The following is a 72,089-nucleotide window of genomic DNA, read 5'->3' as shown; positions in this document are numbered from 1 at the left end:
TTATACGCATTTGTTGTTGTTTGTTCAAGGGTTCTCTCTTACAAGAGGTGTAAGTCCTTGACTACAACCTCTTTTGCACTTGGTAAAATACATCCATAGCGAATTCACTCTCCTAATTGGGTTAAAAAGAGTGACATCCTTCATTAAGAATCACTTTCACCTCGCAAAAGAAGGAAGTATTGCATTCTTATTCTCTTCTTTGTCTTATTCTAGAAGATGTTATATTTGTCTAAGACAATTCCTCTAGAGGATAGGTGTCTTTTGTACAAAGATCTCTTCTCCTCTAAGGATCTCCTTTACACATACTACAAGATATCCCTTTTCAACTATCTTATCCTTGCTTAAAGAGTGCAAAACTCTCTTGCTTGGATCTATGACATTGTTGCATTTTTGGGGTATCTTCTTTTGTGATGAAGGTAGGTATCCTTGTTCTACTTTGCTTATGACATAAACATTACACTTTTTGAGCAATGGGTCATTCTCGGAACCAGAGCACAGACTCTTAGAGCGAGATGTCTCCATTTTTCTTTTATGCAAGGTGATTATTCTCGGAACCGGAGCACAGACTCTTAGAGAGAGATGTCACGCTTTTGTACTATACATATACAGGTTGTAGCATACTCGGGCATAGACTCCTATGAGGTGCTTCTAACCTCCCTTACACACACATGCACGAGGTTGAGTGGAACTAGCGGCATAAGGCTAGACTTTCTCACTCTCCTCCCTTACATGGATCACCTAGACAGACTCTAGGGGCTAGTTTTCCATGTCCTTTTCCCATGGATCACCTAGACAAAATCTAGGGGCGAGAAGTCCATGTTTTCTCTCTCACTATTCTTCTCATGGATCACCAATGTGTGTATTCATGCTTTTTTCCTTTCTTTTCTTCTCTTTGCATGTTGTTTCCATTTACATCCTTCATCTTGTGTTAGAGAACTCTCAAATCCTCACACTCTTTGTTGTGTTGGAATTGAGATTTAGTCCTCTTTCTTACCAAATGATTCTCCATTAGTTTTTGATCTTATATCAAATCTTCTTGTGAGCATTTGCCATCAATTTTCTTTAACAATTCGAAGTGGTAAACATGATACCCTGTTTCAACTCACTAAAATTAGCAAGCCGAAACAGGGGGGGCATATAGCTACCCTCGAATTTTCATCACCTTCCTTAGTAAGCATTAGGTGATTTTGTGATCTAACATGTGGTTTTGTAGGTTGTGGTTCCTAACTGTGTACTACAGATACCGCTGGGGGCTTCGTTCGACAGACTTATGGATATATCCTTTTTCAAATAATGTTTACTTTTCTGTACTTTAGCTTGCATATGCACGTAGTGTTCATATGACCGCTAAAGTGGGGGCTAAATGTAGCGTCGTAAATTGTACGCACTTGCTAGGGTGGTACAATTTCACACCTAGTTTAGCACCCGCCTTGGCGCATTTTGCATTTTGCATTACATTTCCCCTTTAGCACTTAATTAATTAAATTAATTAGGTCTAAGGTTCTATTTTATCATCTCCCATATCATAAAGTTGGGCCCTTTCATTAAAGTGTGCCCTTTTCATTTTATTCCTCCTATACATCATTTAATCAAAAACCCTAATTAGGTCCTATTTTGAACTCAGGGGCTTGATTTCGGGGGTCAAAACATCTCGAAATCACTTGTAACTTCGGGATTCTCTCTAAAATCATCATATCCGACAGTCCTGAAAATTTGGTGAAAAGTTGTCGGGACCATGGCGCCCGGAGTGCAACATGGTCCCGGACATTTTTCCCAAAATTTTAGGAGCGCGATCCAATCATAAAATAAAGCTTAACCCCAAGAAATTGGTGGGATATTCAATCTCTAGGTCGGCCAAAATACGAATTTACGATCTAGGGTTTCCTACATAAGAGCTCTCTTTCTTCATTTGAAGGGATCCGATTTTTGTTTTCAGGAACCCCATATGCAGCGAAAGAGCAGATCTTTGAAGACTTCAACAACATTCAACATTCCTCTATCAAGCACTTATCAAATTCATTCATCCACTTAGGGCTTGGAAGACATTGAAGAACAATAGGAAATTACCGACTGAAGATTGGCTTGTACTCCTCCCTTGAGGGTTGGGTATGATTTCATGTTGTTTTCATGTCTTTGCATAAGCTTCAATATATCCTTTATTCATGCTTTAGATCACTTTGCATCTTAATTTAGAGCATTTACATTATCATTTACAAGCAATTAGGGTTTACTTTCTAGGTTGCTCTAGTTTGCTTTCTTGCATTTTAGGACCTTGCACACACACTAGGTCTGCACACACAATACATTTTATAATACGACTTGGCTATTCGTGGAGGTGGAAATCACCGAAGCGGGGGTTTGACTAAGGCAAAACCCTATATAGCCGCCCAAACACCTTTTCAGATATAAGTGCAGGTTTCAGAATTCGGACGACGCCGCAAGTTGCAGATCCGGAAGAAGCAGACTGAGACCGACCTTCCCACCAAATCTCAGAGCAAAAGACGAGGACAGGGGCGTGGGGCACCCTGGTCCTGCCAGGACAGGGGCGTGGGGCGCCCTGGTCCTGCCAGGACAGGGGCGCTGGGCGCCCTGGTCCTCCTGACAGACAGCAAGTTTCAGCATTTTGACAGCTTTTTCAGGTTGCAAAACAGCAGTTTTCGGAGCAGTTTTAGGGGCAGAATCAAGATAGTGGCGCCCGCGCCCCCGTCCTGAACATTTTCAGTCAGATTTTAACTCCAAGTACGCATTTGCATTCTTGTCTTGTCCTTGTGTTTACAGCTTTCCATTGTTTAAGTTCAATTCTGCAATCTTGTTATTAGTTCATACTTGCACTTTGGGGTTAGGGATTGAACTTGCATCATTTCATCTTTCAATTGCAACAAAGGAATAGAAATCCTAATAGGTAGCCCGTGGCTCTCTCTTCCACAAGAAGAAGTAGCCAATTGTGTGATACCTCTAGGCTCTTTCGTATTCCACAAGTGTGTGGTTGAAAGTGAGATTAGGGCATGTTTGCTTAGTGTCACTTTTTCTCCCACACAGCAGGAAAGGTTGAAAATAATGTAAAATTCATCTAAGACAAATAACAATTGAGAGGGTTTAAACTATGCTAAGGTAAAAGCCATGTCAATATAACATCTCCAAATCCCATCTGAATAGGGTCTATCAAGACTGAACTTCCACCACAGTATCTCGCTCTAAATATTTGGAAAGAGGAACAAAAACTATGATTGAAGAATATTATCGCCTTCGTTGTCTGGATTGTGCAATAGAGTTGACGACACCATAAAATGCTTTATGCTTCTTCTCATTCTTATGCAACTCGAGAGGGGTGATGCCAAGTGATCACAGCCTGTGACTTACCTGTCTGATCACAGGGCCCCATTTAACATCCTCTTTTTGTGGCTGGACACTTTCACCAACTTTATCCTGCCACATACAAACGACATCATACGAGTGCTGCCTATTTCATTCCATTGGAATAAGGTAAAGGATGGAATGAGAAGACAGAGGAAGGGATCTTGTCATCTTCAAAACTTACCGAGGGTGGGGAACAAACCAGGTCTTCAATGGGCCACACTGCCCACGAGTTTAGGGAATCCGACAAGATATCGGCCAAAGGACCCGGGCAAGGCAGCTTGGCATTTGCATCAAAGACTTTGACGATGTGAAATTTAGCACAATGTCAAGGGAGTGGAATCTTATGACACATTACACCCTTCCCCAGGCCATCAACAACACCTTCCCGAACCACTGCCCCATCCACTAGTAGGTGGACTTCAACTCCAACAGCAACAGCGTGAGCATCTTCATTGGAACACTCTTCTTTGTCTTCCACGGTTTCCTGCATCAGTAACGAGTGGACACGGTCGCTTAAATAAATTTTTTTATACATGTCGATCAAACACAATCAAATGAATTCATGGCAATGCAGTACAACAGTACCGGAGTAGCTGTCTCTCCCGGCCCGTTGCCCCCATCGTGGTCACGGTCTACATTTGTACATCCATCGTCATTTCCCCCAAACTCTTTCTCAATGCTTGTTTCTATCGGATTATGTTACAAAACGTGACACATTGGACAGGAGTGTAAGTACACATTAAACCCATACGCCTACGAATACTACTGGACCAAGGCCGATGAATTTTACATGACTAAGGCAATAACAGGAACACGGATAATGGACACAAACCACAACATCATAAAAAATACTCTCCGGTATAACATTGCCCCTCATCACCTATTATCCAAAAGAAGAGCCCAATACCTGTTCATCTCTGCTCTTATCCTCCAATGTCTGCCCCAATTGAGTGGACTCCTTTGCAATCTTCTCACCACTCCATGCACTCAGATTTCCATTCACCGTCTCCTTCAGCTTCTCCCTCAAAATAGACTTTTGAAGTTTCTCGTCCAATATCGTGACCGACTGCATAAAAAAAGAGTTACTGTATAGTATAACACACCATGTCATGATATAGCACTACATGTCATGCACAATGGCACCGCATTACCTATTCATCTTTGCACCTATCCTTCAACCTTTGCCCCAATTTGGGAGAGTGCTTTGCAATCGTCTCACCACTGCATGCACTCGGTTTTTCAATCGTCGTCTCCTTCGGCTTCTTCCTCCTAACAGACGTCTGAGATTTTGGACTTGGTTTTTCGGGAACACTACACATGGTGTCATCAGGCAACTGCATGGACTGTTCTTTGCTCGTATCATCCATCATCTGCCCCAACTCAGGAGACTGCTCTGCAATCGTCTCGCCACTGCATGCACTCAGTTTTTCAATCATCGTCTCCTTCAGCTTCTTCCTCCTAACAAGCATCCAAGACTTTGGACTTGGTTTTTCGGGAACACTACACACGGCGTCATCAGGAAATTGCATTGACTGTTCTTTGCTCGTATCGTCCATCGTCTGCCCCAACTCAGGAGACTGCTCCACAATCTTCTCGCCACTGTATGCACCCAATTTTTCATTCGACGTCTCCTTCAGCTTCTTTGACGAAACAAACTTATACATAACAGACGCCCGAGGTTTTCGACTTAATTTTTTGTGCACACTACATTCAGTGTCATCTAATACCACGAGACAGTCCATGTTCCCTCCATAGACCCCATCAGCCTACAATGACATGGACGAAATAGTCAACATACTACACAGTGCAGTGCAAAGCATACCATGCAATGAAAACACACATATGGACAAGAATAGACAATCACCTTCGATGACAAACGTGTCACGTCATTTGAAGTCATACTTGTTTTTTTTGTGACATTCTTCTTTTCTTGCTTCCTCGATGAATCACATGCAGGCTCATTGACTTGCACATTTGTTTCAGGATGTGAAGTCCACCTTCTTTTTTCCGTAGCATTCTACTTTTTTTGCTTCCCCAACAAACCAGGTGCACCCTCTTTTGTTTGATGATTTGAAGCCGACCTTGATTTTTTTGTAGCATTCTTCTTTTTTTGCTTCCCCAACGAAACAGATGCAGCCTCATTCACTGGCAGTTTTGTTTCGCGATTAGCCTTCGATGCCAAAACCTCCTCGCCATGGCCTGCATTGTCACTTAAAATTTGGGCACCAGGATAGGATACATCAATAAGTCGTTCTTCACATGTTTAAAAGAATTTAATAAACTGCAAAAAAATACGATCACTAAAAAATTACCTCTGTTGCAATATTCTTTCTTTGCAGTAACTTTAAAGCCTTCTTCCTTCTCGCCTCCCTAACCGGACTGTTGTCATACACTCGCATTGCTTCCTTTATCTCTTCCTTCCCTTCAGTAGGAAGCTCATCACATGTTTTCTTTCCATATTTCATACACACCCGGTCAGTGACACATTTTTTTTGCATACTATGTCGTACACCCATTTGGTATTCAATATTAGACTCCCTCATTTTCAAGTGCATTAGCGATTTCTTCGTATGATCCGCGTTGCGCTTTCCACTTCCACACTGTTCACGACTACGTCGTGCAATCCCCAATAATGGTAGTTGATGTTCTCTGGCTCTATGCATATTAAGCCTCCCCAGATCCCAAAATTGACGACCTCCGTTTTCAGAACAATAACAGAAGAGACAAAAGTAGTGCAACCTACCATTAATATGTTCTCTTTTGTGATCGGCCTGCTACTACGCATAGCCAACAGAGATAAAGAGTCACATTCAATTTTGCACTAATCAAGCATTATAAAGATAATCCAACATATAATGACTAATAATGGACCTCCTTGTTACTCACCCCTCCTTGTTCCTGTTCGCGAGCGCTAATAGAATCACGTTGTCGTTCAGCTTCCTGCTCTATGCTCACCTCGTGCTTGCTATGAACATCCCCTTTTTCACTCTCACCACCTCGAGCATCAGTATAATCGCCCTCATCTACATTTCCAATGGGCTCATCTTACTCACCAACACAACCACTATCATAATGTTGTTCAATAAAATAGCACACATCATCGATCCATTTTATGCCCGTGTATATATCTACATTTCCACTTATAAATCCCAACTTCCACCAACCATGCCATGCAATGATGGAAAAAATATATAATGCAATGATAAATAATTACCAGTGTGGTTGTACAGTCACTGAGAAGATGACTTGACAATGGGTTCAAAATTGGAGACCCGACTGGTGACTCATTCAGATTTGAATCCCCAACTAGTCCCTGACATAAAGGCCCATCCCCTGACTCTTTCAGATTTGGATCCCCGACTAGTCCCGCATCCTGAAAGCCCAACTCCTGACTCTTTCAAATTTGAATCCTCAACTACTTGTGGATGTGAAAGTCCAACTCCTGAATCTTTCAGATTTGAATCCCCAACTTGTCGTGCATCTGAAAGCCCAACTCCTGACCCTTTCAGATTTGAATCCTCAACTAGTCTTGGATACGAAAGCTCGACTCCTGAAACTTTAAGATTTGAATCTCCAACTAGTTGTGCATCTGAAAGCCCAACTCCTGACTCTTTCGGATTCTAATCCTCAACTACTCCCAGATGTGAAAGCCCAACTCCTGAATCTTTCAGATATGAATGCTGAACTAGTCCCGCATATGAAAGTCCACCTCTCTCCTGGGTATATAAATTAGTTCTCCAGTCACAAGCATTAAACAGTTACAACACCAAGCAATACTACATATTACATAATCCATTAAAACTAATTAGCTTACAGGCAGGTCGATGTCACGTATCATTGGGAAGCGAACGCGACCAACTCCTAGGAGATCATCTGCCTTTAGCTCCAGTAACCCATAATCAAGATCATCATTTTCCCTCAACCTTTTTCGCAACACAATTGACATGATTGAACTGAAACATAAAAAAATGCAATTCATATTCTTCACACTATCAATAACACCACACATTCACCACAAATGACACAACCAACACACGACCGGTTATGCCCACATTCCAATACAAAGTCAACATGTCGTTTGTGCTATGTACAACCCAGCTAATGGTTTAGCCATAAACTATCCATGACATTCCGCTCTAGAACATATTTCATTGCAATTGCAACGAAATAATGACTATGATCAATCGCCAACGCTGTTAAAAAGGCTTCCTGTGTTCTCCCCATCCAAAATACAACACAAAAATTAGACTTTCTTAAGGATTGATAAAGAAGGATGTAAAACACGCTTAACGGATCGACTGTGTCTATTCTGGCTCCAAAACAGACCTTTCCTACAACATGTTACCGACAGGTTAGTCAATCGCAGTCGCTAATTGCAAAATTGATGATGTAAAACGAGTGTGCAACAATCAAGATGGTCAATCTATGTCAGAGAATACACAGGGATTCATTACCATTAACAAAGTCTTTGACGATAATTAATGGGTACAGAGACCTCCAATTCATTTTTCAAAAGACACAAGTCTTTTGAAACGAGTGTCTATTCTAAAGCTTCCATCTCTTTGTTGACATGGGAATATTATTATTTATTAAAAACACAGTCTTAAGATACGAAAAGAAAAAAGAAAAAAACACTCTGAAGGATAGACACGTGAGGAGTTCGTCATGCCAACCCAAGACATCTGAAACAGAAGCCCAAATTACATTTCAAATTGGAGTTGGATCATCAAACACATGTACTTCTCAAACAGCACGTGTTAGGGTTTTATTACAATGTCGGTTTTCATCAACAAAAAATGGCAATTTTTTTTTTCAACAGTCAACAAGGATACGTGCTGAGTCTACTGTACTTTGCTGATCAGTCACCACATTTCAACAATCTCCCACTTGGAGACTGATTAGGCTCCACACCGAACAATCTCCCACTTGGAGACTGAAACTACATGACACCACTGTACATGCAACATCTGCTGGAAAAACACTAGGACTCGACTAGTATACATTCTACAATTATCAATCAAGAAGACCAACAGAAACTGATGAAGAAATCAGCTTCTCCTGTGGAACTGCCTTCGTGAACATATCGGCAGGATTCTCACTTGTGTGAATCTTCTCAAGCCGTAACTGACCCTCCTCCAAAACAGTCCAGATGAAGTGGTATCTGAGCTGAATGTGCTTTGTCCTTGAATGAAAAGCAAAGTTCTTCGCAAGATGAATGACACTTTGGCTATTAGTATACAATGGGCGATCCTCCTGTGTTTGACCCAATTCCTCCAGAAAACATTATAACCAAATCATCTCCTTGTTGGCTTCTGTAGCAGCAACATACTCAGCTTCAGTGGTTGAAAGTGCAACAACCTTTTGCAGCCTAGAAATCCAACTGACTGCAGTTCCCCCTTGTAAAGCAGAAAATCGCAATCGAACCCTAGTTGCTCTCCCCTCTTCCAACTCCAAGGAGAGAGAAGGGAGAGTCACTCTAGGGTTGATGGTTTTCACTTAGGGGAGAGACTTTACATTCAAAAGAGGGGTTGAAACCCACAAGATCCAATCCCACACAATGCAAGATTGGATGCTAAATATGTTTCAAGGGTTAAGAAAGCAAGGCTACCCTCTTTTGTAAAGAATGTTGATAGAAGAATTAAGCTAGGAATGCATAGAAAGTGACAAAGATTCACTTATAAACTGAGATAGGGATATAGGATGAAGCTGCGGACCTGGAATTAGCTGTAAAATGTCGATACGGCGCTGTCCTGCAAATTTGAGCAAAAGTTGTCGGGACGATGGCGCCCGAGCGCCATGGTCCTTCGAAAAATCCGCGAAACGAAGGGGGATCTGTTTGTCTCTGTACAAGGATTCCAGATCTTCAATTTCAGCCGCGTACCTGCAACCTACACACAGAAAAGCGAAGACGATTGGCGGGTTAGGGATTAGGGGTTTGCCTTTAGGTCAAACCCCGGTTTTGGAATTAACCAAGAAATGAGAAATTGCTGTAAATGTAATGTAAAACAAGTACTAATACCTTGTTGTAAGGATGTTTGTATCCTTATATGCGAAGGTATAGATGTTGTTGTTTGTTGTATGTTGTATGTTGTAGCATGTAATGTGTTGTAAGTGATCTCCTCTTCAATGGTTGAATCCTTGTCTTGAATGCAACACTTAGCCTTGAATGGAGACTTGAAATGATCAATTACTTGAAGGAATGCTTGAATGCTTGAGTATAGTTTCCACCCCTTTTCCATCATATCGAATGAAAGAGGAAAATGCCATTTATATACTTGTCAATTAGGGTTAATAGACTGATTTTCCCGACCTTAGGCCGACCAGGAAAGATAATTTTCCAATTTGCAAACATAAAGACCCGAAGTCCAAAAGAGACCGGGCCCAAAATAGGACCCAGGGACCAGGGCGCTGGGCCCACCTCCCGGGACAGCAGGGTGCAAAGGAGGTTCAGGCCAGGGTGCAAGAAAATGCAGTTTTTGGTGTCATAATCAGGTTTCGGGGTCTCCATTCAGGTTGCGTGTTGCGTCGCCATCGTGAAGACCGAAATGCAGTCGAAATTGCAAGTGTCGCAATTTTAGGACGCTACACCCCTATAGTAAAAACATACCCTGTAGTACTCCTTCGTGAATTAATATCACCCACCAGATCAGAGTCAACAAATCCACTCAGAGCAGCATTAGATCCTTTGAAACATAATGCCTTTGTAGTAGTTCCTTTCTGTAGGATTTTGCCAAGATCAAGGGCACAATGAAAATCATAAAAAGAGAGACAATAGAATGACAAGAACAAAACTGTATTCTCATCAATATGCAAATGATCAACTGGATTAACCAATACAATGAATATAGGCCTGCTTATATAGGCAAGGCCATATGGATGTACGAGCACACAATTATGACATGTGGCTCGATGAGAAACAAGGGTAGGTAAGAAATACTAGGGGTAGGTAGGAGAAATAATATAATATTCCACAAGAGGTGGATGACCCACCGAATGTGGAGTGTAACAGCAAAATAAGACCACAAAAGGTGGAATTTCTCCTACAAGCTCTATCCCTATGTGCACACTTCCCTAACTGTCTCAAATCCAAACTACGAAGAGATGCATTATCCTAAGTTAACTTAAGTAAAGTGTAATACTATCCAAAATGAATATTTATTTACACCATTACCCCCCCTTAAGTGCAACTTAGGGGAATGAAGACTCAAGTCAACAATGCAAGATGGGTCCCGGCTACTAGGCCATGATAGGTACTCATGTACAATATGCTAATGCAAGCAAAACTATGCAATGCAGTCTCTCACAAACGGAGAAAGGGAGAAAACCCAGTGGGAAAAAACTCCCCCCCAAAAGAGAGATGAAAGAACAAATGACTCTCAAAGAAGAAGGACAAAACCTCAAAGAGGAAAAAGTCCCCCCCATAAGAGAGGAAGGAGAAGTCAGCTGACACCCCCTAATGACACATCCTGCACCCCCAAGAGAGCTCGGAACTGCTGGAACTTACTCTCGGTGAAAGGTTTGGTGAATATGTTAGCAACCTGCTCTGTTGTAGGACAATACTGCAAATCAATGACCTGCTCCTGAATGAGCTCTCGGATATAGTGCATATGAATCTCAATGTGTTTGGTCCGCTGGTGCTAGACCGGATTCTTCGAGATTATAATAGCACTCTGATTGTCGCAATGTAGAACTGTCGGCCATGGAGTGGTGAATCCAAACTCTGTGAGAATCTGCTGGAGCCAAATGGTCTCAGTCGCTGCGTTAACAGCGCCTCGATACTCAGCCTCAGTCGAAGAGAGAGAAATAACATGTTGCTTCTTGCTCTGCCAACAAATGGGGCCCGAACCAAGGTGAAAACTGTAACTAGAAGTAGACTTACGATCATCAAGATCGCCAGCCCAATCGGAGTCTGTGCAACCAACCAAGCGAAATCTTGTGCCTGCTGCATAGTGAATCCCACAGTGATGTGTACCCTGGATGTAATGAAGGATGTGTTTGGCGGTTTTCCAATGAAGCTCATGTGGTTCCTGCATGAAGCGGGAAACCATGCCAACTGCAAATGAAATATCATGGCGTGTATGAGTTAAGTAGATGAGACTACCCACGAGCTGACGATACAAAGTGGCATCAACTGGTGGAGAAGAACACTGAGCCTCAAGTTTGACTCCTGAAAGAAAGGGAGTCAGGGCAGGCTTACAATCAGCCATATGAAAGCGTGCAAGTAGATCAAGAGCATACTTGGGCTGCGATAGTGTAATCCCGGAAGGTGACTGTGAAATCTCTATACCGAGAAAGTAGTGCAAAAGACCCAAGTCAGTCATAGCAAATCTGTCATGCAAAGCAGATTTGACCCTACTAATGATGGATGCGGTACTCCATGTAATGATCAAGTCATCAACATAGAGCACAAGTATCAAGTGAGAGTCATCCTGTCGCAAAATGTAGACATTCAGATCGGAATGACACCTAGTGAACACTGCGGGGAGAAGAAAGGAATCCATCTTGGCGTACCAAGCCCTGGGGGCCTGCTTAAGGCCATAAAGAGATTTCCTTAGTCTGCAAACCAAGGAAGTATCCTGGATGAAACCCTGTGGCTGCTCCATATAAATCTCCTCATCAAGATCACCATGAAGAAAAGCACTCTTCACATCCATCTGATGTACAACCCAACCATGAGTTGCAGCAATAGCAAGTGTCAAACGAATGAAGTTCATCTTGGCTACGGGTGCAAAGGTCTCAGTATAGTCAACACCTGCAACCTGAGAGAAACCTTTCACAACAAGCCGAGCCTTATACTTATCCACACTACCATCCGCTGCAAACTTGGTCCGATAGATCCACTTACATCGAACCATCTTTCTCCCCTTAGGGAGATGGACTAAATCCCATGTGTTGTTCCTCGTCAAGGAACTATACTCTTCCTCCATAGCTTGGTCTCACTCAGGAACCCTTTATGCTTCCCTAAATGTCCGTGGATTGGAAGCGGTAGCAATGAATGCATGTGGAAGATCTTGATGTTGTGATCGAGTTCTCTGTGTATCTGAATGATCCCCAACAAGAGAACCCACGGACTCAAGTGTCTGTCGAGCCCAACGAGGTCAAGGTGGAGGTGGAGAACGAGGCTCCTCAACTGCAAGTGGACCTTGCGGAGGTGTAACCCTGCGAGTCGAAGTTGAAGGAGTCTCATCATCTGAATCACTAACATCACTATCCACAATGGAGGAAGGTGGAGGAGGTAGAGAGGCTAAGCTAGGAGAGCTTTCCTCAAAGTGAACACTCCTCTCAATGAACACCTCATGTGTCTTAGGATCCATCAATTTGTATGCCTTAACACCCTCAGGATATCCAACAAATATGCAAGGCCGACTCTGAGGTTCCAATGCCTTGCGTTTTTGTGGAGGTATGCGAGCCCATCCTGGACACCCAAAGACTCTGAAATGTCTCACAATCGGTTTCCTACCAGCCCAAGCTTCAAAAGGAGTAATACCTTGCAAAGCTTTGTGAGGAACCCGATTCTGGATGTGTGTGGCACAACTGATAGCCTCTGCCCAAAAAGCGAGATCAAGAGAACGTGCACGTATCATACAGCTAGCCATTTCTTTGAGAGTTCTATTTTTGTGTTCTGCAACCCCGTTCTGTTGTGGAGTGTAAGCGACAGAATGTTGAAGATCAATCCCCTCAAATGTACAAAAATCTTCAAGTCTTTTGTTCACATATTCCCTTCCATTATCCGTGCGAAGAATCTTGACCACTTTCCCTGATTGCTTCTCCACGCGAGTCTTGAAGTCTTGAAATCTGTCAAATACTTCACTCTTATGAATAAGAAAGTAGACCCAAGTGAAACGAGAGTAGTCATCAATGAAGGTGAGGACATAGCGGGCCTTACTAAATGAAGGTGCTGGAAATGGACCTGCTACATCACTGTGAACAAGTTGAAGAACTTCAAAAGCTCTCCAAGCTTTCCCCTTATCAAACTTCTCTTCAGGATGCTTGCCCATGGAACAACCTGAACATATGCCCTCTGAAAAATTGATTTGAGGTAGACCTGTGACCATGTCTTTAGTGCTGAGCTGCCGAAGATAGCGGTAGTTGAGGTGACCAAACCGCTCATGCCATAGCTTACTTTCAGAATTTGAATGAGTAAGCAAGGCCCTAGAAGGTGAACTTGGCACAAAGTGGGAGAGAGAATGAATAAAGCCTTGAATTGTCATTGACTTGTCCCATTGCTACCAAGGCATCATCATCAAGTTCCTTTACCACAACTGAATCCGGTGTAAACTCAACCTTTTTCCCATTCTCATAGTGAGTGATTTGGTAGATAGAGAGAAGGTTGGTAGACAAGTTAGGAACATAGAGAACATTCTCAAATGTTCCATCATCCATGTCAACTGAACCTTTCCCTTCAACCTCTACTTGTGTATCATCACCTATGTAAATGTGAGGTACCTTAAATGGCTCCAATGAAGAAAACTGCTCCTTTGTAGAACCCATGTGATATGAGGCACTCAAGTCAAGTATCCATTGTTGTGAAGAACCTGTTGTAGCCACAAATGCTTGCCCTTTTCCTTAGAATGTGAGGAAGAGGAAGGAGATGAATCCTTCTTTGTGTAGGCAGATGGCAAATTGATGTTTTTCTTAAGAAGATTAGTTAACTCATCAACTTGCTTTGCGTGGCATCGATGCTCATCATGACCATACTTCTTGCAATATGCACAAGTTGGTTTATCCTTCTTAGGTGGTGTCCCCTTCTTGGAAGAGGATGAAAAATCGCCTTGTGATGGAGAGGATGATTGTCCTTTTTCCTGTTGTGGCTTAGACTTAGAGTGCTTCTTCTTCTTGTTGGAATCTTTGTCTTGACTTCCTTGATTCCCTTGATTTGCCACCAAAGCCTTGGACTTTGAAGACTTGAGAAGTCCCATGTTCAACAACTTAGATTGTTCCAATATTAACATTTATGTGAAAGCATCAAATGAAGGCATAACATAGGAACTCCCCACTGTCAAACGATGAGTTTGGAAGCTAGACAAAAATGCTGCATATTCTGGTGCAAGCTTGTCCAACAAGTTGAATATCAACTAAGCATCCTTTTTGTCAATTCCACAATCCTTAAGCTTTGCTCTTAGCTCATTTGCTTTGGTGACATAATCTTGGATTGTATCAAAACTCTTGGGATCCAAGTTTGTGAGCTCATTTTCAATTTTGTAGCCTCTGATTTCATCAACTTGACCATACAATTTCTGAAACATATCCCAAGCCTCTTTGATTGTTGTACACTTCTCAATGTGAAAAATGAGGTCATCTGATACATACTTGTGCAAAGTTCCAAGAGCCATGCAATTCTTTGTGAGCCATTCTAACTGAGCATTAGGATCAGCCTTAGGATCAAGTGGTGCTGCTATTGTTCCATCTATGTAATGCATGAGACCCTTTTCCATTAATTTACTCCATACTTTAATTTTCCATGATGCATAATTATGTGGAGTTAAAGGTGGAAATTTATAAGGACTCATTGCAACAAAAATGAAAGAGCACAAAGAGAGGCACAATCACACAAGACACCCCCCCCAAATTCAGTCAATCAAAGAACCCCCCCAAAAGTGATGATTTGACACTTTATACTTAGTGCGTATACAATGGGCCACTTGCAAAAGATGGCAAAGTGGACTTCTGATTACAATTTTACAACTACCTCAATAAGGCCAAAAGAGACTCAAACTGATAATGCAAGAGATCTAAACTAAGATCCAAGCACATTACAAGTACCTAATAGGCCAAATAAGACCAATATCTGAAAATACAATTTTCACTCAAAATCTCTAAAATCTGACCATAGATTATGAAAGTAGACAAAAAAACATGCACTTTAAAAAAAAACAGCACCTGAAAAGGAGGTCATATGAGCTCAAACGAGGCCTTTGAAGTTGCAAAATTAAGGATTTGATAGGTATAGCTGAGAGAATCCAAAAATTACGAAAAATATATGCACCAAAATCAGAAAATAACCACACCACTGCAAAGATCATGAAATTTTAGCCCATTTCAAAAAAAATTGCACCAAAAAAGGAGCAAAAATGAGCAAGATATGGCCTTTCAAAGTTGGACTGCAAAATTGAAAAGCTCAATGGAGAGGGGGTCAAAAAATTTCAAAAGTCTACTGATGTGGCTTTGATGTCAGAAATTTAGGAGCTTAAATTTGACGACCGTATGACGGTCGTGAAAACTTCACCTCCCTACTGACTGGGCGTCCGTACCATACGGACTGATGACTGGGTGCAGTGATTGTGTAACTGATTAGGCGTACGGATAGATGACATGGCGCGGTGACTGGGTGTACGGACTGCAGACCATGGGCCAGTGGTCACCTACCACGTGGCGGGCGCGGGTTCCATCGGTTTTCCTGCTGACGGGAGGGAGGCGTCGTCGGCGGGTGGAGATACCGGCGAGCCAGGAGTCGAGGGGGGCCGGCGGCGGCGGGAGGCTCTAGCTGCGGCAGCGACGGAAGGTTCACGATTGTGGTACAGTCTGCAGCGCCTGCAACACGTAGGTACGGGGTGGGGGTCTGCGGACCCCCTAAAAAATAACAATTTTTTTTCGAAATCCATACAATAATAGCCAAAATGGGGAAAAAAATTTCTCACCAAAATAGGTCGACTTTATAGTCAAAATTTATGGAAACGGCCTCCTGGATTCAACGGTGATGTCCAAATCACTGTATGACACCCCCAAAAAATGAAGATCCCCAAATCCAAAAATTGAAGCCTCCAATATGTCTCCAAAAATCTTAATCAATGAAGCCCTATAGGCTCTGATACCATGTAGGATTTTGCCAAGATCAAGGGCACAATGAAAAGCATAAAAAGAGAGACAATAGAATGACAAGAACAAAACTGTATTCTCATCAATATGCAAATGATCAACTGGATTAACCAATACAATGAATATAGGCCTGCTTATATAGGCAAGGCCATATGGATGTACGAGCACACAATTATGACATGTGGCTCAATGAGAAACAAGGGTAGGTAAGAAATACTAGGGGTAGGTAGGAGAAATAATATAATATTCCACAAGAGATGGATGACCCACCGAATGTGGAGTGTAACAACAAAATAAGACCACAAAAGGTGGAATTTCTCCTACAAGCTTTATCCCTATGTGCACACTTCCCTAAGTGTCTCAAATCCAAACTACGAAGAGATGCATTGTCCTAAGTTAACTTAAGTAAAGTGTAATAATATCCAAAATGAATATTTATTTACACCAACACTTTCAAATACCGAAGAATCCATTTCACAGCATTCCAATGTTCCATACCCGGATTACTCATAAACCTGCACACAACTCCCACTACATGTGCAATATCTGGCCTTGTGCATACCATTGCATATATCAGACTACCAACAGTTGATGAATACGGGATGTTAGACATTTTATTAACCTCTTCTTGTGCCTTTGGGCACATCTCCTTAATCAATTTGAAATGACTAGCTAAAGATGTACTAACTGCTTTTGCATACTGCATGTTAAATCTTTTCAACACCTTCTTTATATACTCACTTTGGGACAAATTCAAGGTTCTATTTTTCCTGTCCCGTGTAATCCTCATACCGAGAATTTGCTTAGCTGCACCCAAATCCTTCATAGCAAATGACCTAGCTAATTTTTGTTTAAGATCATTTATATGTTGCATGTTAGACCCCGCAACAAGCATGTCATCAACACAAAGTAACATGATAATATAACTGCCATTATCAAATCTCTTAAAATATACACAATGATCAGAATGACATATATGATAACCGTGTTCAACCATAAAACTATCAAATTTTAAATACCATTGTCTGGGTGCTTGCTTTAGGCCATACAGACTTTTCTTCAACCTGCACACCATGTTCTCCTTACCTTTGACCTCATATCCTTGTGGTTGCAACATGTAAATTTCCTCCTCCAAATCTCCATGAAGAAAAACTGTTTTCACATCTAATTGTTCAAGATGTAAATCATCTGCAGCCAAAAGACTAAGTACAATTCTAATTGAAGTCATTTTTACAACTGGAGAAAATATTTCATCATAATCTATACCCTTTTTCTATGCAAAACCTTTTACCACAAGTCTGGCCTTATATCTTTTCTGACCTCCTCCCTCCTCCTTCAGCCGATAAACCCATTTGTTAGGCAAGACTCTTTTTTCTGCAGGTAAAGGGACTAAGTCCCAAGTCTTATTTTTCATCAAGGAGTCCATCTCCTCTTTCATACCTAGCTCCCACTATTGTTTGGCATCCACCTGCATTGCTTCTTCATATTCTTCTGGTTCACCAGAATCAGTTAATAATATAGAATACAGAGAAGGAGAAAATCTTTCAGGGGGTCTACTTGACCTCGTAGAACGTCTAACACTTATAGGAGTTTGTGGGACATTCTGTTGTTGCTGAGCATCAGGTACCTGTGACACTTCATTTTCAGGAATCTCATCCAACACCACATATTCTTGCTTGTCCTGTTCATGCTTCTTTCCCTACATCTGTTCTTTATACATAACCTTCTCATTGAATATAACATTTCTACTTCTAGTTATTTTCTTATTTTCAAAATCCCATAACCGATAGCCATATTCATCTATCCCATATCCAATGAAGGTACATTTATGAGATTCAACATCAAGCTTGGTTATGTTTTCTTTATCAACATGGACACAAGCTTCACAACCAAATGTTTTCAGAAAAGAATAATTTACCTTTTTACCAATCCATGCCTCCTTTGGAATACCACCATCCAAAGGGGTTGAAGGTCCTCTATTTATCAAATAGACAACAGTATGTACAACATCTGCCCAAAAATGTAAGGGCAATCCAACATGCAATCTCATGCTCCTCGCGCATTCCATGATAGTCCTATTCATTCTCTCTGACACACCATTTTCTTGTGGAGTTCCTGGAACTGTCTTCTGCTTTCTAATCCCATTTAAGGAGCAATAATCTTCAAATGCCTTGCTGCAATACTCACCTCCATTATCCGATCTGAGACACTTAAACTTTTTTCCTGTCTCATTCTCAACCAAAGTTTTCCATTTCTTAAAAGTTTCAAAAACATATGATTTTTGCTTTAGAAAATATACCTATGTTTTTTTGGTTGAGTCATCAATAAAAATAACATAATAACAAGAGCCACCAAGAGATGATACCTAAGTCGGTCCCCATACATCTGAATGCACAAGCTCTAACTTCTCACTCTTCTTTTCTTTCCCAACTTTGAGAAATCTGACTCTTTTTTGTTTGCCATAAACACAGTTTTCACAGAACTCTAAATCAATCTTCTTTAGTCCTGACAATAGATTTTTGGAGTGAAGGATTTTCATCCCTTTCTCACTCATGTGCCCAAGCCTATGGTGCCACATTATCGAATCTGTTCTTGCAACATCTATTGTTGTTGTCCCTATAGTAACTTTATTTGTAGCAGCTAAGGTAGAGTAAGTGTTACCAATACACAAATATAATGTGCCTACCTTCGCACCTTTAGCTACTACTAATGATCCTTTACTGACCTTCCAGATACTGTCCGAGAAGGTAACTATGCAACCTTCACTACCTAGTTGCTTTGCAAAAATTAAATTTCTTCTTAAGTTAGGAACATGTCTTACCTCCTGTAGAAACCAGTCATTACCATTCTGCAACTTGATCTTTATCTTTCCTTTTCCAACAATTTGACAGGGCTCATCATCACCCAAATATACCTGTCTAAAATCACCTTGAACATAGTCTAGAAAATATTTTCTATGGGGTGTAGCATGAAATGAAGCCCCATAATCTATTACCCATAAATCATTAACATTATCCAAACATAAGATTAAAGCATCTTGTAAAGTATTACTTGCAATATTAACTTCCTTACTGTCATTTTCATTTTTGTCTCCTTTGTTTTTCCGAGACCAATAGTCTTTCTTTAGATGACCAGGCTTTCCGCAGTACCAGCAATCTTTTTTTCCTCTAGATTGAGAGCGTCCTTTCTTTGACTTCCCTCGTGACTTCTCATTCCAAGGGCCTTTTCCTCTTCCTTTGATCTTCCTCTGTTCTCCACATTCAAAATAGTACCCGATGATGTTGGAGTCTCACCTGTGTTTTTCCTTCGCATTTCCTCGCTTAGGATAACACCAACAATATCATCAAATACCAAAGTATTTTTACTAGAGACAAAGTTACTTACATCAATAACCAATCTATTCCAACTTTTTGACAAAGAACATAAAATCAAGAGAGCCCTAACCTCTTTTGCAAAGGTAATTTTTACCGAAGACAATTGACTGGTAATTGTATTAAATTCATTTAAGTGCTCCGCTACAGATTCTCCCTCACTCATTTTCAAATTAAACAAACGCTTCATAAGAAATACCTTATTCGAAGCCGAGGGTTTCTCATACAACTTAGCCAATGTCGCCATCAAATCTACAACCATTTTTGCTTCTGTTATATTGAAAGCTACAGACGGTGCAAGGCACAATCGAATGGATCTCAGTGCCTTCCTATCTAAAATGTCCCATTCTTCATTTGACATTGTGGTCGCTTTCTTTGCCCTTCCTTCTAATGGCCGCCACAAATCCTTTTGATACAGGTAATCCTCCATCTGCATTTTCCATAATTAATAATTCTGGCCGTTAAACTTTTCGATCTTGAATTTGGAATCCTCCATTGCTCCCACTCAAATCTGAAAGTCCTACCAATTTACAGAAAAACCTCGCTCTAATACCAATTGTTAGGGTTTTATTACAATGTCAGTTTTCATCAACAAAAAACGGCAAATTTTTTTTTTCATCCCGAACCCCGGCAAGGATACGTGCTGAGTGTACAGTACTTTGTTGATCAGTCGCCACATTTCAACATCACGAACATCAATAATCTAGAAATACAAATACACTAAGATGAACATTAACACTCTCATGCAAATCAACAAAATATATACAAATTTATAACACATAGTTCACAAGAATCAGGATTTCTGGTTCATATATTCAACACTAGTTTCATAACTCAAAGATCCATAAATAACAATCGTACTATGTTCAAGTTCGAAAATTATATCTTATTGTCTAATATGGTGCATCTATAGCATATAATATAAGACATCAACCAATTGCATTGTTCATTTTTCATTATTATCAAATTCAATAAAAGTAAGGACATTAATATTACATGATCAAGAACTGAAATTTATACGTACATTTGTATCACATAACAAAATTATATACAACACACACACACACACACAGATATATAAAACAAGCGCCTTTCAAAAAGTTGCACAAGCCCAAAGATTATTAATAAGGGGACATTACAGTGCAAGTAGTATTAAACAAGGGAGAGAGAGCAACAACCTGGGAACATCTAGACGTTTGTCAGGGGACTACTCAATAGTCCTTGAAAATCAACAACCTGCATGGATAACTAATGTTACTGGTAGTCTACGTTGGGAAGTACATGCATTTCAAAAGACATAAAAGGAACCTACATGTTCATATATGAAAATGCAGTTTAACATTCAATATAAACTACCACTAAGCAATTTATATCACCTAAATTATATCTATCCATTTGCCATAGTGTCAGAGTTGTGCTAGAGTTGTCTAGATCAACCACCTATTTTTGTACTGTTGTTGTGCGCTCAAGGACAGACGCCTCTATTCCAACTCAAAATCAACGCTATGGTCTGACTAACACGCAACTTAGTCACACGTTTTACACTATATTTTACATTCAATAGATGCAATTGGATAACATGTCACTAACACGCAGTACCATTTGTCTATTCTCGAGCCTTGTTATTGACTAACTCCATCTCCTATTGTAAATTGCATCATGTGTTTGCCTTTGGCTTTACCACTGTTAGTTGCATCAAATCACAACCCGTACATGAACAATGGTCTGAGAGGTTGTGTCTCTTCTGGTTCCAAAATAGACAAATCGTACAGACTAACAACATTGTGTTAGACAAAGGCAACCATCAAATGCAAAACCTACGATTAAAAACCTGCCACAAACATGGGCTATTAGTCCCCCAATTCTATTTTTTGCAGCCATAATAGAGGCGTCCCACTGCCAGAGTAACTTGAGTTTTGTGCTAGTTTTTTCTCTGACAAAAGTACCGAGTTTTGCAGCCCACGACCTCTTCTTCCTGCCGGGATGCCCTCCGAACGCGATTCCTTCATTCGCAAGCTTTTAATGTGCGTGTTATGCACAATAAATCGACGGTAACCACGAATCATGTCGCAACCATCCCCCGACATGTCCACATAATTTTGCGTGGGCGCCGAGGACCGAAACCGAGAACTTGACAACAACTCCACATCACATACCATGGGTCAGAGCACCACGAGAAGTTGGCATGGTATGCATGTCTTGGAAATGTATGTCGATGCATGTTGTTGGTACGATACGTCCACTGCCGAGCCACAATACACATTGCCTCCCACATATATTTGCATATATGTTTATTCTGCACTTTTCGAGTGTGATTAGGTGCTTCGAACTTGTGTCATGTCTATTCTGGCTTCAAAATGAGATTGTAACAATGACATGAATCGACATACATGACATGTGTCTATTCTGGCTTCAAACATGACATATCGTACCAATGATATGCATTAACATACATGTCCGAGAATAAATATATATGCAAATACAAGTGGCAGGCACCTAATAGCTACATGAAAGACAAAGTGAGGTAAAATGTTTTGTTCCAAATTGAGCTTCTTTTACGTGGTCTTGACCTCATTTACATGTTACGGTTTGCCTTTTGATGCAAACAAACTCCTCAAAATCAGGTTGTTGACTGCTTGATGCAACCATTCCTTGACTGTGTGTGACTTGCTCTTGTTTAGGAGTTGATCTGTTGTTTGCTGACAATTAGGAGTTGATATGTTGTTTGTTTGATGATAGCAAACATAGTGCCTTTTTTATTTGCCTAACGTGGAAAAAGTAAGACTAATGCGCGAACAAAAACATTATTGTTGAAGGGCTCCTTGTTGAAGCAACCTCCGTCTACTCTGGCTCATTGTTGAAGGGGGATTTATGGGACTGTAGTTTTTTGTGTCGTGCTGCGGCTTGGGGTGTGTTGAAATCCGCTTCTATAACTTGTATTTTTCTTGTTTCTGTTTGGATTTTGATTAAAATCATCAGGGTTTGCATTGTTTGTTTGTATTTCTTGTTTGCCTCTATATGTAGCCAGAATAGCTTCAGTCTATGTCGTATATTTGCCTATTTTGGAGCCAAAATAGATGCATATCGCCGTGTTAGGGTTAGAGACCGCTAGGGTTAGGTTTAAAAAAAAAAATCTAATGAGCACCTGAGAATAATGGAAACAAAGCATAATATTTCCATAGTTTCTTTTATTTATGTTTTATTTTGTCGTTTTCCTCTGTATTGCAGATGACATGTTTATGTGTGTGTGTGTGTGTGTGTGTGTGTGTGTGTGTGTGTGTGTGTGTGTGTGTGTGTGTGTATTGCTGCATATTGACATATATATACACTAACACACACCAAACCACAAACAAACAATGCAAACCCTGACGGTTTTCAACAAAATCCCCAAAATCAACCCTCAACAATGAGCTGTCAACAATCAAACAGGGAACCTTGGTATCCTGACATGACCATGTTGCAAAATGATGCCTAATTTTCATAGACAGAACACAAAATGACACAGGAAATAAAATAAAAATTATTGAATGTCTTAGAATTTCAAATTACCGCAGCCGCCTAGGCCTCCACCCAAATCGTTGGCCTCTTCACACCTCCCGAGGGCACACTCACAACCACCTTTGCGATACAAAAATGATATAAAAATCTACAATTTCAAACACAGGGTTGACGAAGGAATCATAACACTATCTTTATCTGTTAGGGTTTGAATTTACCGATGCCGCCATAACCCTACACAACAATCTTCAATCGTACCACCCCCTGTACACTGCGATACCTCCTCCCTTTACATGAAAAAAACTCGCGTGTTAACAGGCGATAACAATAGGACTAACAATATACCTAGACAACTTGCGTTATGCATGCGGTCGACTTTTCTCCTCCCCTTCGAAGCCACACATATTTTGAGAATGCATACCTATAACTACAATTGAAGCGTAGCTCCTTTGCTCAGTGATTCAACCAAGGACATGAATTTACATGGTCAAATATTTTGTTTCGCCTCCACCAGTGTGTTCTGCGTGCAACTCACCAGTGTGTTTTGCATGTAGCTACCGAACGAAATATATTTTCAATTTTCGCGAAATCGAGTTTTCATTCAAAACTAAAAAAAAAATTAATTGAAAACTGTGCCCATAACACTTGCATGCTGATGTTAGTCGAATCGTGGACGCAATAAAGCGGGTTAGCCAAAAAAATGGCCACGTGGCCATTCAAAAAAATAAAAATAAAAATTGGCGGTCATCAAAAATGTAAATCACTTGCCCGACGGTATGTTAACCGCCTCGCCCGATGCAACTGTCACATCACGGTGACAACGGTCGGAAAAATGTTAACCGCGAGCAAGCTTTTCCGTCAAACGTAAAACGACAACATCATCCATGTCATTGCAGCGGCGAATTCCTCCATGTCATCTATGGGTCCCAAGAACGTTTCTCTCATGAACTTGCCTTACTTGAATGGTATGCCTTCAGCATCATATAGACTATTATAGAGGCATGTCGTTTTGGACCCAGAATAGCTACAACCGATAAAAAGCACCTCTGTTTTTAAAATCTTCACCTTTTCCATTTTCCCGCCCATGAGGACCGAGAGTTAAAAGGCATAAAATGAAAATGGTGGGAGATACACAATGTATATTTGAATCGGAAGAGGGACATTTTAGCACTAGTCTAAAAGAGAACGAAGACCCCTCTCGTCTGCTGATAATTTCTACAAATTACTTTTGCAAGGATCACATCGGGAGATGCACATTGTATATCTCGAATCCGGAGATCATCTGAGGTTATTTGCGGAGGAGATGCGCAGTGGATATCTTAAACCTAGAGTTCATCTGGGCATTTGCGGAGGAGATACACAGTGTATATCTTAAAGCCAGAGGCCATCCGGGATCATTTGAGGAGGAAATACGCTGCGTATATCCTACAGCCAGAGGTCAGACGGGGTCAATTGCGTGTATCGTAGAGGGACATGCTCAGTGTATATCCAAAAATATGAGGCTATCTGGGGCCATTTGAAAGATCCCATAAGGAGATGCTCAGTGTGTATAAGAAACAATGGCGTTTATCCAGGGTCAGTTGTAGGCATTACAAAGAGATATATTAAAAAGTCAGAAGTTATCCGTAGACATTCGCACCGATTGCATAGGGAAATACCCATAACACCTCAAAGGATTAGAGTTAAAGGAATATACAGGGATATTTACAGTGTATATCCCACAATTTCATGAATTATAGAGGGATATACACACTGTGTATCCAAAAAGAACATCTCATTTGCAAGGTTTATTGAGAGATATACTCTGCATATTGAAAAATTGGGGTCCATCTATAGATATTTGAGCTGATATAAGTTTACAGCAATGTATATCAAGGAGGTCTGTCTGGAGGGTTTCAAGTCCTATGCAACAAGGACAGTTGTGCCTAATTTTGATCCGTTTTTTAATGCTATAACTGGTCTGAATGGCTCAGGGAAATCGAATATATTGGACTCAATCTGTTTCGTGCTTGGAATTACCAATTTACAGCAGGTAAGGGCTTCAAATTTGCAGGAGTTGGTGTACAAGCAAGGGCAAGCCGGAGTGACAAAGGCCACTGTTTCTATTGTTTTTGATAATTCTGATCGCAGTCGCAGTCCCATTGGTTATGAAGAAAACACCGAGATAACTGTAACTCGACAGGTATTTAGGCATTCCATTTTCTCTCAGCTTCTTTTAGTTCAAAACAATGCTCAAACAGTTTGTGAGATAATAGTCATTTTTTCATATAGTGGGTTTGGTTAAAAAGTTGTATCCTTTTAGTAGTAATTTCCTTTGGTGAGGTAACCTTCCACCCAGCTGCCACTAGCTAGGGGTATCTGCTCCCTAAAGTCATCTTAGTATTGCACACGTACGTGTTTCTTCGATATGTCGCACATATAGCTGGATGCTGATTTTAATCCAATTTTGAACACTTAACACGTCTTCTGTGGATTTGAGTATTCCACACCCAGAGTTGGATGCAATATTTTGTTCAATATGAACACTTGACATGTCTTATGTAGTTTTCACTAAGCTACATTCAGAATTGGAGGTATCAATTTACCCAATTTGAATGCATAATATGCTCACTGCGGATTTTGATATATATTACTCTGAGTTGAATGTGGTATTGTACCCAGTTCAATACTTAAACATGTCTCATTTAGATCCCAGTATGTGTCATTTGTTTTAAAGTAATTGGCTGGTATGTTGTGCCATGTTCCTGCTATTTGCATGGGTTCCTCTCCTAACATTAATAGCTAGGACATTGAGCACAACTTACTGGCTGTTCAAGATCTTCCATGCAAATTAGAGTTAGATGTATCATTTTATCCAATTTCAACATTTATTGCGTATTGTAAAGTTTGAACCCAACCCTTCTCAATGAAAGCTACTAGAACCTGCCAATCAAAAGCTCATCCCATCTGACATGAATATATGTATTTCCTGTTCCACATATTGTGGAATTTATCAAAATAAAATCCTTGAAATGCTTTAGTTTTGGTAGATCCGTAGATGCATTGCTTTCTCTTTTAATTTTGTCAGTTCCCATCAGTAGGAAATTTCACATGTTAAAATGTTTACTGCAGATCTAATCATATTAGTCAATACGTTCAAAAGGTTATCCAATGTTCTAATCATATCAGGAAAATATTGATGTCATTGGACAATGTTGTTAATTTTCTTTTGATCAAGGTAAATAATATATTGTCAAGAAAGTGAACAAGTCTCACAGTTAGATGAAAAGACATGTACCAAACTTACAATGCTCTGCCATGAAGCAAGAGGTTTTCCCAATCTCTTAAGTTAGTCTAAGCTCAAAGATTACATGCCATTTGCTTTACGTGCAATCTTTTTTTTTTTTTTTGTCATTCCATACCTTTCAGCATTTAATATTTTTTTTTGCATTTTGTTTAGAGAGTTGCCTGTTCATCTTCAGTGCCTTAATAATTTTCTCCTTATCACCCAATCCCATCATATAATAATGATGCCTTCTCACATTATGCATTCTTAGAATCTATTCAAAACTTATTCGAAAGCTTGAGGCCATGGTTTCTTTAAGAAGTTTACTTTAAGTTTTGTTTATTCGCCTTTTGCACCGATTGTACATTTTTGTTGTTGTTATTATTATCGTTACTTCCTTGGTATATCTTTTCATGTTCATTTGCAGCAAAAAATAGTAAATATGAAGCCAACGTGATTTTTTTGACTTATCATGTCACAGTGGTATTGTATTGTAGTTTAACTTTTGTCAATCTATATAAATAAAAAATTTACTTGATTGTTAATTTTTTTTATTTTGATCTGTGATGGGCGTTTATTGGATCCTTAAACTATGGGCCACAAATGGGGCCTAGTCCAGATTCATGCATAGTGTGTTATTTTTTCTTTTGCATTGTTGCAATAAAAGCTTGCCAAATTGTTCTTGCGGGAATGCAGCATACTTTCCACTTAGTCATGGTTGTTGGATTTAAATTGTTAGGATAAACATTAATGCAAAGCTGATTTACAACATGGAAGTGGGCTTGAATTCTTTAAATGATTAATTCTCTATGTTATCGGGGTTTTTGCATGAACCCTAACTCAGCCTAAATTAGTCTTGTCAAGTTATTTATCCTTGTCCAATATTGACCTAGTTTTGCCCTAAGCATTTGGAATTGGCCTAAGTATATGTACTTGTTGGCCTCTACAGTTGGCCTTGGTACATTCAAATGTACTTGAGCTGATTCTAGAGGCTGTGTATGAACTAGGGTGAAATTGAGGCAATCCCAAGAAGAGTCCTCTTATAAGCCAAAAAAATTAATGAAAAAAGAAAAAAACTCTAAAGGTGAAATATAGGTAAGTCTAGGAAGAATCCTCTTGGGATCCAAAAAATTAAATGGAAAAAGTAGCAAGAAAAACTAGCAATTTTGATTTTTAATGTGCAGATGCAACTCGCACAAGACTCATGGGTTGAGTTTGGGTGATTGTATGTGGTTTCTTAGTGAGTTTTTTCTACCAAAACTTGATGAGTGTCAAGTTCAAACTCACAAGTCTCCAACATAGACTTTTTTTTTTGATAAGTCACAGCCGAAGCGGTATTTTTTAGCTTTTCCCTGGAGCTAAGAACCAGTCGAGTAGACTCGAACCCAAGACCTCCCGTGTAGGAGGCTTGCAACTAATTGCTGCATTGTGGGGTCATCCCCAAAGTCTGCAACGTAGAGTTTCTTACAACCATACAACAAAAATAGCAATAGCTTGATTTGTTGTGCTCTTCTTGCTCATTGAAGTAGCAAAATGGGTTACATTGGAAGAGAGAATTTAAGCATGGAATGTAAAAACCACAACCCAACTCTCATGATAAAGAGGAACATTTTTTATAGGTGTGTAGTACGTATTCAATTGTTGCACATAGGACCAATCTTTGTAGTTTGTGGATCGTTGGCTTCTAGAACCATTGAAAACCAATGTGAATGTACCCTCAATTAATATTGTGGTGCTCTTTGACATATCTCTATGATTCTAATGACAACACAATATTCAAATTTTCAGTCATAAGCAACACTGCTTAAATGGCATCAATTTTGTTTCAACATCTCAAAATGCATACGTTGTTGTTTGTAATTAGGGCTGGCGGATTCCAATTGCCTTGGGCAACATTGGAATCCGCCTAAGGGGGCCAGCCCCTTCTCCAACATATAGGGCCAAGCCCTATACCTTTCGGCTACTCCAAAAGGTCCCCACACTACAAACCCAACACACCACCATGATAGGGCCGACCCTATCCACTTCGCACAAAAGAAATTAAAAGACAAATTAAAAGGTTCAAATGCAAGGCAAGCCGACTTGATTAGAAGTGTTTGCTCTCCTATAAATAAGGCATATACTTCTCACAATATCAGCAATTCAGTTTCAAGTAAATGCGAAATACATCTTCAGGTAGCGAACTTCTTTGTAAGCAGCAGATCATAGTGAACTCCATTTATGTGCAGCAGATTACCAATTAGATCACAACGAATTTCATTAAGACAGCAAGTTATCATTAAAGACAATGATCTCCATTGAAGGCTCAAGCAAAGGACTGCAAACTAGCTGAAAGGTGCAGCATAACCCTTGTTATGCACAACAAGACAGATTAGAAGGACTTCAAATCATGATCTCTGTCAGTAAGGTAGTTGTGTAGTTTTCTATGTCATCTTCCTTGTGATTGCAACATCTATACTCCAGATAAGTGTGTAATTATCAATTGAATCTAAAACCATAATCAGATCTGAGGATCTTTTCTGGCTGGGTTTTTCCTCCTAGGATGTTTTCCCAAGGTAACTTCGTCTTGTCTTTATGCATTCATTTCTTACTATGCTTAAATCTAAGAAACAATAAATCTAATTAACCTAGTTAGAAACAAATTCTGATTTTCTGAGTTTTATTTAATCTGAAAGTACTAAAACTAACATGGTATCAGAGCTATAGGCTAGATCAAACCTTCAGATTTAGAATTCAGTACTCCTTTATTTCCAGATTGTTGTCGCATTTGCAGGTCAGGTCAATGGGGTTGAAAGTTGAAGATAGGCTTGATGGGAATCTCAATTTTATTGCATGGAAAGTTCGAATCAAGTTGGCTCTAGAGGAAGAAGATCTTCTCCAATTCATAGAAGCGAAAGAGCTAACTGAACCTACGGATGCAGCCGAGCTAAAACAATTCAAAAAGGATGCTGTCAAGGCCAGGAAGATTCTCATTGATTCAGTCAAAGACCACTTAGTCACCTCTATTGCCTCATTTACCACTGCAAGGGAAATGTTCAGCCATCTACAAGGTACATATGAAGTTAACAATCTCAGTAGGGCAATTACTTTAAGACAGCAATTACTTAATATCAAAATGGCAAAAGAAGATTCCGTTATTTCCTAATTTATGAGAATTTCAGAACTAAAGAATCAGCTAAGTTTAATTGGTCATAACATGGAAGACAAAGACCTTGTCATGATTGCCCTGAATGGTCTACCTCACTCACGGGAGTCATTTATCCAAACCATAAGTGGCAGGATTGAGTTACCTACCCTTGATCGCCTTAAGAATGATTGCATCCAAGAATAGTCTCGCCTCATCACAAGAGGGCAAACCAAAAGTTCCCATGTAGATGATCATCACATGCTTGCAGCTCAATGCAAGAAAGGGGGAAATTGGAAGAAACCTTATCCAAAAAAAAATAGGGAATTCAGACCATTTAGTTCTCAACACCCTTGGAAGAAACCAAGAGATACCTCGTGTGTCCGATGCTTTAGATGTGACAAATTTGGTCACTATGCTAAAGAATGTCAGAATAACCCTAACCAAAGTGAAGCCAACCTAAATGAAGTCTCATAACAAAATGATGACTTCTTATTCATCTCCGCTTTGTCTAGCAGTGTTCCTTCAGATAGCAATACATGGTTGATTGACAGTGGTGCCTCCAGACACATCACAGGCTACTGTGATCACCTTTCAGACTTAGTAGAAAAGGATACCAGCCTTTACGTGGTAATTGGTGATGACGCTCGTTATTTGGTAAGAGGTTTTGGCTCTACTTCTCTAAATTTAGATTGATATTTCCTTGCACCTCAGTGATATCTTGTTTGTTCCTGGAATTAAAAGAAACCTAATTTCCATTTCTGCTCTAGAAGATAAAGGTTATCAAATTGCATTTTTTGAGGGAAAAGTTCTTGCTTGGCCTAAGAAATCTAGTTTTAAATCTGCTTGTATAATTGGTCATAGATATGATAGTCTTTATAAGCTCTCTACTAACCCTATTCAAGCCCTCATTAATGAGGCTCCTGAATCCTGTGAGTTATGGCATAGAAGACTTGGACACTTGCATTATCAAGCTCTTCCATCCCTTGAAAAGTTAGTCAAAGGTATGCCTAAACTCAGTCAAATCCATGATAACACTTGTAAAGGTTGTGCTATAGGTAAAAATGTTAAAAGTCCATTTCATAAAAGTGAAAATAGAGCTATAGACAAACTAGAACTCGTTCACTCCGATTTATGTGGTCCTATGTCTATAGCATCTCCTAGTGGATTTCTTTATTACGTAATCTTCATAGATGATTTCTCTAGGAAAACTTGGATCTACTTTTTGAAATCTAAAGAATCTGATGAAGTCTTAAGTAAATTTAAAGAGTTCAAAGCATTAACTGAAAACTCCTCTGGTAAAAGAATTAAATGTTTAAGATCTGATAATGGAGGTGAGTACACCTCCGGTAGCTTTTATGATTTTTGTGTTGAGTCAGGAATTAAGAGGGAGTTTTGTGTTCCATACAATCCTCAACAAAATGGTGTTGCTGAAAGAAAGAATAGGACTATTGTGGAGGCTGCAAAGGCTATGATTCACAATCAAGACTTACAGACCTTCCTATGGGCTGAGGCTTCTAGAACAACAATGTATATCCAGAATAGATGTCCTCATCGTGTTCTAAAGAACATGACCCCGGAAGAAGCCTTCTCAGGATCCAAACCAGGCATTAGTCACCTCAGAATTTTTGGAAGTCTCGTTTATGTTCATGTGCCCAAGGAAAAGCGATCAAAGTTGGAACCCTCCGGAAAGAAAGGCATGCTAGTCGGCTACAGTGAATCCTCCAAGGCATTCAGGATATACATCCCAGGTCAAAGGTATTTTGAGGTAAGTAGGGATGTTACATTTGAAGAAGACATTGCTTTTAAGAAATCAAAAGGTTCTTGTGTTATTGATGAAGCTAATGACAATCAAGATATAAACGTTGATACTAACCCTGAGATTCAGAGGGAGCGGATTGAACCTCCACCTCAAGAAGAACATAATGATCCACCAGAGCCCATGAATCCCACTGATATTCCTAGTGACATTGTCATTACCAAAAAGAGGCCTCTTTGGGTAAGAAACACCATTCAAGAAGCCGAAAGATTTGCTGCTCCCAGTGGCACCTTCCGTGAAACTAAGAGACCTCAGGTATTCTCCAACTACATTGCATTGATGTGCAATCTCATTGAAACTGAACCTTGCAATGTTGAAGAAGCCTTGATTCATCATGCCTGGAAGCTTGCTATGGATGAAGAGTATCAGTCAATCATCAAGAATGATGTGTGGGACATTGTGCCAAGACCCAAGGGTAAATTTGTTGTTTCCTCTAAATGGTTATTTAAAATTAAACATAATGTTGATGGTAGTATTGAAAAATATAAGGCTAGATTTGTAGTTCGTGGTTTTTCTCAAAAGGAAGGCATAGGCTATGAAGAAACATTTGCTCCTGTTGCTAGATATACTTCTATTAGAACGATAAAAGCTATTGCTGCTGCTAGGGGTTGGAAACTACATCAGATGGATGTTAAGACTACCTTCCTCAATGGTGTCATTGAGGAAGAGGTCTATATTGAGCAACCTGAGGGTTATGAGATTCAGGATAGATTAACTCATGTGTGCAAGTTGAAGAAAGCTTTGTATGGCCTTAAACAAGTTCCTCGTGCTTGGTATGAAAGAATTGATAAATACTTGCTAAGTCTAGGCTTTTGTAAAAATGATGCTGACTCTAACATATACTTTAAGGTAGCCAATGATGAAATGCTAATCCTAGTTCTTTATGTGGATGACTTATTCCGTACTGGTAAAGATGAACTTATTATTAGATGTAAGAAAGAACTAGCTTCAGAATTTGAAATGAAAGATTTAGGTCTAATGCATTATTTCCTAGGTCTAGAAGTATGGCAAAGATCTAACGAAATTTTTCTAAGTCAAGGAAAGTATACTATTGACATTTTGAAAAGATTTAGAATGATGGATTGTAAACCCATGTCTACTCCTATGGAATCTAACTTAAAGAAGTTAATTGTTTATGTAGCTAACTCTGATTTTGCAGATCTATCCGAGTATCGATAGTTGATTGGATCACTGATGTACCTAGTTAACACTAGACCAGACATATGTTTTGCTGTGAATGCTCTTAGCCAGTTTATGAGCATGCCCAAACATGTTCATCTTATTGCAGCCAAGCATATCCTAAGATACTTGCGAGGCACAGTTGGCTTTGGGCTGAAGTATCCACTTAACACTTCAATAACCTTGGAAGGTTATTCAGATGCAGACTGGGCTGGAAGCGTCAAAGACAGGAAAAACACCTCCGATATTTGTTTTAGCTTGGGATCTGCAGTGATCTCTTGGGCTTGCAGAAAACAATCCTCAATGGCATTGAGTACTGCTGAAGCTGAGTATATTGCAGCAAGTGTAGCTTCCAGAGAAGCAGTGTGGCTTCGTAAGCTTCTTGCTGGGCTGTTTGGTCAGCCTTGGGACCCTTTAGTTATTCACCTTGATAACTAGAGTTGTATTAAAATGTCTATCAATCCAGTGTTTCATGACAGGTCAAAACATGTGGAAACCCACTATTATTTCATTCGGGATATGGTGCAAAGAGGTGCTATTCAGCGGAAGTATGTCAACATTGATGAGTAGGTTGCAGATATTCTTACCAAGCCTCTATCCAAAGTGAAGTTTGTGTACTTCAGGGACAAACTTGGTATTATGGAAAATGAAACCCTAATTGAGAGGGAGTCTCAATCTCAGTGATACATTGTGTTGTATCAAACCACCCTCTACGGGCAATGTAAGGTGGTATTGTAAACTTCTCAGGGAGAAGTATAATTATTAACCATCCTCTGTGGGCAATGTAAGATGGTATTGTAAATGTTAACCATCCTCTACGGGCAATGTAAGATGGTATTGTAAATCTTCTCAGGGAGAAGTGTAATTGTTAAACCATCCTCTACAGGCAATGTAAGATGGTATTAGTGTAATTTTTGACCATCCTCTGCGGGCAATGTAAGATGGTAGAAAAGATCCTCTCCACCCTCTGCAGGCAATGTAAGGTGGATCCAGTCTATGCTCATGTGCAAGCTGGAAGATTATGATTATGTATTTCCATACTTTGCTTGTGTGCAAGATGGAAGATTATGGTTATGATTCTCTTCCCTAATTAAGAGGGAGTGTTGTTTGTAATTAGGGCTGGCGGATTCCAATTGCCTTGGGCAACATTGGAATCCGCCTAAGGGGGCCCGCCCCTTCTCCAACATATAGGGCCAGGCCTATACCCTTCGGCTACTCCAAAAGGTCCCCACGCTACAAACCCAACACACCACCATGATCGGGCCGACCCTATCCACTTCGCACAAAAAGAAATTAAATAAATTAAAAGACAAATTAAAAGGTTCAAATGCAAGGCAAGCCGACTTGATTAGAAGTGTTTGCTCTCCTATAAATAAGGCATATACTTCTCACAATATCATCAATTCAGTTTCAAGTAAATGCGAAATACATCTTCAGGTAGCGAACTTCTTTGTAAGCAGCAGATCATAGCGAACTCCATTTATGTGCAGCAGATTACCAATTAGATCATAGCGAACTCCATTTATGTGCAGCAGATTACCAATTAGATCACAACGAATTTCATTAAGACAACAGGTTATCATTAAAGATAGTGATCTCCATTGAAGGCTCAAGCAAAGGACTGCGAACTAGCTGAAAGGTGCAGTTAACCCTTGTTATGCACAACAAAACAGATTAGAAGGACTTCAAATCATGATCTCTGTTAGTAAGCTAGTTGTGTAGTCTTCTATGTCATCTTCCTTGTGACTGCAACACCTATACTCCAGATAAGTGTGTAATTATCAATTGAATCTAAAACCATAATCAGATCTGAGGATCTTTTCTGGCTGGGTTTTTCCTCCTAGGAGGTTTTCCCAAGGTAACTTTGTCTTGTCTTTATGCATTCATTTCTTACTATGCTTAAATCTGAGAAACAATAAATCTAATTAACCTAGTTAGAAACAAATTCTAATTTTCTGAGTTTTATTTAATCTGAAAGTACTAAAACTAACATACGTTATATTATTGATATAGTTTTAAATTGTGGCATAAGAATAATGCTTATGGTATAATGATAACACATATGAAAGTTAAGGGACTAATTTGGTGTGCTAGTGGTGTAGATTCGCATAATATTTTGAACTATGACAAATTTATAACCAAAATATAATCTAAATATATTAGTTTTTGTTTAATTAATTATGTTTTTTTGGCCAAGGTTTGTTAAGTTTTTGTAGGGTCTATATTGTCTTTGCTTTGCTTATATATAATACAAAATGGTTTTTGGACAGTTTTAAATATATGTCTTTATAAGGCCTAAATATTTTAATGTAGTTGCTTTGGCATGTGGGTGTTTCTAGGGATTGGATTTGGGCCTTTGTTTCAACTACGCAAGATATTTGAAATAACCCCTCGTTAAATTTATCTACTTCAATCAATTAATTAGCTCTTATCAAATTTTATGATGAATGGACACTAAATTTAGGGCTCAAGTTTATGCTAAACCAAAAACCCTAGATTTCCCTCTTTCATTCCCATGATAACCCTAGCCTAGAATATTTAGTCCATTAAATAACAACAAGATCGATCATAACTTTATATATTGACATATATAAGCAACATATATAAGCAACCCAACTTGCAAATATAGATTTGCATTCATTGATACCTATTTAAACTTGATTTACAACTCATGCGGTTGTTATGAGATTGTTCTTACATTTACAAAAAGCAAGAAATATATTACAAATGTTGTTTCAATATCTTTCATGGATTTCAAAGGCTTTGGTCAACATTTAGAACCTTTTACACTTTTGTTTGATTTGTTCCTATGGGTAACCACTATCATGGACACTTTTCGAGTAACCACTTCTATTGTGACAATTGCAAGTGTCACGTTGTCTTGATATTGTTGGTATCAACCATTGTTTAAGCTCAATTGCATCCTCTAAGTGAGAATTGCTTCTTTGGGCAATAGGATTTTTATCCTTGGCTCGTTATGAACCAGTAGGGTTTTTGTCCTCTAGTTGCTATATCTTTGTGGGTTTCATCCTTAAATCTATTCATTTGAACACAAGTGCTTGAGACAATTTGATCAATGTTTGGTGTGGGTGTTCAAAAGTTTCTTTCTTCACAAGTTTCCAACCCAAAATACCATTCAACTGAGGTTGAAACCAACATGGAGATTGTTTGGTACCAGAGAAGTACATAGGGGGATAACCCATACCAATTGATGTCAGTTTACCCGAAATTTGCATCAACGTGATCAAGGAGGTACTAGGGAGAGGATGGTTGAATTTGCAACACTCACCCATAGTAATGGCAAGAAGAATTGTGGCCACAAACTCTAACTACCACATTAATTGCAGCTAGGGCGGTAGACATAGCTCCATTGGTAGAAAATACATGTAGGACTACATACTCTAATTATGCATTGTTGTTGGTGAAACAAAACCCCAATTGGGGCTATGTGTCATGAAGCATTGTGATATGCTAACATGTTAGGTGGTAGGTGGGATGAATTGTGCAAAGAGGTGAGAGTTTTTCATGGGTTATGGATGATGAAGAACTCCCACCTATATGGTGAATGGATGGCCAAAGTTCGACTCCAATGAGACAAGTTTAATTAATAATGGCTTGACAAGAAAATGGGACTTGGGGATGGGAATCTCTAACAAGTTGGCCAAAAGGGAAGGAAGAGGATGATGGGATTGGAAACTTTGATAGCTTAACAAGGAAGAGGATGGAGGTGAAGAAAGGGCATTAGGTATACTAGGATGTTGAACACTTGGAATACCTAACTCACCCAAATAAGGACTTGGACAACCTAGAATGACACCAAAAGAGGAAGAGGAGGGGTGTAGACACAAAATTCCTAATTGAGAGAGGATGAAGGATCTTGGGAACAAGGCATTGTTGATGTATAACAATATTATTACCAAAATGGGACACAGCTGGGTCCCAAGCGTGAGTTAAAATTTTGGGTTGTAGATTCCATTTTGAATTTGAGTTTTCTAACTATTACTATGATTAATCCAGTTGTATTGTATCTTGGGGTAAAAGTAGTTAGCAAATTGCCAAACCCAAACCTTGAACCTAAGCTTCCTGCATGGCTTGCTCTTTATGATGCCTCATGGTGACCTCTTGGTGACATATAGGGTTGGGTTTCAGGTCCATGCATTGTCATTAGTTTGACTTGTACCTCAAGGTTTTTCCATGGCCATTAAAAGACGCTAAAAATCTAGGAATGGAACTTTGGTTTGCTATGTGAAACTCATCATTTTCTGCTGCTTGCCTCAAAACCATTGGGAAAATATTATTTAATTTTTTTGGTTGAGCACATAGGACATGGGGGTGGGCTTAGATCATTATATATTTACACTAATATAAACCTCTAGGTGTCCTATGGTGTAATAAAGTAGTCAAATTTTTTCTTTGATTTTTTTGAGTATTTGAAAAAATCTCATTGATATGGTTTTCTGGTATGTCATTGTATTCTATTTGTCTTTTCTGTGTAATGCTTCATCAATTGCTCACATAATATGGACAGCATAAAGATATAGAATATCAGTTTACTACTCAGTTAAATTGGATGCCTTCACAATATTGATTCAATATGAATGTTTATTTTTTATTTATCAAATATTACTATTGTATCAAATTTTAATTTACAAAGTAGGAATTATATTCTAGCCTCCACTAGAAGGTTGTTGATGATTTTATTCTTGCTGGTTGCTAACTTGAATACTCTTACACCATCCTTCAAGCCTTGAAACTTGACCTTTTAAGTGGAGTGGCTGTAATAGGGAGTCCTAATTGCGATAGGCCTTCAAGGTGGTACCTTTTCCCCAACTTGCGTTGCCTTTTTGCTGACCATGCTGCTTGATAGTTATTATTTTGTTGAGTCCCTTCATAGTCCTTATGCCACACAATTCTATCAAAGTAGAGCAGAACCTTTCAGTACTTCCTGAAGGCAGGTTGATAGTGTTCTAGAGTCCTAATGGCATGAATACTCCTCCAAATAGTTAGTTACAACCCTCAACAGTTTTCAATGTCCTCTTTAGGGCCCACTTTCTAAAGACAAGAAGTTATGCACTTGATTTTATTGTGCCTTTTAATTAAACAAAAGCTCACAGTGGAGTTTGCATGGTCCCAATGAAAAGGGGACTCCTTCAATTTACGTTTATGTATCCCAACTACCAAAAAAATTAGCAGCTACTTGTTTTTCTTCATCCCGCACTCTCCATAACATGATACAATATTCCGAAAAGAAAGTGGTTTGGAACTTAAGATTTGAATATTAAGTTGACTTCCCTTTGAAAGATTAAAGTAATCTTCAAATGCTATCAAAGAGGTTGGGTGACATAATTTAGAGTCCTAATTTCAGATTCAAATTCCTTAAAGCTAGCGTTAAACCTTCAACATCACATGCCCACTTCTCAACACTAAAACAATAGTAACAAAACTCCAACTCAACAACATTTTGTAGACCCACATCACTACCTTCAGCATTGTGTCTTCCCATTCAAAATAATTTATATTCAGCTTCCTTCATAGATGCGCTGACTCCTTTAATTGTGTTTAGCTTCCTTTGAATAGATATATGTGCTTTAGGCGTTGCAGCAAACTTGACTCTAAAATAATGTTGTGATAAATTTTGAAACTTACCTTTGTCTTCATACCAATCCAAATGTGCCCAATTTATAGGAAAACATAATATTAACACATGTCAGCGACTTAGCATCCCACAACTTTTGGATTGGCGACTATGACAAGGTTTGTTGTAGGCACATCTAGTACATAAGAATTTCAACCTGCAATATTAAATCAAGGTATTTTTTTAGGAACCAACTGGTTTTGTCTTCCAGCTTTGAAGGATTGCAGGCAAATAAGGGAAGTTGTGCAAATGATATTCTATTGTTAATCCTCAATTCTTTTCGAGTGTTCAAATTCATTAGATTCAACACTCAAGGTGATCCTTGAATGGAATCACTCACAATAAAATGAGGGTTTTCATCCCCATTTTGGAATTCTCGCAGCGCATTGATGATCCTTGGATGAGATCACTCCATAGGATAGGGGGATTTCATCCTCAAATTCAAAGTTGGAGGGTTTCATCCTTTGGCAGAAAGGGGAAGAATTTTTGTTCTTTTGGGAAATAAAATTTCATTAAGCATATCCATCTCAATGAGCAGCTTCTCCTTTCATAACTTTCTCAATGGCTTTTAGTCTTCTTTTTTCCTTTTACTTTATTTAATTATTTCTTTTTGCACTTTAGTCACCTTTTTCAACTTGATAATAAAATATCACCATGAGAAGCTCTTTGATTTTATAATAAAATATTAGTTGGACTTTTATTTATAAAATAAAGTTATTTCAAGCAACTTAATATTAAATTATTTTGATTACTCAAAAAGGAGGCATGACACATGGCAATACACGAAGTATAGGCTTAGATTTGTGATGTTCTGATGTACACTACAAGGTACTCTGCATGTGGTAATTGAACTTAGATTTGTGATGGGAAACTCATCATTCGCCACCACTTGCCCCAAACCCATCAGTACTATACTATTATTATTATTATTATCCTTATTTACTTGGTAAATGTTGGATAAAGTTGTAATAGAATTTTAATAAACGATGGTGGTATGTGCTGACATCTTCTAAAGATCTGTAAACATTGGCTTCACCCAATGAATTGACATATTCTATAAATTTTGTTAATATTGAGTAGAATCATTATGTTGCTATATTCTTGAGATTTAAACATTGTTTCCTCTAAATTTTTCTATATTCAATGACAGTAGCTTTGTGCCATGTCCACTTTAATGATGTACAATCTCAGTGCAATGGAAAGAATTAAAGATAGGTCACACTTTTACAAGTATTCCCACTTGCCATTAGATTGCTACCTATTCAAATATTGGAAAGTTCTATTTCAAGTATTGCAGTAAATGCTCTTGGTTTTGCATTTTCGTTTTCTTTTGGTGGCCTTGTCAATTTCCTTAGTTTTTCGTAGTTCATTCATGGAAAAATTGAGCAGATATAACGGTGGTGCCATATGTTTTTGGATTTGTGAAGTCTTGGTACGACAAAGTGCAGCGCTGCACCATTTATATTTGCTTTTAGGATTTTAAACTAGTAAAGGAAGTCCCTTAGTAATCAAATTGCACCAAAATCATGTTAAATTCATTGTGCTAAATAAAAATTAACATATTTTTAAATGCTTGAATGCACCCCATTAAATCTGAGTCACATGACTACGTTTTTTATTACATCACTACTTTATCCCATGACTATTGGGGTTTTAGGCTTCGTAATTGCCTAATTATAGAGATATGTCAGAGAGCACCTTAATATTATTTGAGGGTACATTCACATTGCTTTTCAATGGTTCTAGAAGCCAAGGATCCATAGACTACAAAGATTGGCCCTAAATGCAACAATGCAATACTTACTATACACTTATAAAAATGTTCCTCTTTTTTATAAAAATTAGGTTCTGGTTTTTACATTCCTTGCTTAAAATCTCTCTTCTCATGTAACCCATTTTGCTACTTCAATGAACAAAGAGGACACAACCGAACAAACTGCTGCTATTTTTGTTTTTTTGGCTTTAAGCAAGTCTATGTTGGAGACTTGTGAGTTTGAACTTGACATTCATCAATTTTTGGTAGAAAAAATTCACTAAAAACCACATGCAATCACCCAAGCTGAATCCATGAATCTTGTGCGAGTTGCATGTGCACATGAAAAATCAAAATTGCTAGTTTTTTTTTCCTATTTAATCTTTTGAATCCCAATTGGATTCTTCTTAGGTTTAGCTATATTTCACCTTTAGTTTTTTTTTCCCCTTTTCATTAATTTTTTTGGCTCATAACCCTAAACCTTGAGAATCAGCTCAAATACATTTGAATGTACCAAGGCCAACTGCAGAGGCCACCAAGTACACATAAACATACTTAGACCAATTCCAAAGGCTTGGGGCAAAACTGAGCCAAAACTGGACAAGGATAAAAAACTAAACTAGACCAATTTAGGTTAGGTCAGGGTTCATGCAAAAACCCCAATAACATAGAGAGTAACCATTTTAAGAATTTAAGCTCACTTCCATGTTGTACATAGAGATATGTCAGAGACCTGTTAACTGTATCACAGCTTGTCGACCTCAATGGGGCTAGCTAATCAGATCTTGGAGAGAAGTTGAGACTTTTGTTCTCCCAATAGAAGGTTGTATTTTTCTGCTGGTTGTGCATTTACATTTTGAGAAGCATAGCCATGCTTTAACCTGTGTGATGAAATCCTTGCTCATACTAATGCTACCATACTAGCCTATGAATGTTTTTTAAGTGGTGTTAAACATACTCTGCAAGCTGGTATTATTGAACACAATAGCATGAAACCTTGGGTTCTGGTAAAGGAGTTTATGAATTTAGAGTTCCACAATTATTCAAATGTTTGATTCAAAATCTAAGGAAACATGGGGGCAAGAAAGCCAGGAAGCTTTCCTTCTTTTAGTTTTTCTATATGATACCTACTTAATTTAAGTGACCTTTGGTATTAACTATTATGTGACATTTGTAAATTTCAAGTTTTAAATGGCAAACAATTTGTTGTGACCACTTGTTATGCAATCTGGGTTTTGTTGTGCAAGCAAGCTGATTCATAATAATAATGCAAATATTCCAATTTATAGATGAAGAACATGCTACTTATTGGTGGACATGATACCTGTCTCAATGATTGGAATATACTAAATGCTTTAGTTCATATAAAAGTTGACAATTGCAGTAATTTTAGATGCTTGAATGTGGTATTGATTTCCTTTCAGAAACTTTGATATATGGGTAATGTAGTATTTATGAAAATTGTAGCTGAATGAAAATAGAGCATCCACAAATTTTGGATGATTAAAATGTAGTGGACGTTAAACTGAAACACAATAAAAGAAATTTAGACTGGTCAAAAATTCTTTCAGATAACAAGATGTAGTTTGACCACAAATATGATAATGTTCAATGTAAAAGAATTTACATTTACTGCAGTTGTAATATGTGCCTATGGAAACTTTGAAATTACCCTCTGCTTAATTTAATACCAGATTTGGCAAGCTTTATTGTTAATCTCTGTATATCCATGGAAACTTTGAAATTAGTCTCTGCTTAATTTAATATCAGGTTTGGCAAGCTTTACTGTTAATCTTGGTATGTCTATGGCTTGATACTTACTGTTTTTGCAGATTGTTGTGGGTGGGAGAAATAAGTACCAGATCAATGGCCACCTTGCGCAACCCTCACGTGTACAGAACCTTTTTCATTCTGTACAGCTCAATGTCAACAACCCACATTTTCTCATTATGCAAGGGCGCATCACTAAAGTTCTTAACATGAAGCCTCCTGAGATCTTGTCGATGCTTGAAGAGGCAGCAGGTACTAGAATGTATGAAATGAAAAAGGAATCTGCTCTAAAAACACTTGAAAAGAAGCAGACAAAGGTGAATGAGATAGATAACGTATTGACTGAAGAGATTCTTCCTGCTCTTGAGAAGTTGAGGAAGGAGCGTGTGCAGTATGTGCAATGGGCAAATGGCAATGCAGAACTGGATAGACTCAAGAGGTTTTGTATTGCATATGAATTTGTGCAAGCAGAGAAAGTGCGAGATGATGCTGTGAGTGGAGTTGAACAAATGAAGTCTAAGATTCTTGAACTTAAGAATTCCATGGAACAAATACAATTGGAAATAAATGATAAGGAAAAGGCGATATCAGATCTAAGTGCAGAAAAGGAGAATCAGTTGGGTGGATACATGAAAGCCCTATCTGAGAAGGTAGACATGCTTTCTAAAGAACTTGTTAAGGAAACATCTGTATTCTCTAATCAGAAAGACACTCTCAAAGCTGAGCAAAAAGCAGCTGCAAAGGTAACAAATAGATGACCCATATTTACTACCAAAATTTACTGTCAGTTCAGCCCTTGGTAGCCTGAGGCAATTTCAAAAGTATACATTATCTGATCTGTAATAAAAATTCAATGCATGATGGGAATCCTTCAAAATTCAAGCATGCAATATCAATGTGTTTTTTTCTAGGAATGATGTGACCCTATAATCTTCTTTTTTTTCCCTCTCATCTTGTTTATGTTTATTTGCCTTTCTGAAATTCGCGGGAGATTGTTTTTAAAGTACTGATGTGACACTTATATTTTCTTTTCCATATAGCTACATAAAAGTATTCAAGACATTGAAAACTCTATCCAAGAAAGAGATGCTGCTGTTCTAAGGGCCGATGAGGGAGCAGCTGATCTAAAGCTTAAAGTAGAAGATATGAAAAAGAACTTAGAAGATCATGAAAAGGAATACCAGGTACACAGCTTTAATTGTTTTGAAGTCTTGAAAGAAATGTGTCTGCACACAAGTGTGCACTTGCATGGTGTAGTAAAGGTCTCAAATCATTTTCTGTTCACTTGGTTAGTTTGGGAATATTTTCTCTTAACTTTGTGAAGAAGTTAATTCTTTATAGTTGTTTTTTTATAGGGGGTATTAGCAGGTAAGAGCAGTGGGGATGAGGAAAAATGTCTTGATGATCAACTTGTAGATGCAAAAGCAGCAGTTGGAAGTGCTGAAACTGAAGCAAAACAACTTAAGACTAAAATTAACCACTTAGAAAAGGAATTGAGAGATAAGAAGAAGATTTTATCATCAAAAGAAAAGGAGGCTAATGCTGTTGAGAGAGAGCTGCAATCTAAAAGACAGGAAGTTGAGAAAATAAAGACAGCAATGGAAGGTGTTGCTTATGAAGAAGGACGCATGGAGGCATTAGAAAAGGTTATTTGGACAAGTAGAAGGGCTGCAACCATTTTTTAAAATACTATATTTAGAATAAATCCCTTTAATTTGTTGGACAACTAACTAATACGTTAAGTAAAAATCAGGAGCGTTTGCAAGAATCTGAGGCAGTTCAGAAGTTGAAGGCCGATATCAGGCACCTCGAGGCTCAATTAGGAAATGTTCAGTTTACCTATAATGATCCTGTAAAGCATTTTGATCGGTCAAAAGTTAAAGGTGTTGTCGCACAACTTTTAAAAGTTAAAGATGCCTCGACAATGACTGCATTGGAGGTTACTGATAATTTCAAGTTTTTGTGAAATTTTGCCTTATGAAGCTACTGTTTGATATATATGCAAATTAATTTAAAAGTATAAGTATTATCTTGGTTATTAACTTGAATAGCCTTTGAATATTATTTCATTTGATGATGAATGGAAAAATTGCATTTGATTTTTCAGGTTGCTGCAGGAGGGAAGTTGTTTAATGTGGTAGTGGATACAGAACAAACAGGGAAGCTATTACTTGAAAAAGGAGGTCTACGAAGAAGAGTAACGATTATCCCTTTAAACAAAATCCAAGCCCATACCATTTCATCGAGAAGTCAAGAAGCAGCAGCTAAACTGGTTGGTGACTATTTCTAAGCTTTGACATTATTTCTGCTTCTGTAGTAAGTTGTTATCTTTGCCAATTACCTCTTCATCATGCGGTTTTGGTCATTCCTTCTGCAGGTGGGCAATGGAAATGCAAGGCTGGCACTATCTCTTGTTGGATATGAAGATGAAATTGAAGTATAAATTACCCTTCTCTCTCTGACATGCAACTTATTATCATCTTTACTGTTCTGTGTACTACTCCACCTTTTAATCTTACGTGGAGCTTCCAAGAAGTTGATCTGTGTGGAATTGCTAAAAAAATAAAACAGTAGTCTAAATTTGACACCAGCGAAATGGTAATGTTCCTACAACTAGAGATGTTTTACCAGAAACTTGAACTTGACATTCCAAACCATTTACGTGAATCCTTTTTGAATAAATGCACAGACACATACATAGACTTTATGCATAGAAATGTGCTTGTGAAGAGATGTATTTTATTTTTATGTTGCATGCAGAATGTGTGTCATCTAACCAATTTCTACATTTAGCATGCAAATTCACAAGCTTTGGTGTAATAAATCAAAAGAATAAATGCCAAGGTATATGTATCATTAGTTATCATGCATCTCTACTGCCTACCTTTTGACACACATTTATTGCGGTGTGAATTATCAAAATGAATGCAATTCTTGGATCAAATCAGAGTTAGGTCATGTCAATTTACAAATTGGAGCTAAGCTCGAATTTGGCATTGATTCCTGATATGCTTTATTCAATTTCAGAGGGAATTTTTTAATTGGAGTGTTTGTTTTTCCAACATTAGCTTTATCTGATCAAAAAAACTTGGACATTGTGATTTTTTTCCTTTATGTTGTCATCTTGGTTGTAGACAACTGTATTAAATGCTGTTTCAATTTTCATCTTCCTTTATATCATCTTTGTATGCTCGAGTTTCACCATAAATAGCAATTTTTCCATGTTCATTCAATCAAATTCTCTTTTGCACTTATTTATGTGTTTGATATCAGGGCTGAACAAATTACTTATACTGCTTATGTTACATTACATTCGTGACCTCTAAATCTCTGTGTAGATAGGTGAGCTCCTTATTTGTTTTTAGATTCTGATAAACATAACTACCAACCTACCTGCATTGGTTTGAATTTCATTTTATACTTGTAAGAAGTGTTTGTACTTTGTGCTTTAAATCTTTGTAAACCCTTTGTATTTGATAGTTCTTTTAGTATATACAAATATAGAGGTAGTAAAATTTGTTAAAAATCACTGAAGCCCATTTGCCTTTACATGAGGGATATAATAAAATGTGATGTCTTTGTTGAGAGTTTTGGAGGGCAAGGATGCATAGCACTTTGATAGGATTCATAGATACGCTAAAAGTAGGAGAATTGAGGATCTTCAAAAGAAAATATACTTTCCTAAAAGGCCTTGTATGCCAATTTGTCTTCTAGGGAATGCTATTTCTTTGGTTCTTTGGTTTATACATGTAGTAGGTGTACATAATTTGATAAATTTGGTGGGAAATTTTGGCTTAAGAATCTAAGGAAGTAAATTCCTATATTATTTAGCTAAACAATAACAGGTTCGTATGGTTAGGAAGACTACAAAATGAAGATCCTGAAATAGACATGAAATGTGACAAAATTGAGGAGATGATAGATTATTTTCAGGTGAGGAATAAGATTGAGCTGGTCACGGAAGGTGCAGAGGTCGATGGAAATTTCTACCCGTCGCCAGATCATCGTAGGACGCGGAGCCACGAAGAATTTCTAGAAGAAACAAGGTTAAGGCGAAATCTAGTCGAGGAGACGCGGGATCAGTTTAGGAACTTATCCCTCACACCACGAAGTGAAGATCACCAACGGGAGGCAGGAGTAGGAGCGTGTCCGAACGAAGGGGAGGGCAACAGTACGGGTGTAGGTGCCACACGTGACAGGCAAAACACCGTACCTCCAGGACACACCACCAACACTACTGGAGGTAGCAATGCAGGACCACAGACACAGCCACAGACACAGACACAACCGCCTCCAGGAAGACGACCAGGGATGGCGAGCAAACAAAAGTTACCAAAGTTCACAGGGGACGGCAAGGAAGACCCCTTACGGCACTGTCGTACATGTGAGACCATTTGGTCTGCCAACGGAGTAACAGACCATGATGACTGGGTACAGCAGTTCCCAGCCATGTTACGAGGAGTCGCCATAGATTGGTACTCCGATATAGATAAGCAAAAAGTGGCCACATGGGCTACCCTACAGAAGGAATTCACGGAGGAGTTCCGGTTGCTTCGTGATGACAACGAAATTGTGACAGAGATATATAGTACCAAGCAAGGTACTAAGGAGACAGTACGGGCATATAGTCGGAGGCTGAAAGAACTCTTGGGTAAAATGGAGAGCCAGCCGACTGAGGGTTTAAAAAACGATGGTTCGTGGAAGGATTGAAATCCTCCCTACGGAAAAAAATGAAGATTGTACCTCCGACGTCATATGACGACGCCTATAACAGGGCAATGGATCTGGAAAGCGAGTACAAAACATCAAGAAAGAAGAAAAGTAATAGATATTCATCTGACGATGAAGAAGATTCTGACGGAGAGAGCAGTAGCAGTAGCGGATCAGGTAAAAAGGTACACGCGCTCTAGAAGGACATGGAACGAATGCTGAGAGAATTCAAGGCCATGAAAGGGAGTACAAGTAAGATGGAAGAAACTGAAGTATGGTGTACAGACTGCAGGAGTGATGGACACACAAAGGGTACTTGCCCGAAGAAGGCATTCTGTGAGATTTGCCAAATGATGGGACACTCCACCAAGGAGTGCCCATACAATATGAAAACCCGAAGCCCGAACCAGGTGTTGTTCACAGAGCAGGCCACAACATCCGCACCAGCGGGTACGGGCCAGCAGACTAACACAACGGCATCATCTGGAGGATACCGGGATAATAGACGCGGCGGCGGCGGAAGAAACAATAACAATAACAACAACAAAAACCGGATCCAGTACGATGCCAAGGGCCGGCCAATGATTCAATGTAGGGCCTGCAATCAGTGGGGACACTTCGCCCGCGATTGTACGAAGGAAGCCAACACTCAACATCTCTGTCGATGGTGCGGGCCAGGCGACCATGAGGACGCAAATTGCCCGAAGCCTGGTGTACACCTTCTAAACATAGAACCTACGAAGGCAGAAGTATTGGCAATCACAAGGGCGCAGGCTAAAAAGACTGCCTACCCAAATCCCCACACAAAGACTGAGAGTACGGGAGGCCAGAGACGAGATCACGAAGGAGATGGCCGCACAAGGACAAAACAGTCACCAGACAGCGAGTCCAGCACGAGCAACAGGGAGCACCATCGGGCCCAGCCACAACGGCACTTACCGAGGACATGGCAGAGTCAGGGACCGAGGAGTCACCGCACCGGGTAGTGGTCGAGCAGGGGCTGACGGAGGTGGAGGCTACCGAGTCTCACGTGCGGTTGGAGGTCGTGGGTGGTGACGCCGTGGTGACTATTTCTGCTTCGTTGTTGGAGGAGCCGACCACAGTGACCCCTCCCCCAGTCACAGATATGCGTGCTGACCTCGAGGCTATGCAGAGTTGGCCCACATTGCGGTTTCAGATGACACTGGCACAGCCGGAGGGAGCTGTTGTATTTTCACCGCGTCGAGAGACGGGAGCGGAGGTAGTCCACTTGGATGACTCGTCAGGGGAGGCACACGGACTCACAGTTGGGCACGAGGCAGGGGAGGTCGCCTCTGGGCAGGCACAAGGAGATGGTGCACCTTCGGTGGCGGAGGCGGTACCTTCGCAGCAGGCTACAGTAGTGACCGCTCCACCAGGGATTTCCCAGTCTTCGGCACAGGTGGGAGAGGATGTTGAGACTTATCTCGCGGACATGGCTGATATGGTAACGAGGGGTAGGCGGGTAGTGGCCGCCGCCCAGACGCAAGCATTGCAGCAGGTGGTGGTGGAGCTCGAGTAGGTCCTACAGTTTATGCGGGTGGGCTGCCCGACAGCCTTTGCTACCTGCTTTGAGTCTCAGGGGTGGCCGACTACGGAGACAGAGGAGATGCTCCAGGCCTGGAGGCTGCGTCAGCCCGTTGTGGAGAGTCGGGTGACGGTCGTTGTCCGTGAGATCGAGCAGGTCTATCGGGATGCCTATTATACATTGAGGCGCACATAGCAGGAGTCTGCAGTCAGGGAGGCTTCCAGAGTAGCGTTGGAGAGCGAGGTGGCCAGTCAGCAGGCCTCATGGGCAGCCGAGAGGGCGCAGTTGCTGGCACAGCTAGAGGCGGCCCGCACAGAGACGGTTGAGATTCGGACAGCGAAGGCGGAGGTAGAGACTCACTTGGCAGCCGAGCAGACACGGTTGGCCTGCGCCACGACGGCAGTGGATACCAAGGAGAAGGAGTTACTGGAGGCAGCACACATGGTGAAGACAGCTCTAGAGAAGGTCCTCGTGGCGGAATGGGATGTGGCTGCACGCACTCAGCAGGTGTATGAGCTTCGTTCCCGCTTGGCAGCCCAGACACCGCCATCTCACACTTCTACTTCAAGGACGCTTTCTCAGCCCCCTCCCTAGTCTTTCCAATATCTTGTATAGGTTGCATTATCTCCATTTTTGTAAGTCGCCTGGAGACGACTTTTCTTTTTGGGGGGGATGATGTTGGCGGCATTATTGTACACGGGCATAATATTAGTTAATTATGTGTAATTATTTTGGTTAGTTGGCAACCGAGGGGTGGAAGTTGCGGTGCGACGGTTGGCGCTCGCACCCCCTCGGTACCCTTTTATACTCCGGAATGTAACTTGTAAAACACACTTATTATGAATAGAACATCTGTTACACTTGTCTGATATTTACGGCATTATTCTGCATTATGTTCTTTATGTCTTAAGTTATTCACCCGAGAGGGCAAACAAACTGAGCAATAAGGTTGGACTAGTTGCAGAAAAGAAGTATCGGGTAATCAATATCATTGGGCCCCCTTGAATTTGAAACCAAAAAGTCAAGACTGAAATTTTCCAAGGAGGCAAGTCCAGTTGTTTTTTTGGTATGTAAATGTAGGTGTAGGGGTCTTCTCCTTCTAATTATATGATGATCAAATAGAAAAACAACCTTTTTCGCCAAAGAACAAAATAGGCAACAAAGTAGGAAAACATTAACCATCCAAATACATAATACCTCTCAAGCTGCTTGCCCTCGGGTTTCTTCCATGCAAAACAACATTTTGGACCCAAAAGGAAATGGTGTTGACAATGACTTTTGTCTTGTCTTGACTCCAAAAGAAAGCTTCCGCTTTGTTTCAACTTGTGCTTGAATTCTCCCAACAAATCAACCATGGTGCCCTCTCTTGTAGATTTTATAAGCTTAGTAATGGCATTCGAGTTTGCAACCTCATCTACTATAAAGATGCTGCAAATGTTTGCCATGTTAGAGTGGAAGTCATATATTGTGATGAATTTGTGAATGTTGACCAAATACTTTTGTTGAATGTATGTGTGTGCCATTGCTTCAATGAGATCTTGGACAATACCCATCAAATTTTGAAAGAACTATGGAGGCCATCACATTGTTATACTTGTTGTGAGGATTTTTTTTGACAATTCTGGCTTTGTCACCTTTCAAATGGTGTTTTCTACCAACAATTGGCCTATCACAAAGATCTCACAAACTTTGTCAAGATATTAACGTTGCTATTTCTTGAGCTCCAAATATACAAATAGGGTCACATTCTTTTGCAAAGCCTAGTTAGTGTGTTGTGTACCTAGTGAAAAATTGAGAAGATGTAATGTCATGGATTCATCTTGTCTAAGCTAAATATAGCTCAATTTGGGTCTTGAGGATCCACACATATTCTAGAGTTGGTTGCATGTATATTGGATTCAAACCCAAGCCCAAGTGTCTTGCAAAGAAGCTTTCCCTTAATCTAGAAAAATATGCCATCCATCTCTGTTTTGAGCCAAAATGCAGCTAGAGACTGTTGCTTCTTTCCATGCTATTCATTGGAACTATTTCAAGCATTCAAATCCTCTCGTGAGCCTTATTTGGAGTCCTAGACATGACACATGCCATCCCATTGAGAGGTATAATCCACAATAACAATTTGATCTTCCTTTTTGATGATGTGGTTGCCTAGGAATTTTGCCACTCCACAGGCTTCCTTGTAGCAATGGCTTTTCTCATACATGGTGAACGAATCCAAGATGTCTCAAATTCCTTTTGAGATGTTGTTCACTTCTGAATTTTGAGTTCCCACTTTTTGTCCCCATTGTTCATAATTGATTCACTTTCAGTTGTGACATGCATAATACCACAATCCTTGGCTAGGGAAATTCTATGGGCTAGAGGTTGTTCCTCAGCTTGTTTGTGCTTTGTTCCAACATCACATAGGAAGCATTAATCAAGGAACCTCGTGAATTATTGATCATGCACTTGGCTCTAGACAAACTTGGGTTCCCTCTTGACACTCTAGTGAAGTTGAGTTTGTGGAAGCCTTTGTCATGGAGGTGATCATTTGATTTGTGCTCTGTCAAGTTTAGTGGTTTGATCACCCATGGGCCCATGATTGGGGGGATCAATTGGGTGTGAAAGGGCCATTACCTCTTGATGCTAGTCTTACAAGAACAGAAAAGTTTGGATCTGAAAATAACATTGGGTAATCTCAATTTGGTGTTGGTCCAAGACATTTGTTGCAAATTTTTAAATCCTTTCATAGTCTGGACCAGTTGTCCCGATTTTGCATTATAATATTTTTGACATTAATATTCATACTTTTCAATTAAAAACGTGAATACATTGTCTTATTCATTCTATTCCATTGATATATTTACACATAAATTATCATGTTGATTGGATGAACCTTAAAATGAAGACACTTGGTAGCGTATTCTGAATATTTTAACATTTTGCAGAGCATATTCTTGGAAGGATGATTGCATGATGATGAATGTTGTTTATGATGATTTTGTATGACTTTTATTTTGTTGTCATTAATGACATCTATAATGTTCATTGCTAAATTGAGGACCTTCGTTATGTGTTTCATTCAGATTACACTATTCTTTTCTTTTGTATGATATTTTGGATAGCCTGATATTCAGATTATTGTCATTTAATTTTTTATGTGATGATTTTTTATGTGATGGTTTAATTTTTTATGTCATTTAATTTCTTATGGATTATGCATGCTTTTGCAGGCAGCTATGGCATTTGTATTTGGTGGTACATTTGTTTGTAGCAATTCGGATGCTGCAAAGGAGGTAACTTGAGATTCTGTGATTGTAGTAATGCATGTTGAATGATAAAATCAAAGAAAATATAATGGTTTTGAGGTGATCTGACTTGACAGTTTTACTGGTAAAGAAAGGAGAAAATAAGGAGAGCTTTAGTACTAGTACTTCAATTTGTTTAAGCTATTTTGGAAAATCTCTGTACTCTTTTAGTTGGACATTTTTTTTATGTGCTTTGAAGGCACTAATTGCAACCTGTTATCCCTTAATCAATTTTTTAATATATCATTTTTGATAGAAGGATTTAGTTATTGGTAAAAAATGTAACAATGAAACATACTTCTGAACAGAAAGATTGTTTTTGTCTGGGCTATTGAGATCTTAAAGTACACAGCATATACTAATTATGATAATAGGATGAAAGAAATTCTTTTTCCATATTCTTATGTCTGACATCAGTATCTTATCTTCTTTCAAATGGGAGAAGCTTATTTCTTTACCAATGAAATCATTTATTCTTGCTAATATTGCTATTTGACTGAGATGTAGGAGAGCCCATCTAGGTTTACTCGGAAAACCCCTTTCTATCTATAGGGGCAACCAACTGATTGGAGTGGAGGTCAAGAAACCTGTCAGGAGGGCCTTGCCCTTAAGTGGAAAAACAGTATAAGAGGTGGAGGCTTTTCAGTAAAAGACAAAAAAACATTATACTATATCAGCAGGAAAATTTATCACAGCAACAGACTGGGTTTTGAAATATGATCTATTAGTTTTCTAGATTTCTATTGGAAGCATTGTCATGATACCAGAATACCATCAAATGGCCATTGTAACCATGTTAATACAATATCTGTATGTAAAGAGACGAAGATCCAGCTTACTATTAGTTTCACGAACACAAGAAGTATCCCGATTCCCAGGATTGCAAAAGTTAAATTTCCAATACTATCACTAAGCCTTGGATAATATCCTCATTAAAATTTACTTAATGCTATATCAATTCTATCCACGAGCCCATGATAGAAAATGTCGTCATTCCTTTTTAATTTTGCTTTGATAGACCTTTATTGGTAGGCCATCCATACTTTTCCATTCCCGCACCATACCATTGGAATTTTAAAGCATATATTATTCACTTAAGTTTATAGGTGTTACATAAAACAGGAAGTAAAATTTTAGATATTTTAAATATAGTTTATTAATGAAACAATGTTACATATAATATTTATTATGCTTTAAAAAAATCAGTCGATGCAACCCAATTATAATCAATGTCTCTTGTTAGTACAATTCTAACAAATTTTTTATATGGAATGCTAGAGTCAAGAGACCCTATGCAATATCATGGGACACATTTTGCAGCTTGCCAATGTTCCTCTTGCAATTTAGAGATAAATTGAAAAAGACAATCCACTTCAAAACACAAATCTGGTTTGGTGGTAGCGAGATAATTGAAACTACTTACCACTTGTCAATACATTGTTTCATTGACTAGTGGTGAAACAGTGTTAGTTGAGAGCTTCATTGCAACTTGTGTAGGTTTAGATGTTGGATTACAATCAACATTTTGAATTCCTTTAGAAGAGGTTTGACATACTTAGATTGTGATACACGAATAGTATTATCAGATTGCTAAAATTAATTTGTGATATAAAAATTATATAACTAGATTGTGAAAATTAAATCTAATATAAAAATAGTATAATGAAGTAGGTCCAAATTGTACATAAGAACAATAATGAAGTAGGTCCAAATTTGTCATTTGAAAAACACAATAGATGTAAACTTTCTCTTATTGAATTGAGTCAACATTGCTTCCAATGATGGCAATATCATCGACATAGACAACAAGAATTATTGTGTTGCCCCCAACAATGTTTTACTTAGAAAGCTGGTTTGGAACCTCCTTTTGAAACTAGAGGTTCTAAGGTACTTATCAAATTTGAAATACTAGGCTTGAGGAATTGGCTTGGTTCATACTAGGTCTTTACCAACCTACACATTGAATATTCTTTTCTAGGGACTTGGAACCTTTGTGGTCAAGCCATCTAAATTGCATTTGCCACGTCTTTGTTCAAGAAGCCAATTTTGATATCCATTTGATATATGTTACATCCAAGTTGCAATAAAATTGATCGATCAAAAGTTTATCATCTTTATGATAAGGGCAAAGGTGTATTCATAGTTTACCCCTTCCTCCTATGCATATTTTTTCCCAACAAGACAAGCTTTGTACTCATCTAAAGAACCGCTGGATTTACTCTTAAATTTTTATGAATCTATTTACAAACAATGGATTCTTTCCTTGGGGTAATTTTGACAACACGCTCCTTTTTTCATTAATGCATCAAATCCAATTTTGTAGCCATTGCAAATGTACTAGATGCAAATATTTGTGAAACAACAAATGTTCCTAGGATCTTGATCATCAGGGCATCTTGGGGGCTTCTAAAAGTTCTACAATGATCATAAGGATGTCAGGAAGTCCTCACAGCCTGGGTGACATTAAAGCTCATTTGAAAAACAAAGTTTCTCTATCTCATGATAACAATTTTGATTTGTGTCAAAGATTTGAATAGACAAACAACATGATGGCATGCACAAATGGTTGATGTTGGAAGACAATGACTATTTACACTATATCGAAGGGAAAATAAAACAACTACTACTCTATTTTTGTTTACTTAGATGTAGAGTTTCTTGTCTCAACTTTAGGAAGTTGGTGATCAAATATTTCGTAATTGTGAGTTTCTATTGATTATTCTAAGAAATTTCTAGTCAAATTACCCAGTTTCATTGTTAGTTCTTTGAATAATGATGATTTGGTGAAATTAGTGAGGATCCCGTTTTGGTATTGAATAACGCATAGTGATAAAATTACAAAAAATGGCATATGCCATGGAGGCTTCTGTGGTCTCAAAGGTTGTCCTATGAATCCACTAAGGTGTTGATTCCACATCCTTAGAAAAGGTATTGTCCCTCAACCATGTTGGTGGGGAAGGGGTAATGAGCACATGATCTTAACAATCACAATAACATCAATTGCACAATATCAATAGCAAAATGAACTCAAGAAGAACACATGATTTACATGGGAACCCTTATGAAAGAAAACCATGGCAGAATGTTGCTTATATAAAACTCTTTTACAAACTTCGTAGGCACCAATCTATTGGAGACACCAATCCCCATGATTAATTTGTAGGCAGCAACACCCACCACTGAATTTGTAGACACCAACCTAGTGAAATATGAGGTACCAAGCTCTAACTCAAGGTATTTGTCCTCCTTAGATATGCTCTGCCAATCAATGATATAAGCTTGGTTTCCTTCAGTAATCATCTTCTTATATTTGAAAGATCAATTTCTGCTCCCTTTTATAAAATCAGATTGTTTTTGTATGATAAAACTTTATCTCATCACTTCTCTCTTGAATAGTAAATGTTCCTTTTATACTTCACACATCTCACTACTCTTCTTCTCCTCGAATAACTGCTAATGTATTTATGATATATCTTCAAATCTCCACACTGAATTCCATCCACAATTCTTTCTCTTTTTATGTCTTCTTGCCTCTATGAAGAGAGGCATCCCTTTAACTAGAGATAACCATAGTTGCATGGGTACTCGTACCCAGCCCATGGGTACTAGTACTGGAGACTCGGATGTGTATCCCACACCGCAAACTTGGTTGGAAATCTCTCCATAGAGAGGAGACTTCCCGCTAACGTATCCGCCCGTCTCCCACTGTCTCCCACCGTCTCCAGGCCAAACAAAAAAAAGGAAACCCTAAAATGCTAAAAAAACAAAACACATGCAACAAAATAATCAAAATGCAGTACAAACGGAAAGAAAAACAACACTCAAAAGAAAAGCAGGTCACAAGGATTTCTTAAAATGTTGCAACAGCAATTACTAAATTATTATATTATATTTAATGTTCAATGTCGTTATATTTTCAGAATTTCTATAAATTATTAAATTATATTTGAAAGAAATTGGCGTCTCCAAGTACCCACGTCTCCTATTTTGGAAAAATAGCCGTACCGGTACCAGCACCGGTCTCCAAAGTCTCCAAGTACCCCCATACTTGTGCAACCTTGGAGATAACCCTTTCAAAAGTCACCACCTTTGCTAACAAATCCTTTATACTTTTATTTATTTTCAAATGCTATCTCAAAGATAATTATTACCTTTTCACCGTTCCACATTATTACCTTAATCGCTGTCTTTTATGAACTTTAATACTCACAACTTCTTACCTATGATTTGCCACCTTTCTTGCTGCCTTGTAAGGAATTGCTGCCACCCTTTAATTTTTGCTGCTCATTTGTTAATTGCTGTTGTTGTCTTTTAATTTCTACTGCTACATTATGTCTTAATGTTAATTCACTGCCTAATATATATTACTTGGTGATTAACAATGGTCATGTCTCTTGTAAATAATTATGAGGTCGGCCCACATTATTATTTTTGTATTATTACCAAAGGAAGTTGGCCAGCATTAAGTTGGTTAACCAACAATAAAAAAGGATACGTTTTATGTCATATTCAAAATGTGGTTGACCAATATAGAATATATGATATAGTGTTTTATTTTACTTTTTATAAGAGAAAAGTTGACCAGCATATATTTAAATGAGTCTTACATATATGCCAATATGAAGAGTGTTGATTTGAGTCCATAAGCTTGTCTTCTGGTCTCTTGATTTCATTCTTTTCCTGAGTTACTTTGTATGGCGATTAGTGGCCTTTGGCCTTTATATGATTTCTTTCAAACCTTTGATATCAGTGACTAAATGCTTGCCAATGCCTTTGACTTCAATTGTCACTGTAGTCCTTTGACATCAATGACAACAATATTTCCAACAAGGGGTGTTCCCCTCGATCCCCAAGTGCAAAGGCATTGCTAGTTAGAGAATGCAAGAAAAATTAAAGCCACAGCTCATCACAATATATGACTAGACGACAGACTATGGCAAGTCAGGTTCCCAATTCAAGGAGCATGATAATTTAAGCTTACCAGGCTAGAATCTGAAACTACCTTCATCTTTCATAGCAGGTGCACATGTATGATTATGGGAAATGTGGCTTTAATCTTAGAACTCATTTTTACATTTGTAGAATGGAGAGCATTATTTAAAACATACGTGATAATAATTGCAGTGTTATTAACAATGGTGATTTTTAATAAGTTCATGCAAGCATGCACACATTATTTTGCCATTTTTTTAGTTGAATAAAAGAGAGCATAATTTACAATATACGTGATAAATAATTGCACTTTTATTAACAATGATGCTTTCTAATAAGTGCATGCAAGCATACCTGCATTGTTTTGCTATTTTTAAAAAAAATGAAAAAGGAAAAGATTAAGTCAACTAAAATGAATGAATAAATAAATAAAAACACACCCTTTGTGAATAGCAACTCAACCTGCAAAAACCTTTATCGTTTAGTTATCTGTGTGAAATAAGAGCTCCTTTAGCTATCTGTGTGAAAAAATTGCATTCCATTTTAACTGATGTTCGGTGAGTTATCATTTTGGTATGATTTTTGGCAATTCAGGATAAAATTTTTGTGGTTTTCTCAACAACCACTGCCATGATTTTTTGCAAAAACATGGAGCTAAGACCTTGCAGTGATAACTAGTGGGCAAGATTTCATGGCAATTACTGTCCCAGTTTGATACATATATTTGCAGCCATGATACATATATATAATTTGAGCTGCCATTTGTGGGCAAGATTTCATGGCTGCTATTTGCTGTCCTGTTACTATCCCCAAATTTGGGGGCATGGTCCCCTTGTCCCCGAAACCTGCACTTCACGATCCCTTGTTCTCTAAACTCTGTGGAGCAATGCTTTATTCTTGGGCAGTTATCTGTTACATTTTAAAGAGGCTTGTTAAATATTCTTGACAAGTGAACTACACATCCTCATAACAAGTAAACTACAACAGACACCAATATGTTAAATATATCACAAGCCTAACCAAGCCAGAAATCTATGCCTCTACAATGTTGACATTATCTAAACGTTGTAGATATTATTACTATGACAAAGCTACATTACTCTAACAAATCTCATCATGTTTTAAATCTCAGCGTGGCATCATTCAACCAATAACCAGAATCATTAAGTGTAGTGAATCCAATTGACTGAACACAAACAAGTACTAACTATGAAGCCGCAAAACTGTAGTCTAATGAGACTTTTGGATATTTTAATATGCATTGGTAGGGATCTCTTATATTCTTGGTCTGAATTTGATGTTTATGTGCAGGATATTCATTGTTTCAAATACCAGTTCTTCATTGGAGCAACACAAACATTAATTAGTGATCTTCTATGTCTTGTAGATTGCTTTTCATAGAGATATACGATCTCCGAGTGTAACTCTTGAAGGCGACATTTTTCAGCCAAGTGGTCTTCTTACAGGTGGAAGTCGCAAGTAAGAATGTCTTCAGTGATTGTTTAGTATTTTTTCTTATACGATTCGTTTCTAATGCTTCTTTCTTAACATGCTCATTTAATTGGCTATGGGTCTTCTTTAAGGATTTTACTTCATAAGACTGATTAAAATTCTGAATTTGCTTGGTTCTTTTTTATTGAGATTAGTGCTTATGTTATTTGCTTTGTGATTTTAGAAATTGCTTTCTCTAAAAGAAGTAATTTCTAATACTTTTCACCATCATGTGTGTTTTATGCATTATTTGGCATGTTAAAAAAGCTCAGTTGCTATTTTTTGGTCATGCAGGGGAGGGGGTGAGTTGTTAAGGCGGCTTCATGCATTGTCAGAGGCAGAGACTGAGCTTACTATTCATCAAAACAAGTTAACAAGGATTGAAGCAGAGGTACAACCATATTTTTAACATCTTTTTTTAAAAAAACAAAAAAACTATACATTTGAATGAATATGATTTATCATGAAATAGAAAATGTGAAATAACATGCCTTGGTTCTAAACGTGATTTTTAAAAGGGAATGAAACTATAGAGCATAAACAAAATACAAATCTCTATGTACATAACATATTAACAGTAAACAATGTGGACAATTGCTGATGTAAAACTGATGCTATCTTGCCATGAGTTTTTACATACAATGGTTTGAGAATCATGTACCACTTCCTTTCACTTGCATTCTTTCACATATGACACATTAACTTTATTTACATCAGAACTTGAACAAAGATGTAAAATATTCATTTCATGTTTGTAAAACGGCATCTTTCCTAATTGTTGTCCGTGCTTCTAGAAGAAAAAGACAGTCTTCTGACTGTTATAGCAGAAGGATTTGCATATCTGCAATATTTAACAGTAGCTCCTAAGCATTATTTTGACAAATTTAGGACTTGCAGAATTTTGACAATATTAAAGTGCTTTTAAATCTGTAAGCTCCTGCTTGACTGTTTGAGCCTTTTCCGTGCTGATTTCCAATGCTACAAGGTTTTAAGTTCTTGTCATCTCCCGTTTCATTTTTATTTTTATGTACACTTGTGACATAAAAAATTGCAATGACACTCAATGAATTGATTATGCTAAGATAGATCCTGTGGCCTTAAAGAGTATTTCCTTGTGCTTCCCCAGCCAATGCAACCATGTTCATCAAACTTGGAATATAGGTATGATAGTTGGCAGCTTCAACTACATTTTTATGTAACATAAGCATTGATTGCTATAAACCTTGAATTAGAGTTGCTAAATCAATGTTGGATTTATGGCATGCTCCTCTGATTAAAAAGCTTACGCTTTTCTTGTTTCTTCAGCGTCATTGGTTGCACAAGACTGTTATAAAGAAACACATAAATTCTACGCTTTTAAAGTTGTGTTGGCAGGGTGAATTCTACCAACAATGAATATAAATTTTCAAATAATACATCAATTAATTTTTATCATTCATCTCTAAACCTTTTCTTTTTCTTAAGGATCATTATATCATATCAACATTAATGTTATGCTCCTTGAATACTTGATCCATTGTCAAGTGTTCCTCCCATGTCAGCTTCCATGATAAATGGGTGCACATTAAATCTTATTTGAACTCCCTTGTTGTTTGTCTGAGCTTTTCAGTTGCTTTTCTATTGGCCTTGAAACATAAGTGGTCCATTGATAGCTCACTCTCACTCTGACTCAATTCGAATAGTGGGCACCATATTTGAACTTCACCGTGTCTATCTTTGCAGAATTACATTGCCAGCATAGATTTCACCACTTTAGCAACATGTTGCTCCAATAATGTACTCATATGAATTCAATTGAGATAAATGGAATTCTATTCTTCTTATATGATATTGCAAAAAATACTAAATAGACATAATGTCACTTTTCTATGCTGCTGTACTCTTTTTTTGGCTACATTCACTCCCTTAATTGTTATTTCATATAGTCTATGGAAATCCTCAGACTGAAAATACTACAGATGGTTTTATCTTAATAAGAAGAGTTGCAAAGCCTGTCCGAGGGTCATACACCTACTGTCAAATATTTCAGTGGGAAGACTGGTAACATAGTTAAGATGTTCACCACTCTTGCATACGCCATACTCTTGGCTTCTTGTTTGAATTCATTAATCCTGTACCATGTGGAAAGTTATTACTCATGAATCATTTGTGAGGTCTTCTTTTCAACTGGTGCAATTGGTGTCTCTACCTTGCCCTTTTGACTGTGAACCCCTCGGCAGATTCAATATTATTGACAATGTTGCTAATCAGTCAAAAATTATCTCAACGGTGCCTGTTTTTAGTTGTTTCCAAGTCAAACTTTAAACATTGATTATGGTCATCACTTTATTTTGAATTGATTACTCTGAATATATGTTCTGTCATCGTTGTGCATATTTTTCATTAATTTAGGGCTATTTTCTTTTAGTATATGTAACAATTTTTTGGTTAATAACCTATGTACTCAAATTTTGCCTACAATATGCCATACTTAGCAAGTCACTGTGTCCTGATACAGAGTGCAATTTAAAAAAAAAATTTGGTTCTAAAACATAATCATTAAATTCATCCTAGGTTTAAGTGTTGAATGTTGCAGATTATATATACTACTCTGATGTTGTAACTCTCATGTTGGAAGCTTATCATTTCCTCAATTTCTCCGGTTTTGCTTGTGTTAGGATCATTATGTGGCTTCATTAGTTAGTAATTGGGTTCATGTCTACATCCACGATGTTTTGAGGAAATTACCTTGAAGATGTTAATCTGAACATATGCTTGTTTTGACTCTTTATATTCCCTTTTTCTGCTTTGTTTTTCTCTCTAAAAGTTCACATAGGAATATGACCTTGGATTATTTTTGTTGTCCTTACCCAGATTGCCACGTTGTTGCCATTGCAAAAGAAGTTTTCACATTTGAAATCTCAGCTAGAGCTAAAGTCCTACGATCTTTCTCTTTTTGAAAATAGAGCTCAGCAGAATGAGCACCATAAGGTAATCCTCTGACCTCACACTTGTTGCATGATTTTTTTGTTTTCATCTTTTTATTAAATTGAAATTTGAAAAGAAGGCGCTGGTCTTTAAGATTTTATGTATATTATTTTTTACAATACATTTCTATAGAAATCATATCCGAGTGGTACCTATTTTGAAATAAATTTTGTGGTCAATTTTTCATATCTATCAGTAATTTTTTGACTTTATGTTTTGGTTTGTCCACAATTCTTTCCTTGATTGTTTGAATTGTCTAGTAACCATACTTCATTCTACCCTTGTATGTAGTTAAGTGAATTGGTTGCCGGAATGGAAAAGGAGCTTGAAATGTCCAAGATAGAAGCGTTAACAAAAGATGAACTTCACAAGACTTGTATTTCTCGAGTGACTACCCTTGAAAAGGCAATCAAGAAGCACAGTCAAGACCGTGAAAGTAGACTTGAAAGTCTAGATAAAAAGATCAAGTCAGTGAAGCAACATATGGTGTCAGCTTCAAAGGAGCTTAAGGTAATATAGGAATCAGTTTCTCACATTATAATGAGGTTTCTTGCTGGCAACTTACCATTTATTTGCATGGTAGGGCCATGAAGTTGAAAAAGAGAGGCTAGTTATGGAAAAGGAGTCTGTTATTCAGGAAAAGGCTTTACTGGAAGCTCAGTTAGTCTCAAGTGAGTCTCAAATTAAAATCCTTGCAGATGAGGTGGACAAATTAAGTAATAAGGTATGCTATTGAATATATTATGTATCTACTTTTTTGATAGTTTTTGAGATATTATAAATTTGTTGCAAAACATGCTTTCTTTGTTCTCTTTTAGAAATTTGAGTTGTGTCTTGCTTAATTTGAATGTGGCGGGCAATGATAATTTGAGTTATTTGTATCATCAACTGCAAATTTGTTTTTTCTATGTTCAGGTTGATGCCATAAAAAAAGATTATGACCAAGCTCAAGAAGAGCTGAATGTGAACCGTGCAAAGATCAAAGAGCGTGATGCTCAAATCAATTCCCTAGCTAAGATGCAACACAAGCTTGAAGAGAAGATGAGTGATGCAAACTTAGAAGGAAAGAAACTGGATAATGAGGTAGTTTGGAGTTATATAAAAGGAAAATAAGGAATCCAGTATCACTGTATGTTGTTTCTAGAGAAGGCTAAAGTATAAATTCTAACATGGTGTTCTTGAAATCGATGGCAGATCAAACGTTTGGAGTTGGAACAGAAGGATTGTTCATTAAAAGTAGATAAGCTACTTGAGAAGCATGAGTGGATTGTGACAGAGAGACAACTATTTGGAAAGGAAGGGACTGATTATGACTTCTCAGCTCGCAATCCAAGAAAAGCAAGAGAGGAATATGATAGATTGCAAGCTGAGCAGTCAAGGTATAAAACAAATGGGTTGCCTTTTGCTTGAATTAAGGTCAAAAGAAATCAAGTTTTAACATATATTGGGCATTTTGTAGGTCACCAATCTTGCTTTCTATCTGCAAATTTTTGTTTTGTTTATGGTGCTATGTATATGTTACTTTCTGAATGGAATATTCAATATACTACTTGGGTGGCTATTTTGACTATAACAAAGTATACTCTATATGTGAACATCTATACATAAGATTGCCTCTTTATTCGTTATAATTCATACCATATTGATGTTGAATTTTATTGATTGAAGTCTAGAGAAGAGGGTCAATAAGAAGGTGATGACAATGTTTGAAAAAGCAGAGGATGAGTACAAGGATCTTTTATCAAAAAAGAGCATCATTGAGGTTCAAGCCATCTCTTCTCCAGTTTGATGTTCATTTTGCAACTCATGATATTGTAAACTGTAATAAAGTTTATGTTTTCTACACAGAATGACAAATCAAAGATTCACAAGGTTATTAATGAACTAGATGAAAAGAAGAAAGAAACTCTGAAAGTTACATGGTTGAAAGTAAACAAGTAAGTCTGACTTGATTACCTTCTGATTGAAAAATAGATTTGCACTGGGTTTTCATATATACAAATGCAACAGCTAAGTGTGACAATGTATTTATTATTTATATTATAATGTTTTTTTGGCTACAGGGACTTTGGATCTATTTTTTCAACCCTATTACAAGGAACAATGGCAAAATTGGAACCTCCTGAGGGTGGTGACTTTTTGGATGGGCTTGAGGTTAGGGTTGCCTTTGGAAGTGTATGGAAGCAGTCCTTGTCAGAGTTGAGTGGAGGCCAACGTTCTCTTTTAGCACTTTCCTTGATTTTGGCATTGTTGCTTTTCAAGCCTGCGCCATTGTACATTCTTGATGAGGTATCAACTTTATGCACACAAATTATATGTGATCTGTCTTCATACTATTTCTGCACTTGTATAGATGGTTACCAGCAGTTATTGTAACTTTTTATGAATGTAAAGCTGAAAAAAATGACCTATATTATTATTTAATTTGATGACGTTCTTTAATATTCATTACAGGAAGGTGCTTTGGTTCCTTTAATTGTGTGTTAGAGTTTCATCCTGTTTTGTAATACTAGTAATTAATGGGCATAATAATCAAGTTGGACTGTTCAAGGATCAAAATTAATTAAGTAATGATGGCCGGCTTCTGTCTAGCCATTCTGCTAACCAAGCTGACAATCCTCTCTGCACTTTACTGATAACCTTATCATGGGGAGATTATTACTTTATTGAGGCTAGGTGCTATAAAAATTTAAAACATTGTTATGTCCTTATAACAGCTTTGGTTCTTATGGCATAAATGAGGTGAATATGAAGCGATAAACATGATTAAATTTACATTATTTACATTAGATGTATAATTTGTGTTCTTTCTTTCACCATTTTCCTGCTTTGAAATATTACACATTTCAACCTTATTATCTCTGTTTTTTGTGTGTGTTTGAGTTAAAATTGAGAACTTGAGAAGGAGATACTCTTCCTATCAATTATGCTTTGATTATCATTCTTTTCTGTTTGACAACATCTGGCACAATGAGACAAAGGTGTCAACTTGTGGAGGTTATGCTCCATAACACTTATAGATTACTAAATGCTTCGTTGCAATGCCATTGGTCTTCCTGATATACCAGGAATCCCAGGCACACACATGCTCTATCAAACCAAACAGCACGGGGGAGGGAGGAACTTGCATGTGCAATGACTAAAATGTTAGGAGTATGGGAAATCATTGATATTCTGACAAAAAATTGTAACAGGTTCACCACCATGAATTGTTGAAGATATGCTGCTTCCGTCTAAGTCTACTAATCCTTCCATTATGTTTTGTAGGTTATTTATCATGCGGTAGCTATATAGATAGCTTCTTGCTACTGTTCTGTATTTTGACAATTATTGACATTGCTGTTAAATTAGATTCTCACTATTTGCTCTTCTCTCTATAAATGCAATGTTGTCTTTGCTGTTGTATCCTGTCTCAGTTGATTTTTTTGTTCTATTCATCTCCATTGCATTGTGATGTCCCTGATGTAATTAAATAATAAATTTAATTACTTTAGACAAGTCTTGGTTGGTCGTGTCGGCCTGTTTGTAACCCTTCGGGAAGTTCCCAGAGCCCATATATATGGCCGAGTTAGTCTTTGTCTTAGGTATGCGAATTTGGTATTTTTTCTTTGGATGTGCAAATTCCAGTTGGAGTTCAGCTTGCTTGTCTGTCATTTTGGAGGTGAGAGATCCTCCCTACTTGGCATCCGTAGTTTTGGTGGGAGTTCTCCTCACCCTATTCTGTTTCTGTTCTGAGTCTGTGTAATTTGTTGTGCGATCATTATCAATATAATTCCTTGTGCATGTGCGAGTATTCATCATCTACAACTAAGTCTCTTGTGCCTGGAATAATAATAATTCATTCCACTACTCAATACAACTTCGAATTGATTAAGTGTCTGAAGGGCTTGAGGGTGGAACTTGGCATGCATCCGGAACTTGGCACACATTCACCTACTGTACGATCCACTACCGTACACCCCATCAACCACCGTTCGACACACTACCGTACACCCTAACAACCACTGTACGACACACTACCGTACATCCCCATCCAACACCCACAGTTTGACCGAATACCGTACATCCCATCCAGCACCCACCGTACGACCCACTACCGTACGACCTCTGCCCAACATCCACCGTACGACCTCTGCCCAACACCGTACGACCTTGCCTTATACCACCGTACGGTCTCTGCACCAAAACACGATGACTTGGTCACTAGAAGGTCAAACGTCCAACGCTCACATTCACGGCCACTGATGCCGACTTTTCCTCAGAAATCAGAAGCGCCACGCAGGGAACATGAACCCACCTTTCAGGAGTTGCAAGCACAGTTGAACCAAGATTGGAGGGATGCAAATCTCAAGGGGGACATATCCTTCAAGGATTATGCTGAGCTTCGGATGAAATACTCGGGTGGCAGAAGTCAGGGCTATTATGGACACTATAACAATGACATCAAGTGGAAGGTTGGCAAGATCAACTTGTCATCCTTTGATGGGATTGGAGTGACCTCGGCACGAGCTTGGGTTTAAAAAGCAGATACCTACTTCCAACTCAACCCCATGCTTGAAGATGAAGCTATCAAGTTTGCGGCACTTCACCTGGAAGGAGTTGCGCACGAATGGTGGCATCATGGAATGGTCACTCTCAGCCATGACCAGATAACTTCCTATGCTGACTTCACAGAGAAGCTCATAGATCGGTTTGACGGGAAGGATCTAGAACTCAATTTCAAGGAGCTGGCCTAATTAAATAGTCGGGACTGATGGACAGTTACATCACAGAGTTCTAGAGGCTGTCCGTGTTGGTAACAGACATCTTAGAGCAAAGATTGGTAGTCTTGTTCACGGATGGATTGATGGAACCTCTGAAAGGTTGGGTAAAAGGGTTCAACCCCAGCACGCTCACGGAAGCAATAAAAAAGGCCCGTGACATGGCAACATCTTCCTCTTCTAGAAATTTTGCACATACCAAACCACCTTTCGTTCCGAAGGAGAAGGATTATAAACCCTTTCCGAAGAGATCATTTCTTGATGAAGCCACAAAACAAGAACTTAGAAGGAAGAAGCTTTGTTTCACTTGCAAGGAGCCATGGGAACCAAGACACCGATGTTTGGGCAAAGGAAAGATTCACTATATTGAAGTAATGTCCGATGGAGAAGAGGAGCCTGAGGAAATGAACCACCAAGGGAAGGATCTGTCGAGGAGACCAGCTTGGCGGAGAGAATCTCCACATTGGTATGGAGGGGAGGGGTCATTGCCACATTGGCGGGTACCCCAAGGTGTAGTGTATTTAGGGTACGTGGTACACTCCAAGGGCAACGAGTCTTGGTTATGCTCGACAGTGGGGCATCACTCAACTTCATAAACTCATCACTCGTCACTCGAAGGGGTTTGTGTACAAAGGAGCATGAAGGGTTCAATGTCAAGGTGGTAGGAGGCAATCTCCTATCATGCACTCACTTGGTTCCGCAAGTGAGCATCACCATGGGAAATTACACGGTGACCGACGATTTCTTTGTAGTAGATCTGGATGACATGGATGTCATATTGGGCATTCAATGGATGGAAACCCTCGACCAGTACACACAAAGCTTCAAAAGGATGGAGTTCTCATTCGAGGTAGATGGTAGGAAGGTGGTTCTCAAAGGAATGTCGAATGGCGGCCCGAGGGAGATTTCCGCCAAATGGATGGAAGCCATCTTCCGGCATGATGAAATAGTTTGGGCAGCACATTGCTTGATCTCGACAAAACTTGTGAAAGAGCATCCGACTTACTACCAGGATGAGGAACTTCAGTCGGTTCTGGATAAGCATAGTTTGGTCTTCGTTGACAGTCCACCTGGTATACCTCCACACCGAGGGTTCGAGCACACCATCGAGTTGGAGAAAGGAGCAAAACCCGTTATCACCACACCCTATTGCCACCCAAAAAAGTTAAAAGAAGAGATAGAGAAAACCATCCAGGAACTCCTTGATAAAGGATGGATCCGGCCCAGCTCTAGCCCCTTTGCGTCCTTGGTGGTACTGGTGAAGAAGAAGGACAAAACTCTCAAAATGTGTGTTGATTACCGTGCACTGAACAAGAAGACTATCAAGAACAGATACCCCATTCCCAAGATCGATGAGCTGTTGGATGAACTACATGGCGCAGTCTATTTCTCCAAAATTGATCTTCGCTCCGAGTACCATCAGATTCGTATGAGGGAGCAAGATGTGGAAAGGACAACTTTTTTGCTGCCATTACGGACATTATGAGTTCTTGGTCATGCCGTTTGGATTAACCAATGCTCCAACCACTTTTTAGTCCTGCATGAACCACATCTTCAACAAGCAACTACGTAAGTTCCTACTGGTATTTTTCGATGACATACTCATCTACAGCAAGACCTGGAAGGAACATCTGGGACATTTGGATTAAGTATTGGGGATTATGAAATCGCAATCAATATATGCCAAAAGGTCCAAATGTGAATTTGGAATGACTGAGGTCCTGTACTTGGGTCACGTCATCAACACCCAGGGGGTACAAGTTCACTAGGAAAAAATTCAGGCAATTTTGGATTGGCCTCCACCCAAGACTCTCTCGGAGCTGCGTGGATTTTTTGGATTGTGCAGTTATTATAGGAGGTTTGTGAAAGGATTTTCACAACTTGGTGCACCATTGACAAATCTGACAAAGAAAGGATCCTTCCATTGGAATGTGCAGGCACAACAAACCTTCGACAAATTAAAAGTAGTTATGATATGTGTCCGGTTTTGGCACTACCAGACTTCTCTCGCCCTTTCATCCTAGAGTGTGATGCCTCGGGAGAAGGAATTGGAGCGGTCTTGATGCAAGACCATCACCCCATTGCATTCGAGAGTTGAAAGCTCTCGGGAGTTGAGCGGTTGTACTCCATCTACGACAAGGAGATGCTCGCCATCATGCATGCACTGACGAAGTTTCGGCAGTACCTCGTCGGGGCAAAGTTTGTTGTGCGGACAGACCACAACAACTTGCGATATTTCTTGGAGCAAAGGGATTTGAATGAACGACAACAGAAGTGGGTGAGCAAAGTCTAGGCATCTGATTTCGACATTGAATATGTGAAGGGGAAGAATAATGTGGTAGCTGATGCCCTGTCAAGAAGGCTTGCCATATGTTTTTTATCCCAAATTTCGGTGGATTGGAAGGAACACTTGTTGGTTGAATACTCCAAGAATACTTTTTCCTGCGAATTGATGGATGGTAAAGTGCAGGATGACCGATACAAGGTGGTTGACAACATCATTTACTACAAGGACAAAATTTATTTGGTACTCGAGTCCAAGATGAAGGAAAAGATTCTAAAGGAAATGCACGACTCTCCCTTGGCTGGACACTCGGGATACTTGAAAACCTACAGACAAATCCGAGAAAGGTTTTCCTAGAAGGGGTTTAAGAACGACGTCCTGCAGTATGTGCGAGAATGTTCCACCTGTCAGCAAAACAAATATGAGCACACCATAACGGTTGGACTGCTGCAACCACTGCCAATCCCCGACCAGAAATGGGATAGCATCTCGATGGATTTCATTATTGGGCTCCCCAGAGTGCAAGGAAAGGATTGCATTTTCGTCGTAGTTGACCGCTTGACCAAGTATTCACATTTTTTTGCCATCCCCACAGGATACCAAGCACTTCAAGTGGTCGAGTTGTTCTTCCGTGAGGTATTTCGCTTACATGGTCTACCGCGAAACATCGTCAGTGACAGGGATAACCGTTTTTTGAGTACCTTCTGGATGGAGTTATTTCGGTTGGCAGGAACCGAGTTGTCGCCCAACAGACAGACGGACAGACCGAGATTGTGAACAAATGGCTAGAGGGTTATCTTAGGAACTACGTTTCAGCTCAGCAATAGGCTTGGGTTCGCTGGTTACATTTGGGTGAACACTGTTACAACACCACCTATCACATGTCGATAGGCATGCCACCCTTAAAAGCTCTGTACGGTTATGAACCTTCTTCATTTGTTGACTTGGCATTGGGAGACAGTCGTGCACTGAGGGCCAAAGATTGGCTTCAGGAGAGTTTAGACATCCCGACATCTCTCAAAGATAACTTGCAGAGGGCTCAGAACCAGCAAAAGATGTATGCTGACTGACACCGGGTTGAACGAAACTTTGAGGTTGGCGATCTGGTATACCTCCGACTTAAACCGTATAGACAATCCTCCTTGAAGACAAGTGGTAAGGAGAAGCTGAAGCCGCGTTTCTATGGACCCTACAGGGTGGTTCGGAGGGTGGGTGAAGTTGCCTACGAGTTGGAGCTTCTTGAGGGGAGTTGGATTCACAATGTTTTTCACGTGTCATGTCTCAAGAAGGCCGTCGGGCAACGCGTCACAACATCCAAGGATGTGCCACCCATCGACGAAGAAGGGAAACTAATTCTGGAGCCGGCGGAGATCATCAACGTCAGAGAAAAGAGGCCTAGATCACGCACAATCAAGAAGTTCCTTGTGCGTTGGAAGAATCTACCCATCAAGGATGCCACCTAGGAAGGCGAGCAAATTCTGGAGCATCCAAGCTTGCAATTGCTTGAGGGCAAGCAATTTTTGGCTCGAGAGGATTGTGATGTCCTCGATGTAATTAAATAATAAATTTAATTACTTTATTGTAAGGCCCCAAATTTAATAACAATCTTTCGGGCCCTTTTATTTAATTAGTTTAGACAAGTCTTGGTTGGTCGTGTCCGCTCGTTTGTAACCCTTCGGGAAGTTCTTGGAGCCCATATATATGGCCGAGTTAGTCTTTGTCTTAGGTATGCGAATTTGGTTTTTTTTCTTTGTATGTGCGAATTCCAGTTGGAGTTCAGCTTGCTTGTCTGTCATTTCGGAGGTGAGAGATCCTCCCTACTTGGCATCCATAGTTTCGGTGGGAGTTCTCCTCACCCTATTCTGTTTCTGTTTCGAGTCTGTAATTTGTTGTGCGATCATTATCAATATAATTCCCTGTGCATGTGCGAATATTCATCATCTACACCTAAGTCTCTTGTGCCTCGAATAATAATAATTCATTCCACTACTCAATACAACTTCGAATTGATTGTGCTAGCAGAGTAATAGTTAATAATGTGCAGGTGGCTTTTTGTTATATTGTTTTTTGGCAAGATGGCTGTATACATGATATATATTTATGTATATGTTCAAATGTAAATTTTGGGGGTGGTTATAGACAGATTACCAGGGGAAAGGGATTGGATATAGTTTTTTTGAAGTTTGCTGAACTCGAAGGGAGATGATTAAACTCTGTTAATACATCATATTTTTTGTACTTCTTTTTGATATTAATACAAATACAACATTTACTGATACAAAAAAAGATATACACACACACATGTATGTATGTACATACAATACATGTATATATTCTTTCTGTATGTTGTTTTTCCTTGTCTTTTGCTATTGGTTTTCTCCAGGATGTTTACATGACAAACTTTTCAAGTTTTCTTTTATCAGATGCTGAGTTTCCAACTCCATGCTACTGTGCATTCTTACTTATGGGCACTGTTCATATTTCTCTCCCCATTGCACAGGGAAGATGCAAAAAGTGTATGGGCAAAAAATCTGTATTTTATATGTAGTGATTAAGCTTCCATATCAGAGAAGGAGATTCTAGGACTGAAAGTATCTAAAATATTTAGGGCTAGTAATTAGAAAATTTCAAAGTACTTTATAGAGATGATGAATGGTGATTTAAATAGGTTGTTGTCCCTTACACATCAACGTTTTTAATGATTTTGTGTGAATTTTTGCAGGTTGATGCTGCTCTTGACCTCAGTCACACACAAAACATTGGAAGAATGATAAAGGCACATTTCCCTCATTCTCAGGTATATGCTTTCCTTGTTGATGCAAGTTAAGATTATATAATGAATTGCTGTATTGGCTTTTTCTGGAGATACTTATTTGTGACACTGCAATGCACAGTTTATTGTTGTTTCTCTGAAGGAAGGCATGTTTAGCAATGCCAATGTTATATTCCGTACAAAATTTGTGGATGGAGTATCTACTGTAACAAGAACAGTGCCAGCAAAACAAAAGAAGAAAGCTTCCGAAATCAGTCCTGAGAGGTATGTTACATGCCTAGAGGGTAGGCCCGTAAAGTGACATTTTATGCAACTTTCACATGGTTTAACTTTTTTCTCAACTTTGTGTTGGCTGTTGTCATTTGATCAGGAGTCCCCTCAGGGAGAATAGGACGAAGCAGTAGGAAGGAAAGGAATGAGCATTCGCATTTTAGGACGGAAATCCTGTATTCAGTTGTTCAGTATATAAAAATATGAAACATCCTGTGAATAACTGCGGACCGAGCAACTACTTGTTGGACATGCACTTGATTCTTTTAACAAACCTTTGCATCTTGGCTATCCCAGCCAATGTAAGCAGCTCTGCTATAGGACGCAAGATGTGTTCTGCATTTCTAGATTGTTTATGTAGGCAGGGACTTGTATGTGGATCACATTTGTATAAGATAGGTACTCAATATTGATTCAAGGTTGGAAGCATACATGCAGCTTCAAGAGAACTATAAAACATAAGATTTTTGCGATAATCTTTGGTTGCTTGTATGAAAGAACCCTTCGTGGAATTGTGTTTTGGGATTAACATAAATTGCTAGTTTGGGACTCAAGTTTTTCCTTTTTCCTGAAAGTGCTATACATTCATTCTGTCACTGGCCAATGTTGGACCCTTTGCCTAACAGAATTCTAGACGTGGTGTAATAATTTTGGATAAAATGCATCATATTGACTATAGTATTATACATTACTACCATGACTAATTTATACTGATGTATTTTTGTATGGCAAATGTTTCATGCTGTCATCATATTGCAATGAATTAATTATTATTTAATAGAGGATAAAGCAAAATAAAGCAAATCTAAAGCTAAATACTAGCATATTTATTTCTAAAAGATTATGGAAAGATATCATATTTGTTCATTATTCTATTTAAAAAAATATTTTATTAATATATTATAATTAATATTAAATTATTATTAAATTAAATTTATATGATTATTTTTATTTATATATTTTTATTTTTTATATTCTCATTAAATTCTTTACAAAAATAAAAAAATGTATAGTACTAAATTATTACTCTTATATGACTATATTATTATATTTTTATTAAACTATTGACCAAAGCAAAAAGTCTATTAGGACTTAATTTTTATTAAAATATCATATTATTATATTATATTATATTATCATTTTATTTATTTTCTCATTTCATATATTCAATTAAATAATTTTTAATTATTTAATACTAAATATATTCATATATTCTATTCTATTCTATTCTATTATCATTTTATTTATTTTCTCATTTCATATATTCAATTAAATAATTTTTAATTATTTAATACTAATTATATTCATATATTCTATTTAATTATATTATATTATCATTTTATTTATTTTCTCATTTCATATATCCAATTAAATAATTTTTAATTATTTAATACTAATTATATCTTCACTTTCATCTCTCAACTACCACTCGCTAACTAATCAGTTGATTTCATCTTAATTGAGAGGAATTGATTGACAAAA

At 38.6% G+C, this 72,089-nt stretch overlaps 1 protein-coding gene across 1 annotated transcript; it reads left to right on the top strand.

The window, feature by feature from the left end:
- The first annotated feature begins 24,160 nt into the window (after nt 1-24,160).
- On the top strand, nt 24,161-71,203 carry LOC131058483 (structural maintenance of chromosomes protein 2-1). Its single transcript, XM_057992275.2, has 21 exons — nt 24,161-25,224; nt 41,650-42,330; nt 42,628-42,771; nt 42,943-43,233; nt 43,341-43,526; nt 43,695-43,859; nt 43,965-44,024; nt 51,056-51,118; nt 57,450-57,541; nt 57,848-57,944; nt 60,407-60,523; nt 60,812-61,030; nt 61,104-61,244; nt 61,436-61,603; nt 61,715-61,899; nt 62,189-62,282; nt 62,369-62,457; nt 62,584-62,809; nt 70,287-70,361; nt 70,459-70,601; nt 70,708-71,203. Exons 1-21 carry the CDS (start codon nt 24,907-24,909, stop codon nt 70,739-70,741), a joined length of 3,588 nt encoding a protein of 1,195 aa, XP_057848258.2. The 5' UTR covers nt 24,161-24,906; the 3' UTR covers nt 70,742-71,203.
- Nucleotides 71,204-72,089: the final 886 nt, after the last annotated feature.

This window comes from Cryptomeria japonica, chromosome 5 (assembly GCF_030272615.1).
Source record: "Cryptomeria japonica chromosome 5, Sugi_1.0, whole genome shotgun sequence".
In the NCBI taxonomy this organism is placed as follows: domain Eukaryota; kingdom Viridiplantae; phylum Streptophyta; class Pinopsida; order Cupressales; family Cupressaceae; genus Cryptomeria; species Cryptomeria japonica.
The sequence above is the reverse complement of the archived record's forward strand: the minus strand, read 5'-3'. Positions and strand labels throughout refer to the sequence as shown.

Bases quoted from the DNA above. Each gene is read 5' to 3' on its own strand.
- LOC131058483 (XM_057992275.2), top strand. From the start codon at position 24,907: ATGTATATCAAGGAGGTCTGTCTGGAGGGTTTCAAGTCCTATGCAACA. The intron at 44,025-51,055 runs GTATAAATTACC...ATGCTTTTGCAG, and splicing joins GATATGAAGATGAAATTGAA to GCAGCTATGGCATTTGTATT. The intron at 60,524-60,811 runs GTAATCCTCTGA...CCTTGTATGTAG, and splicing joins AGCAGAATGAGCACCATAAG to TTAAGTGAATTGGTTGCCGG.